A 70,337-nucleotide genomic window follows, 5' to 3' on the forward strand; every position below is an offset into this window, starting at 1 on the left:
CTGGACCTCCCCCTGTCCAGCTTGGGCCCCTTCTGTGACCTCAGGTGACCGTCCCAGGTGACCGCCCCCAGCCCTGCCTGCCCCATGCAGTCCAGCGTCTGATGCCACTCACGCCATCCCAGACATGACTGCCCCTCTCCCTGCCCAGCACCCACCATCCCAGACACCGGGGGCCCCAGAGGCACGGCCCCGCCCCGCCCGCACACCTCCCTTGTTGCATCCGTGGCAGGCGAGGCTGCGCCGCGAGGCCCCTCTATTGCCGTCTGCTGAAATCATTTGAGACGAAGTTACAGCACAGGCATTAGAGCCACTTTTCAGAGTGAAACATCTGTCATTTAGCTCGATGACGCTACGGGGACGGCACTTTAGAACAATCTTGTTGCATTTAATTTATTTTCTTCCAGATACTGCAGAGAAAAGGACAACTTCCTAGGTGCTCAGTGTGGACAAATTCCGCTCCTGTGCGGGGAGGAAACCTCCACCCAGAGGCAGGACGTGGCCTCCGTCCCCAGGGGCCCTCCCCACCCACCGCCAGCAGATTGATTTATTCCCCTGCAGGCTGCCGGGGGGCCACCGTGGGAACGCGGGCGGACCACCTTCTCAATGCCCCGGGAAAAAGGCGTCGGTCTGCTGGGGCAGAGATGGGGGCCAAGTGCGCTGAAATCTCAGCGTGGTGGGGCAGGGGTGGGCGGTGAATGCCCATGGGAAGCCTTCCTCTCCCCCCTCTGTCATCCCCTCCTCCCAGCACCCAGAGTCTGGTCCTCTGGGACCTGCACGTCCCTCTTGCAGCCCGAGGAAACTGCAGAGTAAGCCCCCTGCCTGGCGTCCCCCCCCACCCAGGAGCAACCGCGAGCCCCACCCTTGGAGATGCCCGAGAGTTCAAAAGTCCTTTCCTGGCCTCATGTCCCCTGGCCTGTTGCCATGTCTGAGAGGCTGATAGAGGGGGCCTGTTTTTACATCAGAGGAAGCAGAAACTCAGAGAGGTGTGGACACTTGCCCGAGGACACACAGCTGGGCAGGGGCTGACGAGGGATTCGAGGGCGGGCGTGTGTAGCCCTGCAGCCGGAGGCTTCTGCAGTGTGCATCCTCCTCAGGGCGGAGGGGCTGGCCCCAAGGTGCCTGGGAGGATGTGGGACGGCGGGTGGGGGCTGGAAGGGGCCGCAGCGGGAGGCGCCTGCCTAAGTTCCTGCTTCTCCACCCTGGTCCCTCCTCGTGGGGTCTCAGGGCAGTTCCAGAAGCTCAGGTTTTGGCTTCCTTGTCTCTAATATGGGGGTGCTGACACTGGCCTCAGGGGGGCCACCCCAGACTTCACCTCTGGGTCTGTAAATGCACAATCCTAGGATCTCCCTATCCTGGGGAAGCCCCTCCTCCCCTGGGGCGGGGCTGGCCTGGCCTGGGGCACATTCTGGTGACCACAGCTCCAGTCGCCCTCCGGCCTGGGGCCTGCTCTGACGGCAAGGCTGTGTGGCAGGTGCTGGGCGGAGTTCCCACAGCCTCTTCTCCTCCAGGCGACATCCCGGTGTCTCCCGGACACTCCTTAACCCCGTGTTGGAGAACAGTGGAAGTCGGTCCTCAGTTCAGGGGTGCAGAGCCATGGGGACAGGAGGGGAGAGGGAGGCACCAGGCGAGCTTCTCCTCACTGTCCTCAGCCAAAGCCCTGGGTTTCCTGGGAGGCCTCCTGCCCTCTCCCCTGTCCCGTGAGGCCCCCAAAGCCTGGCTAAGAGCCAGGAGGAAGAGGCTGAGTGACCGGGGCTGGGGTGCCCAGCCAGTCAGCCCTGCCCCATGGCCAGGCCCGGGTGTCTCTCTCCTGAGGTTGGGGTGCTGGGAGAGGAGCAGCCCAGCCCCTCCAGGGCACAACAGGCTCCCTTCATCTCATGCTGCTTCCTCAGAGGGGGTGAGGGTCCCAGTCCCGCCGGCGGGCAGGCGTCCGTGCAGGGCGCGGCAGCCCGTAGGAAGACCGTTTTCCTCCTGCCGCTCATGTTTGACTCGAAGGGTTGGTTCCAGCCCGGCTGAGCCGGCCCAGGGCCCAGGCACCTCCCAGGCGCTCGGTCTCCCATCAAACGGCATGAATAATTTAGTCTCTAATTAAAAGTGAGGTCAAGCGATGAAAAATGGCTGGACGCACGGTGGCACGTGATGCATTACATTGCTGGCAGATCAGAGGCAGGCGGGCCGGGGGCTCTGGTTTACACACCAAACCTCCAGGGCTTCGGCTCTGGGGGCCAGCAGCTGGGTCCACCCTGAGGGAGAGTCCCCAGGTGAGCGAGAAGCTGCTGGACGGACCCCAGAGAGCCCCCGGCCGGCCCTGCCCCCACTTCACCTCCACCGCGCCCGAGGGGCTCCTCCCCAGCCTCCCAGCCTCCTGCCTTCCCCACGCACACCAGCTCATCCTGCCTAAGTCTGCGTGGTTCCTTCTGGAACACGTGTCCCCCAGGTGTCCGTGTAACATGCTCCCGCGCTCCAGCGAGGTCTCTGCCAGAGGTCACCTTGCCTGCCCGCCCCAGCTAAAATGCCACCAGCCACCTTCTGCATCCCTGGCCAGTGAACTCCCAACTCATTTCCTCCCCGTACCTTGCCAGCACTTCTCCCTACTTGGGGTTCATTCTAGTTTATATTCGTTTACTTACTTGCTCATTCTCTGGCTCCCCAACTCCAATATAAGGGGAGGGTCTTGGCTTGGTCCCCCTGTGCATCTGGCACAAAGGATGGTGCCCGGTACACAGCTGGAGCATAATGGAGTCTCCCTGAGCACAGAGTCCCCATGCAGGCAGGGGCGCAGAGCAGAGGCTGAGCTATTGGGTCCTGCTGCCTGATCCCTCCGTCTCTCCTGGTCCGTGGGAAGGTGGGATCGGGCAGAGCTCATCCTGAAAGTTCCACCTGTGCCAGGGCACTGTTGCCCCATCCAGGGACTGTCACCGAGGACAGCTTGAGGGGTGCAGCAGTGAGAGGCTGGTGCAGCTCCTGCCCCAGAACAGCAGTCCATGCCCCCAACGGGTCGAGAATAACAGAAGGGCCAATGGGTTGGTGGCTGTGCCCCAGTGGGCCAGGGTGGACGGAGGGTGCTGCAGGGAAGAGGCCTGGATCCCCAAACCTTGCCCGCTCCCAGCCCATGTGGGGTGGCAGATCCCCAGGAGGTGCTGCTGTGTGTCCCCTCCCCCTGCCTGCACCAGGCTCCACCTGGGACCCTCCCCTGCCTCCCCACCGAGGGGCATGAGCCACTCACTGGGCCCTGTGCAGTGAGCCCTGTCTCATTCCTGTTTTCTAGAAGGGAAAGCTGGGGCTCAGAGAGGTTGGCCCGCTGGTCAGTAGCTGGGAGCTGATTAGGGTCAGGCCCAGCCCCTCCTGTGTGGCAGTGAGGATCTGGGCAGTGCAAGGCCCCCCAGCCTTCAGGGACCCCTTCTGTAAAGTGGAGAGGCTGCAGCCTGGGAACAGAGATCACCAAGCTCCCGTCTGCTCCAAGCCCATTGCTCCCCAGGCCAGAATCTCAGCCTGGCCTCAGAGGTACCTAAAACTCTCTTCTGTGGGCTTTGAGTCCAGGGTGCTGTGGTTACCCCCTGAGGCCGCCATGGGGCGGGAGACAAGGAGGAAAACTCTGTTTGGAAGGGCAGGCTGTCAGTGCCCAGGCCGGCAGCCCACCCTACTGCAGGATAGGGGCTGAGGGAGGTGCCCAGGAGCCGGCTCGGGATTCGCACCCAGAGCTCTCGTGCAGGGCACCGCCGCCTTCCCGGCCAGCGGCTCCCAAGTTGGAACCTCTTTTGCATTTTCCAAGCGAGGAAAAGGCGGTGGGAGGAGGGCCTGGTTGGCCCCTGGGTAGCAGATTAAAGATGGATATTTTGTTTGTTACAATCAAGACCTCTGATTTCAGTTTTATAAATTTTTAAAATATTAATTATATTTTGGAAAGTGTGCGGAGGTGATGGCGCACGCCGCGGTTCTGCTTAGACGGCCCCTGTTTCGCGTTTGGTCCAGATTAGCTGCCGAGGAGGAGGTTGAGGCATTTTAATCCACCTTGTTAACTTATTAAATTTTCTTTATTTACATATGGATCCCACTTTCATTAGCATTGTAACAGGTGTTCATTAACAATTTATCATTTGGGAGGCAGAGTGAGACAACATCGGAAAGAGAGACATTGCTACAAAGTTTACTCTTAATTACAAGGAACAGCGCAGAGGGCAAAACACGACGGCTGCCCCGCCCCCCCACCCCCCCCACCCCCCGCCCCACAACCCCGGGACTCCGTTCAGGCCCCAGGGACTCCCAGAAACCCACCCCGTCTGCCTGTTGTGCCTAATCTGGGGTTCTCAGGGAAGAACCCTGCAGAGGGAGCCCGGGCCTGGGAGTCGGGAGATGGGGTCTGTGCACTGGGGCAAGGCCTGGGCTTCTAGGATGTGGTTCTCTGATCCCAAGGCCGGGAAGGACCACCAGTCTCTGAACCTGCAGCCCTGACCTGCAATTCAACTGCAAATTACTTAACCGGTTGAAGTTTCCTTATTCATTTATTTATTAGAGACAGGATCTTGCTCTGTGGCCCAGGCTGGTGTGCAATGGCACGACCATAGCTTACCGCAGCCTTGGCCTCCTGGGCTCAGGTGATCCTCCCACCTCAGCCTCCCAAAGTGCTGAGATGACAGCCCAGCCCCTCTTGAAGCTTCCTAAACCTCTTCTCTAAAACCTGCATACAGTTGGGCAGGATGGCTCATACCTGTAATCCCAGCACTTTGGGAGGCCCACATGGGAGGATCCCTTGAGCCCAGTTTGAGACCAACCTGGGCAACGTAGCAAGACCCTGTTGCTACAAAAATTTAAAAAAACTAGACAGGTATGGTGGCTCATGCCTGTAATCCCAGCACTTTGGGAGGCCAAGGTGGGAGGATCCCTTGAGGCTGAGAGTTCAAGACCAGTCTGGACAACTTTGTGAGACCCCTATCTCTACAAAAAAAAAATTTTTTTTTTTGAGGTGGAGTCTCTGTCACCCAGGCTGGAGTGCAGTGGCACGATCTTGGCTCACTGCAACCTCTGCCTCCTGGGCTGAAGCGATTCTCCTGCCTCAGCCTCCAAAGTAGTTGGGACTATGGGCATGCACCACTACACCTGGCATTTGTTTTTTTTTTTTTTGAGACAGTCTTGGTCTGTCACCCACGCTGGAGTGCAATGGCGTGATCTTGGTTCACTGCAGCCTCTGCCTCCCAGGTTCAAGCTATTCTCCTACCTCAGCCTCCCGTGTAGCTGGGATTACAGGTGCCCGCCACCACACCTGGCTAATTTTTGTATTTTTAGTAGAGACGGGGTTTTGCCATGTTGGGCAGGCTGGTCCCAAACTCCTGACCTCAGATGATCTGCCCTCCTCAGCCTCCCGAAGTGCTGGGAATACAGGCGTGAGCCACCACGCCCAGCCTAAAAATGTGTTTTATTTTTTTAATTAAAAAAAAAAATTAACTGAGCATAGTGGCACACACTGTAGTCCCAGGTACTTGGGAGGCTGAAGTAGGAGGATCACTTGAGCCCAGGTGTGGGAGGCTGTAGCGAGCTGTGATTGCACCACTGCACTCCAGCCTGGGCAACAGAGCGAGACCCTGTCTCAAAAAATAATAATAAAATAAATTAATTAAAAACCCTGGATGTTAACAGTGGAGGGGCTGTTTGCAGGGTTGTCTGGACGGGTATACACGGTGCAGGGCTGAAGGGTGACATTCACCCAAAACTGGTTTGTGAAGTGCCCGCTTGACGGGGGCTGTTAGGGAGGGGCGGGAGAGGGGCTGACCCTGCTGCAATCCAGGAGCCCACGGGAGCCCACGGGGAGCCGGGCTATAGGAGGAGCTTGGAGGTTCCCTCAACAGGGCCACTGGGAGAAGGTGGTGACTTTTGAGGGGGCCTAGAGGGTCCTCCTGCCATCCGACTCCCCCGAGGGAGACCCCGAGTGTGAGCAGAGGGAGGGTGGCCAGGCCTCAGCACAGGACAGGCCTCCAGGGGCTTCTGGCTCGTGGCTGTCCCGGGCCTGGGTCAGGAGCTCCCTGCAGTGCGGGTCCTGTGTATGCAGCCAGCAGAGTCTGATGGTCACAGCCTCTTTGTCCCCTGAAAGCAGGGCCTGTGGCCTCCTCCCTCGTGGTGGTCCTGAGTGCAACGTGTGCACCGCCACCCCACCTGCTGCCCCTGGGCCCCAGGCGCCAACGTGCTTGGGGGTGTGGGGGGGTGGGGGTGAGTGGAGGGCTGGAGGGGGAGATGGCATGGGCAGTGAGTGTCAGCCCCGGGGGGTAAGGATGGGCGTGGGGTGCGGAGTAAGGTCTCGGTCAGCAGGGCTGGGCTGTGGGTGCCAGCACAGGAGGAGGGGGGCACCCACTGGGGGCTTCTCACCGTCCTCCCGATGGGCCTCTCTCTCCCCCTGCCCCCAGTCCCCAAAGGAGCCCACACCCCTGCAGTCCAGGACTTGAGGCACCTACTGCCCCGTCCCCTCCACTTGTCCCTGGAGAAAGAGCCCAGGTGCCCATCAGGCGCCCCAGGCTCACCCATCCGGCCCAGGAAACCAAAGCCAGAGAGAGGTGAGGTGGCCACGGTCACCAGGGAGTCAGCAGCCAAGCTAGGGCTGGCATAGGGGAGCTGGTGCATCCAGCCCTGCCCTGATCACCTGTTCTGACGCTGGATGGGGCAGGGGAAACAGGAGGTCTGCAGTGGGGCAGACAGCGAGGACACAGCTGTGCCCAGGAGCGTGAGGAGACCCATGCTCCCTGGTCAGGTGCACGGTCCCCTGCAGACCCAGACGGGCCTCGGCACCCACCTCCCCTCTCCCCGTGGCTGTGGACTCTCCCACTTCTCGCCTTCTGTCCTCGCTGGGAGCAGCGGCTTCTGCGGGTGCCCGGCCTGGCCTCTCCAGCTGCCTCAGATAATCGCCCTCGTAATCACCTTCCCTCACGCTGCTCCTTTAAAACATATTTCCAGGGTGTTTTTCACGGATAGGGCTTTTAATATTCATCTCAGTGCTGACAATTTTTCCTGCCTTGTTACGGAGAGCTGGTGTCGGTTTTTCATTGTATCTTTGGACAGTCGGTTTATTCGGAGCCACTTAAAGGCTCAAAAGTGATTCTCTTTTATAATTTGAGTAGTTTCATGGACCGAACATCAAAGTGATTGGCTGGGAATGTTTTCTGCTGCTCTCCGTCTCCTTCTCCTCCCTCCCTGGCGTTCTCCACCTCCTCTTTGCTAAATTATTAGCAAGACACTCTTCAGCCCCTCACCCCAGCCTTGCTGAAATTCCAGGCCTTGGGGAGGGTCAGGCCCTGCAGTGGTTTTGGCCTCGGCGGGAAGGGGTGATGCCTTTTAGTCTGGAGTTCCTGATGGACTGGGAGGATGGCAGGGGATGGACTGGGAGGATGGCAGGGGATGGACTGGGAGGATGGCAGGGGATGGACTGGGAGGATGGCAGGGGCAGGGGGGGCTTGCAGGGCATCAGAGGGGCTCTCGGCATGGAACCTTGGACCTGCTGTGGGTCCCGCCCTGTCTCCAGCCTGCAAGGGCCATTTTCTCATCTGTAAAGTGGGTGTCTTGGCTCAGAGCAGGGCCATAAACTCACACGGTCCCAGTCATCAGGCAAGTCTCCTCGATGGGCAGTGCCAGCTGGGTTTGTCAGCAGAAGAGAGCTCCATCCATCATCCATCCATCTATCCATCCATCCATCCATCCATCCATCCAGCAGCGCTGTGGGCCCGGCCGTGTTCTAGGGGCTAGGGACGTGGCAGGGAACAAACAGGCAAAGCTCCGGCCGGGTGCAGTGGCTCACACCTGTAATCCCAGCACTTTGGGAGGCCGAGTCGGGTGGATCACAAGGTCAGGAGATCGAGACTATCCTGGCTAACATGGTGAAACGCCATCTCTACTAAAAATACAAAAAAAAATTAGCCGGGCGTGGTGGTGGGTGCCTGTAGTCCCAGCTACTTGGGAGGCTGAGGCAGGAGAATGGTGTGAACCCGGGAGGTGGAGCTTGCAGTGAGCCGAGATCATGCCACTGCACTCCAGCCTGGGCAAGAGAGTGAGACTCTGTCTCAAAAAAAAAAAAAAAAAGAAACAGGCAAAGCTCTCCATCCGGGCAGGCCACTGCACACAGAAGACACTTCTCCTGGTGACAGGTTCTTAACGACGGGGCCTGGGGACCTGGAAAGCTGGAAAGTGGTTCTAACAGGCATGGCCACCCTCAGAGGCCCCTCGTCTCCTGTGGGGAGGCCCGTCCTGCCCACCATGAGCTGGGCCAAAGGCCCCGAGAGTTAGTGGAGGAACTGAGCTGGTCCCTCTGGACTCCCAGGGCTGGCACGAGTGTGGGCCAGCCCAACCCTGCTCACCAATTCTTGCGCTGGGCAGGACAGGGCGCAGGGGAGGCCAGCAGCAGGGGCCGCGTCAGGCAGGCAGAGGCCCCAGCCTGGAGTTGCTGGAGCTTTTGTTCTGTGTGGGATTTACAAGAGAAGCTGGAAGTCTACATCAACCTTTGGAATCTCCTGATTTGCAAATGCTGGCGACTATTTCAAAGGTGTTGAAAACGCCACGTGGCTGTTGGCACAACATTGCGAGGTCCGAATGCCAGGGAGCTATGCATGTACAAATGGTTAAGATGGTGAGATTTATGTTATATATATTTCACCACAATAAAAAAAAATACTACGTAGCAAATACCTGCTGGCCAGAGTCACCTGGAGGCTCAGTTTTCAAGCTTGGGTCTGGTCTGTGTTTTTTTTTTTCCCACTTCACCATTAGTATGCCATCTTCTGGACATTTTTAAAATTTTTTTTCTTTTTTTTTTGAGGCAGGGTCTCACTCTGTCACCCAGGCTGGAGTACAGTGGCACAATCATAGCTCACTGCAGTCCCGGCCTCCTGGGCTCAAGTGATCCTCCCTCCTCAGCCTCCCAAGTAGCTGAGACCACAGGCACACACCACCACACCCGGCTAATTTTTGTATTTGTCATACAGACAGGGTCTGTCACTATGCTGTCCAGGCTGGTTTCGAACTCCTGGGCTCAAGCGATCCTCCCACCTCGGCCTCCCAAAGCGTTGGGATTACAGGCGTGAGCCACAGTGCCCGTCCTGGACATCATTAACCACAGGTGTGTTTGATAAAAATGTACCCACTGCCGTTGGTCATCGAGCCCGGCCAGACTGCTAAACCCTCAGGTGCTGACTTCCACCGAGAGAAGTGCCCCGAGCTCCGGGCAAGTGTGGGGAGGGGCCGTGACCTGTGGGCCGCGATCCTGGTCTCAGTCCCAGCTCCTCCCTGCACTCCCTGGAGCTTGCCAGGACTGCAGCCGGCCCTCGTGCCCCCGGAGTTTATTTGCACCCCACTCCTCCATAGCTGCCACCAGCACTGGCGTGACTTTATAATGTTTGCACTTTCAACTATAGCAAGATAAATGGGTGCGATTACCCCGCTCCCCGCCTGGGAACATGTGGCCTGGCATATGTGGGGCCAACCTCAGCAGAAATCCACGTGCACCTCCGCAGGCAGCGCGTCCCCCGCACACCCGCTGCCCGCCCGGCTTTCACTCCAGAATGGCGCTGCCCGTGCCTGTACAGACAGCTGGCAAAGCGTCAGATGGCATTACAATATTTTTACTTATAATCGAGAAAGCAATAAAAATACGCATTTAAGTAGCATATTGCTGTTCTAAAGGGGCTGGGGAAACCTGGGGAGGAAACCAGGTTTTGCCATAAATTCAGAGTCCAGGTTGAGCGTGGGAGGGGCCATCCCAGGCACGTGGGCCGCGGCGGCTGTGCCTGAGCCACACCTGGCGGGCAGGGTGGGGTTCTGTTTGTAGGTGGCTTCGGGAAGATGGTTTCCTCATCTGCGAAGGGGCTCTGCCTGCTCCAGTTCTTCAGGGGTTACTCCTGGGAAGTGGCCCTTTAGAGGCCAGAGACCCCTTAGAGCAGCTGGGGAGGGCTGAGAAGGCTTGCCCCTCAAAATGCCAAACATGGCATTTGGTGACAACCAAACTCAGGGAGTTCTTAGGCCATCCAAAGGACCCCGATCGGACCCCGTCATGAACGTGGGCACTTTTGCAGGCGCCAAAGCTCTGCTCGTCCTCAAGCCCCTTACCTGGCCAGGTACCCCGTTCTGTGGATGAATGGATGGAGCTTCCTGAGACAGCAACACACCTAAAGTCCCGCAAACAGCTGGGGCCCGGCTGGGATTCCAGTCCCCAGCCCCCAGACTCCAGAACCCCAGACCTGCACTTCTCCCGACAGGAAGGTGTCCCCGCTGAGGCTTACCCGCCTGTAACCTCCCTGGCCACCCACCCTGTGTGCACCCTGGAGGACCCCGGAGGAGCCTGCCATCCTAGTGTCCTTCCGGGGGTGACTTTGAGGAGCGCCTGAGGATTTGGATTTGGACAAGCCTCCCAGCTGCCTGCAGGTCCTGCTCTTCCATGGGAGGTGTCAGGAGAGTGAAGCCGGGCCCCCAGGCCCCAGCCCACACAACCAGGTCACCCTGCCTGCCTGCAGCCTTGCACCCCTGCCCCCTGGGACTCTCCCAACAGCCCCAAGAGAGATGGGGCTGCCATTTGCAGACGGAGAAACTGAGGCTAGGAAGGGTTAGGAAGTAACTCAGTCCATTTGCACAGTCGAGGCTGGGCTGGGTATGAGGGTGACCCATGTAAGATCTGGAGAAGGAACTCCTCTGGGCAGGGACCATGGGATCCACCCCACCTGTCCCCAGACCTCAAAGCTGATCGTGCAGCAGCCCAGCCGGGCTGGGTCCAGGAGTGGGCAGAGTAGACACAGCCCCCGAGCTCCTGGGTACACAAATAAACATACTTGGTGCATACGAGCAGCTTCAGGCTCCTGGTGATGGGCGCTGTGTCAGTCACAGTGGAGAGGGTCAGTCACAGGGAGCTGCTTCGGCCAGGGTGTGTCAGATATGGCCCCTTGGAGGAGGCGGCACCCGCATACGGAGGAGGCACCACGAGGGGTCTGGTGAGAAGCCCTCCCCTCAGAGAACTGCAGGTGCAGAGGGCCTTGGACCCAGCCCAGCCTGGAAAAGCCCCAGTATGGAGGTGCCCAGGGCTGGGAGCAGAAGGAGGGGGGCAGGGATGTGGTCAGGGAGGGCGGCAGGGACAGACTGTGCAGGGTTGGGGGGAGATTGTGTAGAATTGGGGAACAGATTGTGTAGGATTGTGGGGACAGACTGTGATGGGTTAGGGGGAGATTGTGTAGGGTTGGGGGACAGACTGTGTTGGATTTGGGGGAGAGAATGTATAGGGATAGAGGGAGATTGTGTAGGGTTGAAGGAACAGATTGTTTATGGTTGGGGACAGATTGTGTAGTGTTGGGGGCAGATTGTGTAGGGTTGTTAGGAGGGATTGTGTAGGGTTGGAGAGACAGATTGTTTATGGTTGGGGGGACAGATTGTGTATGGTTGGGGGAGAGAATGTATAGGGTTGGAGGGAGATTGTGTAAGATTAGGGAGAGATTGTTTATGGTTGGGGACAGATTGTGTATTGTTGTTGGGAGGGATTGAGTAGGGTTGTGGGGACAGATTGTGTAGGGTTTGGGGGAGAGATTGTGTAGTGTTGGGAGAGATTGTGTAGTGTTGGGAGAGATTGTGTAGGGTTGGGGGAGATTGTGTAGGGTTGGGGGAGATTGTGTAGGGTTGGGGGAGATTGTGTAGGGTTGGGGGAGATTGTGTAGTGTTGGGGGAGATTGTGTAGGGTTGGGGGAGATTGTGTAGGGTTGGGGGAGATTGTGTAGTGTTGGGGGAGATTGTGTAGGGTTGGGGGAGATTGTGTAGGGTTGGGGGAGATTGTGTAGGGTTGGGGGAGATTGTGTACTGTTTGGAGAGATTGTGTAGTGTTGGGGGAGATTGTGTAGTGTTGGGGGAGATTGTGTAGGGTTGGGGGAGATTGTGTAGTGTTGGGGGAGATTGTGTAGAGTTGGGGGAGATTGTGTAGGGTTGGGGGAGATTGTGTAGTGTTGGGGGAGATTGTGTAGGGTTGGGGGAGATTGTGTAGGGTTGGGGGAGATTGTGTACTGTTTGGAGAGATTGTGTAGTGTTGAGGGAGATTGTGTAGGGTTGGGGGAGATTGTGTAGGGTTGGGGGAGATTGTGTAGGGTTGGGGGAGATTGTGTAGTGTTGGGAGAGATTGTGTAGGGTTGGGGGAGATTGTGTAGGGTTGGGGGAGATTGTGTAGGGTTGGGGGAGATTGTGTAGGGTTGGGGGAGATTGTGTAGGGTTGGGGGAGATTGTGTAGGGTTGAGGGGACAGATTGTGTATAGTTGGGAGAGAGATTGTTTATGGTTGGGGACAGATTGTGTAGTGTTGTTGGCAGGGATTGTGTAGGGTTGGGGCCATAGATGGTATAGAGTTGGGGAACAGATTGTGTAGCATTATAGGAAGAGATGTGTAGGGTTGGGAGAGAGTTGTGTAGGGTTGGTGGGATGGATTTTGTAGGGTTGTGGGGGACAGATTTTGTAGATTTGGAGGGATAGATGGTGCAGGGTTGTGGGGGACAGACTGTGTAGGGCTGGGGGACAGATTGTGTAGTATTGGGTGACAAATTGTGAAGTGTTGTGGGGGATAGATCGTGTAGCACTGGGGGATAGATTGGGTTGGGTATGGGGGAGAGGTTGTGTAGTGTTATGGGAGACAGACTGTATAGGGTTGGGGACAGACTGTGTAGGGTTGGGCATATACTGTGTAGGGTTGGGGACAGACTGTGTAGGGTTGGGGGGCAGATTGAGTAGGGGTGAGGACAGATTGTGTAGGATTGGCGGGAGAGATTGTGTAGGGTTGGGGAACAGATTGAATAGGGTTGGGGAACAGATTGAATAGGGTTGGGGACACACTGTGTAGGGTTAGGGGTGACAGATTGTGTAGAATTGCTGGGGGAGAGATTGTGTTGTGGGAGACAGACCATATAGGGTTGGGGACAGATTGTGTAGGGTTTGGGGGAGAGATTGTGTAGTGTTGTGGGAGACAGACTATATAGGATTGGAGACAGACTTTATAGAGTTGGGGACAGATTGTGTGGGGTTGGGACAGATTGTATAGGGTGGGGGACAGACTGTATAGGGAGGGGGACAGACTGTATAGGGTTGGCATAGATTGTATAGGGTGGGGGACAGATTGTATAGGGTGGGGGACAGACTGTATAGGGTGGGGGACAGATTGTATAGGGTGGGGGACAGATTGTATAGGGTTGGGACAGACTGTATAGGGTTGGGGACAGACTGTATAAGGTTGGGGACAGATTGTGTAGGGTTGGGGGAGAGATTGTGCAGTGTTGTGGGAGACAAACTATATTGCGTTGGGGACAGACTGCATAGGGTTGGGGATGGAGGGTGCCCCTGCCACAGCCATTCTGGACCTGGAAGCCTCACACCTCCTCTTGGCCCATTTTCCAGGTCCTGCCTCTTCCTGGAAGCCATTCTGTCCCCTCTCCTGCCCTCTCTCTTCCACTGGTTAACTCTTCCTGCAGAAGGGGGTCAGAGGCCACACGCCTCCTCCCTGGAGGTGACCTTCAAGCCCTTGTCCCGCTCCGTGACGTGGGGCCTTCATGTGGCTCCAGGTGGGCGGGGTCCAGGCCTTCATCCCTGGGTCCCAGCACCCCACACGGGGCCAGCACAGACCTGCGTGCGGAGGAGCGAATGGGGTAGGGCCCCATAAGGCACTGGGGTCCTGGCTGGAGGTGCAGGTGGTCAGTTGGGGCTGGCATGGACCTCACCACTGTGCTCTGAGGTCACTACATACCCTGAGGTCAGCAGGGCCCCTCCTGGCCCCACCCATCACTTACAAGGGCCCCTGCTCAAGAAGTCACCTGCAGATGCCGGGGACGAGTGGAGGGCGGGGGCGCCGGTGTCCATCCGAGGAGAAGTCTGCTCAGCATGGCTGTAGACAGTGGGTGTCCCCACGGGGCGTCCAGAAGCTGCTGCATGGACCATGCATCGATCCCGGTCAGCCCGGGGAGCACCAGTCAAGGGGCCCCCCAACCCTGGCAGTCCGGGGGTGGAAGAGGAACGACTGAGGTTGGAGGCAGAGGCATCCCTTCGCCCCCAGAGCAGCCCTGGGCTGGGGGAGCTTTGGTGGGGGTGCAGGGTCCCTGTGAGGTGGCCCAGGCTTTTCCAGACCTGCAGGAGACCGAGCTGGGGGATGACAGGGACCTTTTCTGTCTGAGGTGGCCCCTGACATCCTGGAGTGGGCCTGAGACGTCCCCCGGGAGCACCAGAGTGTGCTGCACGAAAGGGGGCTCTCGGAAAGGACGGGCGTCCCATCTGCCACAGACGCACCCTCTTCACGACAGCTCGGCAGCCCAGGCCTCTCTCCCCGGCTCGCCCTGCATCTCAGGACAGAGTCTTCCTCAGGCCACCTTTGCTGCTTTCCTTTAAAAAAAATTTTTTTTTTGAGATGGGGTCTTGCTATGTTGCCCAGGCTGGTCTCAAACTCCTGGCTCAAGTGATCCTCTCGCCTCGGCCTCCTGAATAGCTGGGACCACATGCACACACCATCACGCCCAGCTAATTTTTTTTTTAATTGTTGGTAGAGACAGAGTCTCACTATGTTGCCCAGGCTGGTCTCAAACTCCTGGCTTAAGCGATCCTCCAGCCTCAGCTTCCCGAGTAGCTGGGGTCCCAGGTATGAGCCAATGCGCCTGGCTTACTTGCTGCCCTCCTGGGCTCTGTTTTCTACACAGCGAAGAGAGGGTGGGTGTTGGGGGTCCCGGGGAGCCCTGTAGCAGCCGGGTCTGGGAGTGACAGTGAGGGGCTGCAGCTGAGGAGAGAGCTGTGCCAGGGTGGGCACTGGGCTCTCGTCCTCCTGGGTGAGGGGCTGGGCAGACAGGCCCCTCTCCTCCCTTCTCCTGGACAGAGCAGCACTGCCCTCTGGCCACCTATGTAAAGGCGCTGACGGGGCCAGGTGCCAGGTGCCAGGTGTCTGTGCTGACGCTGGAGTGCCTGGCTGTGTCCTGGGAGCCAAGCAGTGTCCTGGGAGCCTGGGTGAAGGCCCGCGACCCTGGCAGGAGGTCTCAGAGAAGACAGCTCGCCACAGGCCCTCAGAACACCCTCCTGGTCTACAGAGGGGATGCTGAGGCTGGGAGCGGGAATGTGGCTGGTCCCTGCTGCTCCCTCGCTCGCCCCTGTCTCTGAAGCCCCAGGACACCCAGTGGCCCTCTTTGGGCTGGGGCCACCCCGGCCCTCCCGGCTGCCGGCCGGGGACACGGGCATGGTGCGGCAGGCCTGCCTTGATTGTGTCGATGGGAGATGATTTTCAAGGTGAAATTTCTAGTTCACTAGAGTCACTTTCGTTCAAGGCGACGCACAAAATGTCATCCCGGCCTGTTCCGCGTGCAACGCGCTGTTCTCCTATCCCATTTAAATTTTCCCCACTTCCCTCCCTGACACCTGTTTAAATCAATATCTTCCTCTCCAGGTCGCGGGGAGAATGTGCCCAGCTCTCCACACAACGCTTCTCAAATCCACTAAAATCAACACAATAATTGAAATATTTTCAAGCTGATTACACCGCAGCCCGAGGCTAGCCTGGTTGCTAAGGGTGAGCTCCGTGGTTGCTAGGGGGAGTAAATCATCTTGCATTATTTGATTTTTGTTATAGATATGAAACCGCTACTCCCGCGATTAAATGTCTCTCAGCCTAACACCTATGGGACCTGGGGAGAGGGAAGAGAAAGGCTCCAACCTTGACCCTGTCAAATAAATATCTCTAACTTTTTCTGTCCTCAGGCTTCCCAGCCAAACCTGTCTGTGGTTTTTTTTTTCTTCCCTTAACCTGACTTTAAATAACAAAGCTATGGGGACGGGAGATGAAGAGAGGAAAGACTGTCTGTTCTATTAGAGGGTGCTCAGCGCATGCACGCCCGGACACCTAGCCCAAACCCCGTGCGATGGTGAAGCTTCGCGGAGCTAATAGCCTTCTCGGCGACGGCCACCCCGGAGCCGGTCCCCTCCTGCCGCAAGTTCAGCTCAGACCAGGACGACTCCTTCCGTCCGGGCTCCTGCCCAACCGAGGGAGGGCTGCTGGGGACCTGGCTCCCCAGTGACCCCTGCCCACTCCTGACCTCTTGCTGTCTTGGCGAATTTTCTCCAGATCATGGCGTCCTGGGGTCACCACGTTCCAGGATGGTGGGACCAGAAGGGACAGCAGGGTGGAGCCCCAGAGAAGGTCAGGCCTGCCCCAGTCCAGCCCCTGGACCGGCTCACAGCCCTTTCTGCTGAGGGCAGGGGTCTGCATGGCAGACACTGGAGGTGTCCTCACGCCCCCAGTCTCCAGCTCTCTCAGAGGCAGGGTCCACCCTGATCACCCCTCATGTGGCCAGGCGCCCCCTTCCCCGGCCTCTGCCGCCCCCACGCTCCCCAGGCCGGCCCCCTCGGAAGAGCATGGGTGCTCCTGGCCGGCCGAGGCTGCGCCCGCTGAGCTGTGAGCACTGTGGAGCAGAGCCGGCTGTTTGCGGCAGGTGGGCGGGTGAGGCTACCCTGCTGGGACCCAGCCAGCTGTTCTGATGAATGAATCTCAGTAAATTAGCAAACAGCACACAAACCTGCCACCTGAATCATTCCTGATGGCTCTAAGTGCCAGGCAGGCTGGGCGGCCCCCAGTCTGGGGCGACCTGGGCACGGTCCCGGGGGCTGCACGTGCTGGCCGCTTCCCCAGGGCTCCCCTGGTCCTGCCCCAGCGGCCCCTCATCCTTCAGCCTGTCCTCAGGGGGCCAGAGTTGACCTTCCTGTCACTGGGCCGCGTCCCTGGGTTAAGACCTTCTTCCCTCTCCCCCAACCCGCCAGGGCAGTGCCAAACTGCGGGACTCAGCCCCAAGCCCCACTACTGCCTCCATGGTGTCCCCACCCCAGGACAACCGGGGCCCTGCCTCACTGCCCCCTGAACAGCCTCATCCTGCGGGGCTAGTTCTGGTCCCTTCTTTTGCTGAAGTCCTCGCCGCCCACTCCAGTGTCATCCGGGCTGCCTGGCCTCCTCTGACGGGTACCGCCCGGGTCACAGTGCCTGCTCAGGCGCTCAGCACGCTACAGTTTGCCCTCAGCACCCCTGGGAAGGCCGTCAGTGCAGGCCCTGTCACCTTTTCCCAGGTGAGGTGTAGGCTGGGTGACAGGTGACTACCCCGGTCCAGAGCTTGAGACCAGAGAGGAGCCCGTCCACTCCTTGCTGGGGCGTCCAGGGCCACAGCAGAAAGTCCTGGGTGAGAGTGTGCTGGCTCCTGGCTTCCAGCCTCACTCGGTGGCCAGGTACCCCTTCCCCAGGTGCTGCCAGCCCCAGCCCTCCCACGGCATCCTGCAGCCCTGGCTCCTGGCTCCTGCCAGTATTCCCCAATGGATGCATTCTTAAAGCCGTCCTGTCCAGGAAACCAGGATCCCTTTTCCCCAGCTCAGCATGGGCATAGCAGGAGCTGGTGGGCTGTGCACTCAGGGCAGGAGATGGACACGGGGGCCCCTGGAAGCAGGTGGACCCCCTTCCTGCCAACCCTCTCGGGGCCCACAATTCATCTTCTCAGCTGTCCTTAGAGAACCAAGCACATGAGCTGCTCCCCAAGTTCACACGTGAGGAAACTGAGGTTCAGCCACTTGCCCAAGGCTGAGGGCAGGGCAAGTGCTTGCCCAGGAAGGGCCACGCTGAGGGCAGGCTGCCATGCTGGGGGTGCCCCCAGAGCTGTTCCAGAGCTGCGAGCTTCATCAGAGCACCAGCAAAACCCAAACTTGTCGGGTAGAAAAAAAACACTAGCCAGACGCGGCGCTCATGCCTGGAACCCCAGGAATTGGGGAGGCCGGGGTGGGAGGCCCGCTTGAGCCAAAGAGTTCGAGACCAGCCTGGGCAACATAGTGAGACGCCATTTCTACAAAAAATAAAGAAATTAGCCGGGTGTGGTGGCACACGCCTGTGGTCCCAGCTACTCGGGAGGTTGAGGTGGGAGGATCACTTGAGCTGGGGAGGCAGAGGTTGCAGTGAGCTGAGATCGCACCACTGCACTCCAGCCTGGGTGACAGAGTGAGACCCTGTCTCCAAAAACAGTACAAAATGAAAACATCTATATTCCTTTCTGACTATAAAATGCCCATTGAGAAGGATCTGGAAAAGACAGAAAAGGATAAAGAAGCAAACCTTGATCCACTCGGAACCACCTGGAGTTAGGAGCAAGCCTAGAATGTTCTGGAAGGATTGAAGCCAGCCTTGTCTGAGGCCCTGGGAAAGTGGCTTGGACATGGGGATGTGGCTGGAGGACCCCAGGAAGATGCTGAAGTCCTGTGTGAGGCCCGGTCTGGGAGCCACACCCTCTCCCCCACTCAGCGTCCGGCCTGCTAGGGTTTCCTGCTGGGCCTCCCTCAGAGCCCACGACTCCCCAGGTGGCTCTGGCCCGGGGGCCACAGGCACAACCTAGGCAGGGGAAGCCGCATGCACAATGTTGGCTCTTCCCTTTGCACGCTGGATGGTGGGCGTTTGCCTTGCGCCTTGGGCTCAGGAGGGGCTGGGGTTCAGGAGGGGCCACGAAGGGGACCTGGCCTTGGCTGTCTACCTCCCACAGACACTGCCTGCCAGACGGGCGGTGCGGGGATGAGGTGCAGTTGTGGGGATCAGGTGCAAGTGTGGGGATGGGGCGAGGGTGTGGAATGGGGTGGGGATGGGGTGCAGGTGTGGGGATCAGGTGCAGGTGTGGGGACAGGGTGAGGGTGTGGAATGGGGTGGGGACGGGGTGCAGGTGTGGGGACAGGGCGAGGGTATGGAATGGGGTGGGGATGGGGTGCAGGTGCAGGATGGGGTGCGAGTGTGGGATGGGGTGCGGGTATAGGGCTGGGCTTCAGGAGCTGCCCTGGACTCTGCCGCCCCAAAGTCCTCCAGCCTGGCACCCTGGAACCACGCCCCCCACCCACCTCAGTTTCCTCCTTCGTACAGGAGGAGAAGCCCCTGGGGTGCCCGCAGGCCTGAAGTGATGGGGTATGTGAGCCCCGCTGGAGGACAGCTAGGAGGTGCTTTGGGTGCTACACAGCAGATGCTCACTGAATGGTGCTGGCCGTTGCTTCTGGGCCATCCCTGCAGTCCTGAGGTGTGGGCCGGGCGTCCGTTGCCCCAGCAGGGCATCTGCTCGAGGCCATGGCCCAGGCCACTACCTTGTTGGGGGGCACCTCCATCCTTCAGGGTCCACTCCGTGCCCACCTCTGGAAACGTTGGGGGCAGGTTCTGTCCCCTGCACTGCGGGCAGCGTCCCCAGCATGGCCCCGCCCACAGCCAGGCACCCTGGGCCGGGTAAGTCCCCGTCAGATGCACCCGGAAGCGCGGCAGCCCAGCCCGGGCCTTAGACGCCGCTCTGTGGTGTGTGTGGGGGGGCCTGCTCCTGACTGGCCTGTGAGGAGGGGTCCTGGTTTCAGCCCACCCGGCCATGGAGGCAGCTGCAGCTGACGGGGCCACTCTGGACGGCCTGGCGGGGGGACTGAGTCCAGGCTCAGTGTCCTGAGGGAAGGGGCTGAAGCACCGCGTGCTTGGACCCCTGGACACAGGGAGGGCTTTTTCTGTCCGGGGCTGCATGTGTGTGTTGGAAGCAGCTGAAGGTGTTGGGACCCAGCTGGGAGAGGCCCCAGGGCTGACCTGCATGGGTCCTGGAGCCGGGGGAACGAGGAGCTCTGGCTGGGGGCAACCAGGGAGTTGTCACCCAGGTGTGCCGGGCAGGTCGGGGTGCTGGGGTGGGTGTCTCCCCATATTGTGCCAGGGCTTGGGGCATGGCCTCTGGGCTCTGACAGCTGGGGAGGGCTTCAGGGAAACCTGTCCCTCCAGCCGCGGCAGACGCCTGCCCGTTGGCCCCGAGGCCCTGCTCGCCTCCCCCACCGTGGGGCGGCTTGGGGTTTGGCTGCAGGATCCCTTCCTTAGTAGGGGCTCCTCCCGGCAGGAGGACCCGCACCCCAACCACAGACACTGTTTACCAGAACACCCCCTCCCCCGGACACCCCTGCTCCTGCCCCTGGACATTCTCCTCCTGGCACTGTGAGGGCTTCATCCGTCAGGGGAACCGTTCCCCACGAGCTGGGGATGGCCCCGGAGCCTGTCCTGTTTTCCCGGCGGCCACCTCCTACCCCGCCCGGCTGCGGGGACCCTCTGAGGCCATTCAGCCAAGCCATCTGCCGCCAGCGCCGCGAGTCCCCGGGCAGGAGCGCGGTGACAAGCTCGAGATATGTCAGTGCGGTTATCGGCAGAAGGCAACATCTGCCTACCCTGACATCAACAATGGTAGGCCATTTAGGCTGCGGCCCCCTCCCCGGAGCTGCAGACAACAGCTCCCTGTATTATATTTTCTCACTCAATTAGCACCACCGCCCTGCTGAAATAGAGGCCAATTTACCTATAATGACATCATTGTTAGGGAAGTGGCAGCGGGCTGGGCTGTCACCAGGTTGCGGAGACAGGTCCGTCTCTCTCCACTAACCCTGACGGGAAGGGCCGGGAGCCCGGGGTGGGAAGGGAAGAGGTGCCTCGCGGCCTATCGGCGGCCACCCCGTCACCTCCGACCACAGACATTGTTTCCGACAGTTCTCAGGAGCAGTGTGGCGGAAAATTGAGTCCAGATTCATTAGGTTTTTCAGTGTGCCGCTCAAGTCAGTTAAATTGATACATTTCCTAACGAAATTGAAGTGCTTTGTGCTGCCAGTGGAAAGCCGGGTGACCCGCCTCGGCCCGCTGAGCAGCCGAACGCGCTGACGGATCCATTAGGCCGCTCCCGGCCCCGGCCCCCTCTCCCTCCATTCCTGGCCGGCGCTGTAAATCTCCGCCAATTTCGGTCCTAATCATCATTATAAACCCTTCCTCTGCCCGCTCCCGTGCCTCACCTCGCTGGCAAAACAGTCCCTGGCATGATCATCGCACCGGCCTCTGGGGTCAGCAGCCCCACTGGCTCGCCGGGGCCTGGGCCTGGGCCTGGGGGGCCGGGACCCCAGGTGGAGGAGCACAGCGAGGGGCCCCTGGGCTGCAGGAGGGACCGGCTCATGTGGCATCAGCCGGGCTCCAGAGTGGAATGTGCGCCCATTCGACAGACGGGGAAACTGAGGGCAGGTCTTGGTTTCCAACTGGACGTTTTTGTCTTTTAAAGGAGGTACATACAGAAAGTCCATACATGTCAAGGGCTCACTGAGATTAGTGTGCACGCTCAAACATGCTGAGGGAGAAACCGGAGAAACCCCAGATGGAGAAACGGAACATTCCAGCCCCCTAGAAGGCCCCCTTTGCTCCCCAGTTCTGTGCCCCCAGCAGGGTGATGGCTCTTCTGATTTCATCACCAGGCGTGAGCGGGCCGCTTAGTGGAGTCACACGTCTTGTTCTCCTTGGCATCTGGAGCCTTTTGCTGCATGGATGCCTGTGAGATTCACCCGTGCTGTTGCCTGGATCTGTGGCGAGCACCTTTTCAGTGCTGCGTAGTACTTCACCCTGTGCTTTCATCGCCATGGACTCGTCTGTCCTCCTTTTGCTTCCAGGTGGGGCTCTCATGAGTGAGTCCACTGTGCATGCCTCTCGTGAGTCTGGTCCAGCCATGAGCACTCATTTCTTGATTCTTCTCTTGGCCACCCTCACCCTGTCCCCATCTGTTGTTTAAAGTGCCATCGAGTGAGTTTTACAAATGTCAGGGTGAGTCCTCCCTCCCTCCCTCCTTCCTTCCTTCTCCCTCCCTTCCTTCTCTCTCCCCTCTCCCTCCTTTTTTCCTCTTCCCTCCCTCCCTCTTCCCTTCCTTCTCCCTCCCTCCCTCTTCCCTTCCTTCTCCCTCCCTCCCTCTCTCCCTCCCTTCTCCCTCCTCCCTACCTCCCTTCTGCCTCCTCCCTCCCTCCTCCCTACCTCCCTTCTCCCTACCTCCCTTCTGCCTCCTCCCTACCTCCCTTCTACCTCCTCCCTACCTCCCTTCTCCCTCCTCCCTCCCTCCTTTCTTCCTCTTCCCTCCCTCCCTCCTTCCTTCCTTCTCCATCCTCCCTCTCCCTCCTTCCCTCTCTTCTCCCTCCTCCCCCCCTCCTTTCTTCTTCTTCCCTCCCCACTCCCTCCCTCCCCCCTAGTAGGAAGGTGGCCGGGCAGTAACCCCGGGCCCACATGAAGAGGGCATCCAACTGAGGCCAGGAGATCAACGGCATTATGGAGACTGAGTGGACTGCTGAGAATGGGCCCAGATTTCTCACTGTTGAAAAAGCTGATAGGATACAGATGGGGAAGCTGGAATGAGCTCTGCAGTGTTGTTGAATTGACACTGCTGCTGTCCTACACAGGGATGAGGAAATCGGCATAGATGCAGGCGTGTGTGCACCATGCACACGCTGTATCACCCTACCTGGAACCCTGGAAACGCAGCACCTCAGGGGCGGTGAGCACACCTGGTGCCCAGACCTTGGCTTCTAACTGCCATTCTCTGCCAAGAGGAGCAGCAGCTCAGCTGATTTCCAGTGGGGAAAGCTGAGCCTGGAATGTCTGGTCCAGAAAGTAGAAGAGCAAAGTGAACGGAGGGCACTGGTCCCAGGTCACAAGAGCCAGCCCCAGGGCCCCATGGCCACATTCGGGACAATTTGTACATCCAGATACATACGAGATCCTGGCCCATTGAATAAAACAGCGGCCACAAGTCCACAGTGACACGCACAAAGGATCCCTAAACATGGGGATAGGAGGGAAAGGTGGGCTTTGAACAGCATTTGTCAGCCATCAGAGGGATAGCTGATCGTGGCAGGAGTCAACAGTGGATATTAAAACCGATGGGTGGGCCAGGCGCGGTGGCTCACGCCTGTCATCCCAGCACTTTGGGAGGCCCAGATGGGAGGATTGCTTGAGCTCAGGAGTTCGAGAGCAGCCTGGGCAATATAGGGAGACCCTATCTCTCAAAAAAAAAAAAAAATTAGCCAGGTGTGATGGCATGTGCCTACAGTCCCAGCTACTTGGGAGGCCAGGGCAGGACAATCGCTCAAGTCGGGGAAGTCAAGGCTGCAGCGAGCTATGATTGCACCATTGCACTCCAGCCTGGGCAACAGAGTGAGACCCTGTCTCAAAAAACACAACAAAATAAAACAGAACAAACAAGTAAGACTGGGCACAGTAGCTCACGCCTGTAATCCCAGCACTTTGGGAGGCTGAGGTGGGCGGATCACCTGAGGTCAGGAGTTCGAGACCAGCCTGGCCAATATGGCAAAACCCCATCTCTACTAAAAATACAAAAATTAGCTGGGCGTGGTGGCGGGTGCCTGTAATCCCAGCTACTCCGGAGGCTGAAGCAGGAGGATCACTTGAGCCCGAAAGGCGGAGGCTGCAGTGAACTGAGATTGCGCCACGGCACTCCAGGCTGAGCAACACAGTGAGACTCCATCTCAACAACAACAACAACAACAGCAAATCAGTGGACTCTGAGTGAAGCAGACGGCTCTCTGTCATGTGGGTGGGCCTCATCCAGATAGTTGAAGGGCTGAATAGAACCGACTCATCTCCGCTGAGCAAGAGACCCTGTCTCTACAAATCAATAAATAAAAACAAAAAGTTATAGAAGATATTATGCTCCACGAAAGAAGCCAGACACCAAAGGCCACACAGGGTAAGTATTCTATGCACAGAAAACCTGCCCAACTGGCAAGTCCCCAGAGGACGATGGCGGAGACAGACCAATGGCAGAGACCGATGGCGGAGACAGATGGCGGAGACAGACCGATGGCGGAGACCGACGGCAGAGTGGTGGTTGGCAGGGCTGATGGGTAAGGGGTCTCCTCCTGGGGATGAGGATGTTTTGGAACCAGACAGTGGTGGTGGTTGCATGCTGTTTCTAAGGGACGAACCGCTACTGAATTGCTGAATTTAAAATGGTGAGTTGTATGTGATGTGGATGTCACCACAATCACAATCAAAAGCGACAGGACGGGGAGAATACAGACCTGACCCTGAGTTAAACCGTTCAGGGGAGGGGCAAGGTGACTCATGCCTGTGATCCTAGCGCTCTGGGAGGCCGAGACAGGCAGATCCATTGAGGTTAAGCATTTGAGACCAGCCTGGGCAACCCTATCTCTATGAAAAATACAAAGATTATCCGGTGTGGTGGTGCATGCACCTGTAGTCCCAGTTACTCGGGAGGCTGAGGCAGGAGAATCACTTGAGTCCGGGAAGCAGAGGTTGCAGTGAGCCTCCACCTCCCGGGTTCAAGCAATTCTCCTGCCTCAGTCTCCCCAGTAGCTGGCATTACACCACACTCAGCTAATTTTTGTATTTGTAGTAGAGACCATGTTGGCCAGGCTGGTCTTGAACTCCTGACCTCAAGTGATCTGCCCACCTTGGCCTCCCAAAGTGCTGCAGTTACAGGTGTGAGCCACCGCACCTGGCCATCATTTTAACCATTTTGAAGTGTACAATTCAAAGCAGTGAGCTATGATTGTGCTACTGCCCTCTAGCCTGGGAAACAGAACGAGGCCCTGTCTCAAAAAAAGGAAAAAACTCCATTAAAAAGTCAGGAAACAGCAGATGCTGGAGAGGCTGTGGAGAAATAGGAACGCTTTTACACGTTGGTGGGAGGGTAAATTAGTTCATCTATTGTGGAAGACAGTGTGGTGTTTCCTCAAGGATCTAGAACCAGAAATACCATTGGAGCCAGCAATCCCATTACTGGGTATATACCCAAAGGATTATAAATCATTCTGCTATAAAGACACATGCACACGAATGTTTACTGTGGCACTGTTCACAATAGCAAAGACTTGGAACCAACCCAAATGCCCATCAATGATAGACTGGATTAAGAAAATGTGGCACATAGACACCATGGAATACTATGCAGCCATAAAAAAGTATGAGTTCATGTCCTTTGCAGGGACATGGATGAAGCTGGAAACCGTCATTCTCAGCAAACTAACACAAGAACAGAAAACCAAACACCGCATTTTCTCACTCATAAGTGGGAGTTGAGAATTGAGAACACATGGACACAGGGAGGGGAAGATCACACACTGGGGCCTGTTGGGGGTGGGGGGCTGGGGAGGGAGAGCATTAGGAGAAATACTTAATGTAGATGACGGGTTGATGGGTGCAGCAAACCACCATGGCATGTATATACCTTTGTAACAAACCTGCACATTCTGTACATGTATTCCAGAACTTAGAGTATAATGAAGGAAGAAGAAGAAGGAAGAAGGAGGAAGGAAGAAGGAAGAAAGAAGAAGGAAGAAGGAGGAAGGAGGAAGAAGAAGGAAGGAGGAAGAAGGAAGAAGGAAGAAGGAGGAAGGAGGAAGAAGGAAGAAGGAGGAGGAAGGAGGAAGAAGGAAGAAGGAAGAAGAAGTGAGAAGGAAGAAGGAGGAAGGAGGAAGAAGGAAGAAGAAGGAAGAAGGAGGAAGGAGGAAGAAGGAAGAAGAAGGAAGAAGGAAGAAGGAGGGAGGAAGAAGGAAGAAGAAGGAAGAAGGAGGGAGGAAGAAGGAAGAAGAAGGAAGAAGGAGGAAGAAGGGAGAAGGAAGAAGGAAGAAGGAAGAAGAAGGAAGAAGGAAGAAGAGAAGCAGCAGCAGCAGCAGCCAGGAGGATTCGCTGTGATGTCAGGACTGACTGGAGGTCAGGGGACAGCCTGGAGTCGCCCAATCCTTCAGCCACCGGCCCCCGCCCGGGCCATAGAGCCCCTGGAAGGAGGCCCTGCACGCCGCGTGTGCGTTAGGTGTGAAATACTTGTGGATCGGCAGCTCAGAGGAAAAAGCGTGGGAACGGCTTTGCTGATATTTTTCATAATAATTACATGTTGAAATGATTGCATTTTTTAGTGTATTAAGTTAAACAAAGTGTATTATTTAAATTAATTTCACCTGTTTCTTTTTACTTTCTCTGGTGGCCACTAGAAAATTATGTCATGCATGTGGCTTGTGTGACATGTCTTTTGAGTGGGCTGCTCTGGAAAATGCAGAAAGAGACTCAGAAATTCAAGGTAGATGCTGCTTTCAGCCCAGCCTCAAAACAGTCTCCAGTTGGATTAAACTTGTTTGTTAACTGAGGTGAGGTTCACATAACATCCTTTTTTTTTTTTTGAGACAGAGTCTCGCTGTGTTGCCCAGGCTGGAGTGCAGTGGTGTGATCTCAGCTCGCTGCAACCTCTGCCTCCTGGGTTCAAGCGATTCTCCTGCCTCAGCCTCCCCAGTAGCTGGGACTACAGGCACGTGCCACCACGCCCAGCTAATTTTTGTATTTTTAATAGAGATGGGGTTTCACCATGTTAGCCAGGATGGTCTCGATCTCTTTACCTCGTGATCCGCCCCCCTTGGCCTCCCAAAGTGCTGGGATTACAGGTGTGAGCCACCGCGCCCGGCCATAACATCATCATTTTAACCATTTTGGTTTTTTGTTTGTTTGTTTGTTTTTGTTTTTGAGATGGAGTCTCACTCTGTTGCCCAGGCTGGAGTGCAGCAGTGTGATCTCGGCTCACTGCAACCTCTGCCTGCTGGGTTGGGTCAATTCTCCTGCCTCAGCTTCCAAGTAGCTGGGATTACAGGTGTGCACCACCATGCCCAGCTAATTTTTGTATTTTTTAGTAGAGATGGGGTTTCGCCAGGTTGGCCAGGCTAGTCTTGAACTCCTCACCTTAGGTGATCCACCCACCTCAGCCTCCCAGAATGCTGGGATTACAGGCGTGATCCACCGCACCCAGCCCATTTGTTTGTTTTGAGGCAGAGTCTTGCTCTGTCACCCAGGCTGGAGTGCAGTGGTGTAATCTCGGCTCACTGGCAAACTCTGCCTCCTGGATTCAAGTGATTCTCCTGCCTCAGCCTCCCGAATAGGTGGGATTACACCATGCGCAGCTAATTTTTGTATTTTTAGTAGAGACAGGGTTTCACCATGTTGGCCAGGCTGGTCTCCGACTCCTGACCTCAAGTGATCTGCCTGCCTCGGCCTCCCAAAGTGCTAGGGTTACAGGCGTGAGCCACCGTGCCCAGCCATCGTTTTTACCATTTTGAAGTGTACAATTCAATGGCATTAAAGACATTGACAAGGATGTGCAGTAACCATCTCTATCTAGTTCCAGAACATTCTCAACACCCCAAAGGAAGACCCCGGGCCCATTAACGGTCATTCCCCATCCCTGGGCAACCACAAGTCTGCTTTCTGTCTCCAGGGATTTCCGTTTTCTGGACCTGGATGGAACCATGCACTATGAGGCCTCTGTGACTGGCTTCCTGCCCTCAAGGCTCAGCCACGCTGTAGCCTGTGTCAGGCCTTCCTTTCTTTTTCCTGGCTGAATAATATTCCACTGTGTAGATGAGCCACATTTTGTTTCTGCCGCATCAGCTGAGGACACTTGGGCTGTTTCCACATTTTGGCCGTTGTGGGAGTTGCTGCCATGAACATTTGGGTCCAGGTTTGTGTTTGATCACCTGTTTTCAATCACTGGATTCAAGTTTTTTGTTTTTTTGTTTTTTTTGAGATGGAAGTCTCGCTTTGTAGCCCAGGCTGAGGTGCAGTGGCATGATCTCGGCTCACTGTAACCTCTGCCTCCCGGGTCCCAGTTCAATCAAGTCTCCTGCCTCAGCCTCCCGAGTAGCTGGGATTCCAGGCATGCGCCACCACGCCCGGCTAATTTTTGTATTTAGTAGAGATAGGGTTTCACCATGTTGGCCAGGCTGGCCTTGAGCTCCTGACCTCAGGTGATCTACCTGCTTCGGCCTCCGAAAGTGCTAGGATTACAGGCGTGAGCCAACACGCCTGGCCTGGATTAAAGTTTTAAATGTAACATTATAATGATGGAAACAAGACCAGGATTCTCCCTTCGTCTCTCTGTGGTGTCTTTTATACACTTGAGACCTTGTTTCCGCATCTTCCCTGATAGCCTTCCCTGTCCTCACTGGATGAAAACCTCTGTATGCTGGCCCTGCCTGGGGGCTGCCCGGGGCCCAGCAGGGAGAGTGGAGGGGGCAGGAGATGTGGGCTGGGGCCTTCTATGTGCAGTGAAGGTCCAGGCACCGTTTAGAGCTGGGAGTGAAGAGGGGTGTGGGTGCTTCTGGGGGCCCCATCTGCTGTGGCGGGGAGCCCCTGGCTCTGTGAAGGATCTGGGTCCAGATCCAGAGCCGGGCACAGTGGCTCACGACTGTGACCCCAGGACTTTGGGAGGCTGAGGCAGGCAGATCATCTGAGGTCAGGAGTTCAAGACCAGCCTGGACAACATGGCAAAACTCCATCTGTACTAAAAATACAAAAATTAGCCTGGTGTGGTGGCTCATGCCTGTAATCCCAGCTACTTGGGAGGTTGAAGCAGGAGAATCTCTTGAGTCCAGGAGATGGAGGTTGCAGTGAGCCGAGATCGCACCACTACACTCCAGCCTGGGTGACAGAGTGAAACTCCATCTCACAGAATAAAAAAAGAAGGACCTGGGCCCTCTCTGGGGAGGCTATGGGGCCCCAGGGCTTGGGAATTCTGGAAAGTCCCCAGGGCTAATGGCCTCTTGGGGAGTCACCCTGACACCTGCTTTCAGGGCCCTAGGCGGGGTCTGGCTGCAGCTGGTGTCACCCTTGGCCGGCCAGATGGGCAGGGTCTGCAGAAGTCCCGGGGACTGGCTGTGGAGCTCAGAGCCGTTGCTGGTATCTGCGGGTGGCCTAGAGGCGGTGGGGCTGAGGAGCGGGTGCTGGGCTGGCTGCCCTTCTGACTCAGTCTCTGCACCTGAAGGTTGTGGGGACCTTTGTGGGGAGAGGGCACCTCTTCAACCTGAACCAGCCTGCAGGGCGGGAGTGAGCGGTGTAATGGCACTGAGCCTGGAGTTCTGCGGGGACCCGTGCCGTCTGTGAGGCTTGGTGCAGACCCCGAGTAGCCCTGCGCCCCTCCTGAGCCCCTGCCCTGCTCAGGGCTGCCCCTGGCAGCTGCAGCCTGCAGCCACTGGGCACCCACCTGGCCAGTGTCCTGAGCCAGAGTGGTCTTGACCTGGCCAGGGAGCCTCCTCTGGGAAGTGGGGTCCAGGGCTGAGGTCCCTTCCTCCTCCAGACCTCAGATTCTCTGGTTGTCAAATGAGCACATCCGGCAGTGCATGGGCTTCTCACAGACACACAGGACAGTGGCTGGAATGGTCCTGGGGCCGCCAGGGCTCCCTGCAGGCAGAAGCCACAGGGTTCACTTCGGATGAGCCAGAAAGCTGGGGAGGGGGGGTCCAGGGTCTCCACACTCCATCGCTGCTCCTCAGGGGGCCCTTCCCACTCTAAGGCATGAAACCTGGAAACAGACCAAGGCCGGGAAACACGGAGGGGCTCAGGACATGGGGGCAGAGCCTAGGGATGGCCTGCTCGGCCTGGGGTCAGGGAGGCCCACCAGGGCCGGGCCTTAGACATGGCAGGTCCAGGGGACAAGCAGGGAGAAGGGTGACCCAGGGTGAGGGCGGGGGCTCCAAGGCTGGGCCCGCCTCACCCCAGATCACCCTTCTGGGGTGGCCTGAGGTTGCCTGAGCTGGGGCCCAGGGTGTTCCAGGATGGCTAAGAGGCAGGGCAGGCAGGACTGCTCCCCGGAGCTTCTGGCCTGGTTCAGTCCTGGCTGCAGCTGTGGGGTCGGGCGTGGCCTGGTCTGCTCTGCTGTGTGTGGACTGTGCGGGAAGGTCCCGCTGGGGTCTTTGGAGCCTTGGGAAAGAAGCCGAGGGAGAGGCTGGCTTGGGGGCAGGAGGCCGGGTGGGCCAGGCCATTGCGGTTCAGAGCCGCGCACTGGGGTGTCTGGGGGAGCAATTTTCCTGGCGGCGGCAGCTCTGGGAAGCCGAACCCAGAGGGGCTGTTAGACCATCAAGCGCCTCCTCCCTGCGCGGGTGGACACCAGTTTACACAGTGCCGGGATGCCCAGATGGAAATTTATGGTGTGCAGGGAAGAACTTCTCACCCAGGTTCCAGCCAGCCGGGTGAGAGAACAATATTTCCCATCGAGGGGACGTGCAAAAGCTCTTAACAAATCGATGGGCTGCATTTAGTCAATAAACCACAGTGCTTTCCAGGGAGGCAGGAGCCCTCCTCCCCCAGCCGTCCCTGGGGCCCCTCAGGCTTCGCCGAGGGTGGGGGTGCGGCCGGGCGGATGGACGCCAAGGAAGCTGGGGAGCCTGGGTCTTATGTCCCCACCCATAGCTCCTGGCCTCAGGGCATCCTCCTGCCCTGGGGTGTGGGAAGGACAGCGGCTTCCCCCGCGGCGGACGCAGGGGCAGCATTGTCGGTGGTGCCAGATGGAGGTTTGGGGCTCACATCTTGCCTTCCAGCTGGGGAGCCCAGGTGCAGCCACCTCTGCCCCTCCAGCCCTGCCTTCCTGGCCACTGTAGCAGGTGCAGCCACCTCTGCCCCTCCAGCCCTGCCTTCCTGGCCACGGTAGCAACCTCTCTGGGGTCCCCAGCACAGCCGCTCCCTGCTTGCCTGCACCTCCCTCCCCAGATCCCCGCTGAGCCTGGCCCTGCCCCTCCAGCGCTGGGCACCTCTCACTCCTTTCCAGGGACCCCCAGGCCATGGCACAGTGTCACCTGGGGACACACGTGGTGCGTGTGGCGTTTCAGCTGCTAAACACTGACTTCTGAGGCCGCCCCGGCGTGGCACGGCCTGGGCGTTGGACGCAGCAGTGAACAGGACCCACGCGGGGACTCAGGGTATGACGGGCAGAGGGGTAGGTGGGGTGGGGGCAGGTGAGGCGGGGGTGCCCAGAGGTCAGGGAGGGGCTCTCGGGAGGTGACATTCGGCCGAGACTGAGTGACGGTGTGGAACCCGGGCGCACTGGGAGGCACGATCCAGGCGGAGGGAGCAGCCGTGCCAGGGCCCTGAGGTGGGAGGGGCCGGGCGGCCTCAGGCTCAGCGAGGGGCTAAGGGGCCAACGTGGCCGGAGTGGAGTGGGCGAGGGGAGGGAGCGCTGGCCAGGAGAGACAACCGCCAGCCACCCTTGGGGCTGTTAATTTTCTAGGAACCACATTCAAAAGGTAAAGAAGAAACAGGTGACATTCATTTTTAGCTGGGAGACAGGGTCTTGCTATGGGGCCCAGGCTGGTCTCCACCTCCTGGGCTCAAGCGATCTCCCACCTCAGCCTCCAAGGGGGTGGAACTATAGGAAATGAATTTTAATAATGTATGTTATTTAACCAGATATTAATACATCAGAAACATGGTCACTTAAACATATCGTCAATATAAAAAATATCCACGAGACATTTTACAGTTTTTTTTAGAGACAGGGTCTTACTCAGGTGCTGAGGCTGGAGTGCAGTGGTGCCATCATGACTCTGCAGTGAGCTCCCGGGCTCAAGCGATCCTCCCACCTCAAACTCCTCAATAGCTAGGACTTCAGGCTCGTGTCACCATGCCTAGCTAATTTTTTATTTTTTATAGAGACAGGGTCTCACTATGTTGCCCAGGTTGGTCTTGAACTCCTGGCCTCAAGTGATCCTCCTGCCTCAGCCTCCCCAAAGTGCTGAGATTACAGGCGTGAGCCATGATGCCCAGCCTGCTTCAGTTTTAAAATTTGTATATAAAATAATAAAGTTAAATACCATGGAAAGTTCATTTCCTTAGTTGCGTGGGCTGTGTTTTAGGTGCCCAGGGGGTCACAGATGGCCGGGGGACAGGAGGAGCTCAGGTTGGGGGCAGGCGTCACGTTTGCGGGGATGGATCCTTAACCCGGAGAGGAAGGTGGTTGCTCTGACCTCAGACACTCTTGGAGAAAAAGTGGGCAGAAGCCTCGCAGGTGGGGTCCTGGGAGAGGCTGGGGCCAGCCAGTAGGCCTTGAGAAGTGGCCGTGGTTACAGTGTGGCGGTCATCGGTGGGGAGCAGGCTGTGGGCTGGGGTGTGGGGCAGTGGAGACACAGGTCTTGAGGCATTAGCAGCAAAGAAGGGCTGAGAAGTGGGGCGGGGGCCTCGGGGGCCTGAGGCTGGCGTTTCTAGGCCCTGCTCTGATGCTCTGGGGTCCTCCCTGGGAGGCGGCGTCCGAGTCCTGCCGACCTTGCCTCCTTCCGGCTTCTCCAGGCCAGGGAGGTGTGGGGAGTGTGGAGGCCTGAGAGCAAGAGGCCTGGGTGTCAGGCATCGGGCACTGGCCAGGCTGTGACCCTGGGGCCCCCCGACCTCCCTGGGCCTCAGTTTCCGCCTCAGTCTCGTGGGCATCCAGGCATATTAAAGGTTGGAATGAAGGATGTCTGCCTGTTTGCAAACTGTAGAGAGCAGTGCACACGAGTGTGAGGGAGCAGTGGGCTTGAGCAGACTGAGGAGGCCCAGGCCTGCCCACGCCTGCGTCTTGGGCAGCGAGTGCCATGGCTGTCTGCCCAGCTGGCCTCAGGGGATGCCACGTGGCTGGGACGTGTGGCCCTGGCCCTGCTTTCCATCTGGTGTGACTTTGTCTCTCTGTTGACGCCCCCCACCTTCCTGTGGCTCCCACCCTCGACGCCAGGACTGGCGCCCACCACGCCTGGGCAACTGGTGTCCTCGGCAGATCTTCCCAGCAGACAGGACTCGGTGAAGCCTGCGGGGCCACAGGACCAGCCTACTCACTGCCCAGCCCTCAGGCCGGGGGATGGAATCAGGGCCCTCTTTGGACATCTGGGGCCATGCCTGCCACCCTCAGGGGCCCAGGGGAGACAGGTGGGGTCTGTGTGGGCAGCACCCCTACCCCAGCGGGCAGAGTCCCCAGGACGTCCAGGGAAGCTTCCTTCTCACCGTGCCAGGCCCGGTGTCTGACTGGTGAGTTTGAGGCACTGAACAGGCTGAACTCAGAGTGTTGGGGAATCGGGGTCAGAAAAGTCCAGGCAGATCCCTTCAGGGGCTCCCATGGGGGTCTCACAGGCCAAGGGCCTCCACCCCTGGGCACTAGCCGGGCCATGAGCCACTGTGATGGTGGCCATGCTGGGCTCTCGGGCTGTGCCCCCTGTTTTGTGGGGCCTGGCTCTCTGTCCTGGCTGGGTGCCACTGGCTTTCTTTGTGTGGGTGAAGCTGTCTAGATTCCCAGCCGGGACTGGAGAGCCGCCTCCCATGGGCAGAAAGGTGAAGTCAAGCTCGTCTCCTCCATGGCCCTCCGGTGCCCAGAGAGGGGAGGGAAGGGCTCGGGGCCACACAGCACACGGGGGTGAGAGGGGGCCCTACTGCCTGCCGCGTGCTACCGGGAGTGCGTTGGAGCCTCACGGGCACTGGAGGTAGACACTTCTCTTCTCCCCATTTCACAGATGAGAAAACCAAGGCACAGCCCTGATGCCCCAGCCCAGGCCCTTTTTCAGGCCCCTTTCCAGGCCTCTGCCGTGGGAGGTGCACCTCGTCTCCCCCACATCCTGGCTCAGCCCCCCCGGGGGCCACAGCCCCCCTGCCCACCAGGCTGGTGCCAGGGAGCGCTGGCTCCTGGAAACCCGGAGAAAGCAGACAACTCATCCGCGTTGTCCTGGAGATGCAGCAGACCTCGGCCTGCTTGTCCCGCTGCCAGGGCCGCTGGGGGCCCCATCGATGTCCACCCGGCCAGACACAGCTCCCGTCATTCAATATGGCAAAGTGTGGTGCTCGTTCCACAGACCCCACTGTGGAGGAGAAAGGGTAAGAAGTCAGGGTTCGAAGTTGGGGTTCCATGAACACAGCCCCGAGACCGGGCGTCTACCCCACCGAGAGGAGGGGTCTCGTCGGGGGGGCCTCGCTGAGCCTCCGTATCCCACCCGGAGCCAGGGTGGGCACCCTCCCGTCCCCGCAGCCCCGGAAGATCTGGCAGGTGGCATGACACCCACCCGGGGGCCCTGGTCACCGGCGCATGGGCAGCAGAGCCTCGGGCCAGACCCTGAGTCGGGAGAGCAGGCGGGAGGCAGCTCTGTCTTCCTAGCAGAAGCTGTGTGTCCAAGGATGTCCTCCTGGCCGGATTAGCCGTGCCTACGCTCCTGAAGACGCTAAATGGGCAAATTGTCTGAGAGCAGGGCCCGGGCAGGGACACCAGCTCTATTAGCCCCGTCTCCGGCCTAATTAGCCCTAAGACTGCCCTGATTCTCGCCAGCACCGGGAAGTCCTCTAGCTGGGCCTTCTCAGGCCTTCCTGGGCCCAGGGCCCAGCCCACCTCTCCCTCCCCGGGGCTCCTTCCACCCTCCAAACCCACAGATGACTTTTCCTATCAAAACGGGCAATAAAGCCGGCTGGGCCCATTTCTTTTTTCTATTTTGAATTCTGTTAACTGACAATTTAACCTAAAATTCTCTGTATTTCCAGCTTGTACAGCTGTAAATAGAGACTGACAGTTTATTTTCACGTCCCGGCTCGAGGGGGGTGGCGGGGACGGGGGGGAACCCATTTGAAATAAATACTTGTGAGTCTCTGACAGACTCCAGACGGGCCGTCGACGCCGCCTGGCAATGTCTGGGACCTGTCACACTCTATGATCGGTCTTTTTACAAACACAAACGCCGCTGATTTCTTATCAAATGTAAAACCGGCCCGGCTCTTTCTTAAATGGTTACCACGAGCATGAAATTGACATTGTGAATCACATGTGACACCGGCTTGTCTGCGCCGTAATTGATCGGTGCTTAGGAGCAGGCGCGGCTGGCCCAGAGCTCCCAGCCCCACCGCGCCCCCCGCCGCCCGCAGCCCGAGCTTTGAGTCCGGGCCGCAGCAAATCGTTGTCAATGGGAGAAAACTCCAAGAAAACGCTTGATTCATGTACGTTGCGTTTCTTCCCCCTCCGCGGTCCTCCGAGGTGCCAATTCCAATTTCCACGGTTCCATCATTACGCACATCAAACGGCTGTAATTGGCTGCTACAGAAATTTATCCTCCGAAAGGAGAGAGAGTGGGGGAGAGAGGGCAGGAGAGGAGGGAGCGGCGGAGGACGGGAAATGGTGGCGGTAATGAGATTTTGGAAGCCACAGCGCCACCCCCGAGGTTGGCAGGGAGAAGGGAGAGGCTGGCACGCTCGCAGGAACGCAGCCGCGTTCGGTCTGGCTAGCAAAACGCCGTTTGAAAACACGTCTGGTGGGGTGTGGGTGTCACACAACAGCCGCAAACACACTGCGCCGGTCCAGGAACAGGAACAGCCGGCGCCTTTCACAGCCGCCGTCGTCACGGTTACGGAGGGCGACGCCCGCAGACCCCCCTCCCCCTACTTCACAGTGTGCACAGCTGGTGGTGCCCAGTTCCTACCACACCAAGCCAGAGTTGCTCGGGGGTGATCGCTGTGTTGCAGAAGGGGAAACTGAGGCCCGGAGAAGGAGGTTGCTTGGGAAGCCAGTCTGGGGCACAGTGTGAGCCTCCTTTCTCAGGGTTTCGCTTCCGGACGTCCCCGGGGGCCCCTTTGAGGCAGCTTGGCCCCACAGTGCCAGCGTGTGACCCACCTCTCTGCCTGCTCCTGCACCCCCATTTCCAGGGCTGCCTGCCCCCTCTGTCGGGCAGGCTCGGCCGGCACCCTGGCAGGTCGTGAAACTTGAATTGGTTTTTCAGGCCATGGATTTTTCCCGAGCTTTCTGGGGCGTGCGAGAGTCTGTAACTGAACAAATCAAAGATCCCAAGGGGCCGCCCTACAGTGTCCCCCCCCACCCCCACCCCGAGCCTTTCTCCCTCCAGGGCTGGTTCCTCAGAGCTCACCCATCCCCTTCTGCTTCCCCCCGGGCCCAGGACCTGCAGGCCAGGCTCACCCTCTGCCCCGAGTCAGCCCGCGCTGCCCCCCGGGACGTGCAATCCTCTCCACGGCGCGGCGCCCATGCTTGCCTCCTCTGGGCCCCACATGCGGTCCAGCAGCTCCCTGGGCGGGCGTATTTATGTCTCTGTTTTTCCATTTGGATTTTGTGACTGATGAAACAGTGGCGCTTAATTGCGCGCACGGCAATGGTGCCTTGTGGCAGGCAGGAGGCAACCTTCCCGGTTCGCTGTTATGCAGCCATCTTCCTGCAACTGGCAACGCTGGGCGCCTTGCCAGGGCCTCCCCAGCACCCCACAGACAGGCAGGAAGCCACCCTGCCGTCCAGATGGGGAAACTGAGACCTACCAAGCAAAGCAGCTCCCTGGCCTGGCCCACATCCCAGGTGCCTGGGCCAGCGCCCCCTTCACCGCACCACGTAGCCTCTGAGGCCACCTGAAGCCTCTTGGGAAATCCATCTGTGAGTGGCGGCTGGAAGCTTCTCAGGCCTCCAGAGTGGGAAAGCCGAGCTCCTTCTGAGTGCCTGGCTTGTTTTTCTCTCACGGGTGCTGCTACGGATATGCTGCAATAGAATGTGTTTCCTTTTTCGCCTTGGCCCCCAGGAAGCTCAGAGTCAAGTCAGTCTCTCTTAATGACTCTATGGGCACCCAGGGAATGCACCTCTGAATGCTGATCTGTCCAGAGTCACTCAATTGAGTGTTGTGCCTTTTTCTAAGTGTTTCAGATCCTTTGGGGGTGTGAAGTGAAGCTCAGTGAAGCTTGGAACATCCCGAGGGTCTGGCGTTGGGGCCTCTCTGGGGTGCACATCAGCCCCTCCATCCTCTTCCCACTTCCCTCTTGCCAGTTGTCCTCCCCAGCAGTTGTGTGCGAGGTCCATCCAGGGGGGCTGGTGCCACAGCGGGCACTATGACAGGGGGGACATTGGCATGAGTTGTGGGGGGGCAGGATCTGGGGAGGGGCGACACACACTGGTGGTGAGTTCAGGGCAACTCCCAGGGAAGCCTTCGCAGAAACTACAGGGTGGTTATTTAGATGAGGGCCAGCGAACAGGTGTCACCTCTCTTGCCCTTTGCGCTTGAGAACAGCTTTCTGGAGCGCTATGTTAAGGAATCTGTGGTTCTGTCTCAAAGGCATCTGGTGATTGATTAGTGATGTCTGCAGTAGACAAGGGCGGTGTCTGGGGCTGCCGTGGTTTCCCAGTTGGGGCTGAAGTCAGGCTTTGTTGAAGCTGTGCTCACTGGCTGTGCCCACCCCAGCCACACAGACAGGCCTGTCCCGACACCATGGATGGGCAGGGAGGCCATCCTTACCAAAGCAAGCAGGGGCCTGGGGTGGCTGGATTTGGGGCAGGGATGCCCAGGTGGGCTTCTCCCTGCAGGCTCGGAATGGGGACTGCAGAGGCAGGGACAGCCTGTCTCATGAGTCCACCCGGGGCAGGCGTGAGGGACACAGCTGGGCTCTGGAGGCCTGGGAGGCCTGGGGAGGAGTCCTCGAGAAGGAACCATGTTGGGGGCCACCACAGGGCAGATGAGTCCCGGGAGGGCTGGACTGGTGGGGATGGGTGGTCCTGGACAAGCGAGGGGGTGTCTCTGAGCCTCACGTGAGCATCCGGAGACACGTGGGGTCCCAACCTGTCTCCTCCACTCCTGGTGGCAGCTCCCAGCTGCAGGATCCAGGGAGGGAGGAGGTGTCTCAGGGGCTCCTGGCTTTGTCCTGGGGGTAGGGATGGGGCTCTGCCAGGATGTCTCACGTCAGGGGCTGCTTGGGGCCTGCGGGACACCTCCTTCTTTACTTCCCCTGGGGTTTTACAGACCACCGAAGCCCTGCAGGATTTTTACATCCAGGCAGTGAATGGAGATGACACACTTTGCACTGAACGTGTACTGCGTAAGCCTTTCCCAGCGCTGCGTGGCTTGGAAGGCACTGGGGGGCGGGGGTGGAGGCTGGGGGTCCCTGGACTGAGAGCCCCTCTCGGCCGTGCTGTGCTGGGCAACCTGGGACTGGCCCCTTAGCCCCTCTGGGTCTTGATTCCTTGTGAAGAGTTTCTGCCCATCCCTTGAGCCTCAGAACGTCCTGCGGTGAAGCACAGCCCCTACTCTTGCTGCCCTGGTAGAAGACGAGGCCCAGAGAGGGGCAGGGCCCGCCCAAGGCTGCACAGTGAGTATGATCTAGAAGCCCCCAGGGCCGGCGAAGGGGTGTAGGGTGCTGGGGCCGTGGTAGTCCGGGGAGCTGGCCGCGCTGGGATGTGCTGGGCCTGAGACAGTCACAGCTCCCCCTGGGCTCCTCCTCTTCTCATTTCTTTCGTCTTCCCGCCCCGCCCCTCAGCAGAATCTCTGCCCCCAACACCTACAGCCCCTGCCCTCCTTCTGAGGCTGTGGAAACGGAGTCACAGGGAGGCGGAGTCAGGCAGGAGATGTATCCAGGCTTCCTGACTGCCCGCTCCCTCTTCACGTTGCTTCTCCTGCCATCTGGTGCCCAGCGAGACTCTGAGAAGCCGGGACACTGTGCCCAGGGGCTGCCTCCCTGGCCCGGACCCTGGGGGCTGCGGGGTCCTCCGGCGGGTCCCGGGCTGGGCTTCCCCGTCCCACCATCCAGCTGCCCCAGGATGAGCAAGGCTGGCCCAGCATCTCTGAGCGAGTGGGGAAGGGAGGGGAAAGCCAAAACTTTAAGGTATATGAACTGTGAAATTAAATCAAAATACTCAAATAAGGAATCACATAACAACATAAGCAAAGATGTTTACCAGGGCTTGAAGTTAAATACAGATTTTTTCATAAACCCGAACACAAAACGCAATAAAGTTCTGTGGGATGTTAAATATAATTTACAGTGGGAAGGATGCTCCTCGCCGTCATAAACCCGCGTGCACCGCGTCACTCCCCGGGCGCCGAGTTCCGCCGGCCTGGCACGGGCTCACGGGCACCCTTGGCCCCCGAGGGGCGGTGGGACCCCGGGATCGGGTGCTCGCTGCGGGACGGCCCTTGTCTGCGGTCATCCCTCCCCTCCTGAGTGGAAGGTGATGCCGTGGGCCCAGGGCTGGCTGTGTCTGCCAGGCATGCCCTGCATTCAGGCAGAACTCGAGGGAGGACTCATCTCCAAACAGAAGAGCGGGCAGCAAGTGCCACTCAGGTGCTGTGGGTCCTTGGTCCCTCCTGGCCCCTCCGGAGTCCCTCCCACCTGCACAGCCAGGTGCCATGCAGGCCTGGACAGCTCCCCACTGGGGAACCCCAATCCCGGACCAGGAGAAGGGGCCCCGGCACCCACTGTCCCCTTGTAGCCCCTCCTCCTAGTCACACCCCTGCCCAGGAGGGGAGCCTCACAGTCATTGACACTGCAGTGAGAGTGAGTGCCCTTCCCGTGCCCCTCCCGAGGACACCCCTCTTGGCTCTGGCTGTGGAATGTGGAGCTCCCTGGAAACCCACCGGATGGGAAGGGTTGGGGACGGGGAGGGGCTGCCCAGAGCCACATGGTGACTCTGATTAGAGTTGAGTCTCTGCCTTCCAGGGCTCTGGGGAGAACCGGTGATATCAGAGTTCTTGGTGGGGAAAATCTGCCCAGGGTAGTAGCTCCAGAGAGCAGAGTCACAGCTGCATTTCAGGGGTGGGTGTGGGTGCGTGGGTGGGTCTACGGGGCCTGTGTGAGTGTGTGTGTGTGTGTGTGTGTGTGTGTGGTGTGGGTGCCGGGGTGGGTCTATGGGTGTATGTGTGAGTGTGTGTGTGTGGATGTGGGTGCATGGGTGGGTCTATGGAGGGTGTGTGTGGGTGTGTGGGTGGGTCTACGGGGCCTGTGTGAGTGTGTGTGTGTGTGTGTGTGTGGTGTGGGTGCCGGGGTGGGTCTATGGAGGGGGTGTGTGTGTGAGTGCATGGGTGGGTCTATGGGGCCCGTGTGTGTAGGGGTGTGTAGGAGGTGGGGTATGTCTGACACATAGACCAGGAACCTGTGTTTCTTTGTGTGTGTGTGTGAATGTGAGTATACCTGTGTGTCCCTCGGGGGTGCCAGGGGTTGGGGTGTCCCGGGCAGCTGAAGACTCTGCATACCTGTGAGATGGTCCCTGCCCAGGCAGCACCCAGGGGTGCAGTGCACAGTCTAGAAAGGGGGGCCCCTTCCTCTGCCACCCTGGACCTGGGCTGTGGCACCAACTAGGGCTACAGAAGATGGAATTTGACCTCTCCCCCTGGGCCGCCCACCCAGCCCCAGCCTCTGGGGCCCCAGGCCTGGGCAGGGGCCTGTGCACATTCTTCAGGGCCACAGAGCGGGAGCAGCTGCTGGCAGCATTTCCATCTTCTCTGTGGTCAGTTCAGGGTGAGGGAGCCTCCCGCCCCCGTGGTTCCGAGGCATGACTGAGCTGGTCTCAGGCCCCAGGTCCTTCCTTGGCTCTCTGCTGCCCCGGGCTGAGGCTGAGTGGGCAGGGGCATGGGGCCTGAGAAGGGACCCAGTCACAGCACGAGCCCCAGGCTGGGCAGTCCTCCCCGGTGCCGGCCCGCCGGGGTGCGTTAGGTAGGCTCACGGGGACCAGCCTGGGTCACCAGGTGCCACCTGTGCACAAGGGTGCCGACAGCAGTGTCTCCTTTACCCTCCTGAAGCAGTGTGAGGTGGCACTCTCGTCCCCACCCAGCAGGAGGGGATCCCTGGGATGACACCGTGGAAGAGGAGATGCCACAGACAGAGCTGGAAGCCCGGTCTGCCAGGCCCGGATCCGGGCCCCCTGCACTGCAAGGCTACCTCAAAGCTCGAGCAGGTAGGCACCCGTCCGTCCCTTGCCAAACCTGTGCTGTGGGCCAGGCCTGAGCTGGGAGCCGGGGACCCAGAGGACCAGATGTGCCCCACGCCCCTACCCGGGGGCTCCCATCCTGGGGCTGGGACAGAAGAGGCAGTCACAGCCGTGTGGCCAATCGATTTCTGTCCTCATCTGTGGGGCCTGGGAAGGAGCTGGCCCCCGAGATGGGCCACCTGGGTCCCAGGCCTCGGGGGTCCCTGGGACAGCCCCCGTCAGGGTTGACTGTGTCCGGCCCAGCAGGCGGTGTTTTGGCCCAACGCCCTGCCTCCCGCCGTCTCTCCCATGGCCTCTCTGCTTGGCCAAAAGTCACCTGGTCACTCCCTGGCTCTTAAATTTGCAGGAGGCCGGTGGCATTTCTCCAGACTCCCGGCCTTCCTAATTTATGTGCTGCTGTGGCAGGGAGTATTTTCTCTAAAAACAGGATGGATGTGAGAAAAACAATAACGCCCCCAAACCACACTTAATGGGTGGGTCGCACTGGCTCGTTAGCGCTGAATAATCGGGCTTCAACCACACCGCTGGGGAACAAAAATAAACAAGGGCAGTGGGAGAATCAGGATGGGGGGGGCTTCCACGCTGGGGGGTGCACTCGGCACCCAGGTGCGCGGGGTGCAGGGGACGCCGCTTGAGGGCTCCCAGCAGCGTGGGACGTGAGCACCCCTGCAGCCGCCATGCTGGGCACCCACCTTGGGAAAAGGTCGCTGGGAGGTGGTGCTGGTGTGTGTGTGGGAGGGGGTGGTGGCAGGGGCAGGCCAATCTGCCCTCCCCAGGAGGAAACCCTTTGTGGTGAACCTAAAACCTGCTCGGTAACTTAAGCTTGCTTCCTCCTGGCCTGTCCTCAGGAAAGATGGGGAACAGCTGGTCGCCACCCTTTCTCTAATAAATCCCATCAGACTGCATGCTGGGGGAGGGGCCGAGGGGCGATGGGAAAGGGTGGGGGTCCCGCCAGCTCCCCTGTCTGGCTGGACAGAGCGGGACAGGCCCAGCCCCTGCCTCCGAGGCCCGGGAAGATACGCAGATCCCTATCGCACCCCAACTCCCGGTTATCAGAAAGGAAGATCCAAGAGGGGCTTAAGCCCCCGTCACCCCACTTCCGCTGCCTTTGTGCGGGGGGTGGGGGCGTGCGGCACTGAGGGAAGCAGGGGTCCACGGGGAACCGCGTCACTCCTTTTGTGCAGCCAAGTTCCAGGCGCATTGTGTACTGGTCCGAACTTGAGCTCACAATTTGGGATTAGAGCAAATCCGAGTATTTTTCTGCTTGCCTGCCCGCTCCCGGGCGCCCAGAGCCTGCTGGGTAACTGCCTATTATCCGCCGGTTCCACTCCAGTGCCCTCCCCAATAAAACTTTTCATATCCTTATAAACGAACTCGATTGCTGTGTTATAAACATTTACACTGTGCTAACAGATCATCTCCGCACATCAGAATTGGCTAAATTCCCTTTTCCAGATGAATATATTGAAGGAGATTAGAGATATGATAGCTTTTCAGATTGCTGAACCCAGAGAAATTAGTTTAGTGAGCATTTACAGAGGCTAAATTGGAACCATTAAATAGTGGATTAAATTGATGGCACTTTCATTGTCTGTCCTTCGGTACCGCTGTAAAATCAATTAGCCGTCACCAGCCCATTCTCCATATAGTGAGATTGTCCTGCTCGCTGGAAGCTGATGCAAAACCTCCCAGCAGCGGCCAGAGATGGGATCACACCTATTAGGTGGGGTGGCATGAAATAGCATCCGGGACCCAGGTTGCTGCGGGAAGGTTCCCCCCCACCTCCTCGGCCCGGCTGGCACTGCCTGCCTCCGTGGGGACAGCTCTAAACCAGGGGCTGTGGGGACAGGCAAGAGGGAGCCTGGACTGGCATGGTTGGGACCTTGTTCTCTGCCCCTTGGGCAGCCCAGTAAGTCAGACTGAAGGTGGCCTTGGCTTGGAGGGCAGGGGCAGTCACAGGGGACTCTGCTGAGGATGCTGTGGGGGGCCTGCCTGCACATCTCCAGACTCGTGGGGACACAGGATTTTTGGCATTGCAGCCTCAGGCTGGGGGCGGTCCCTGAGTCTTGGGCACAGGCTCCTGCAGTGCTGGAAGGCAGATACTATTCCTGTCCCCGGTTTACAAAGGGGGAAACTGAGGCTCAGGAGGTTACAAAGCTGCCCCAAGATCTGCAGTGCATCGGAAGCACAAGTCCAGCCTCCTGGTTCTCCCAGCCCGGGTTAGGGGCTGCTGTCCTGAACTGAGACCCTGGGCCATGTGGATTTCTCAAAGGTGAGCACCGTACGGAAGGGCTCGGAGAATGAATGACTTGGGAAATGACAGGCGACGGGCTTGGCACGCTAGTGCCCTGGCCGCCGTGGGAGTAAATGACACCGTCACAGGGGTGCAGCGCCCTGGGGAACCAAGCCTGCGGGTCCCCAAGGAGACCCGGCCCTTCCTTGCCCCAACCCTGGGAAGGGGAATGAGAGCTGCACCCCAGGGGGAGAGGGGGGCTGTGGGGGCCGGGACAGCAGGGGCGCCGCCCTCCCAGCAGCTGTTGAGCACATGGGGCCCCAGGGGGCCAGGGGGCTGTGAAGGAGGCTTCTCCATGAAGAACCCTTTCCACAAACGTTCCGACAGCGCCCTCCAGCTTGCCAAACCCTCTCCATGGCGTGACCTCTCCTGTCCCTCCCACCAACCTGGAAAGATCGTTAGCTCCTTCCACAGGCGAGGCAGCAGGAAAGGCTGGGAGCTGCCAAGGTCGGGCAGCGGCTGGGACGTCTCAGCTGCCCCCTCCTGGCCAGGCCTGCGTCCCCCTCCGTGGCCTGGCCTCCGGCTGAGCTAGGGGTGCCCTGGTCGTCGGAACCCTGCCCCAGCTGCACAGGGCTCCATCGAGCTGGGGAGTCAGTTCTTCCCCAGCAGATCCAGGGTCAGGGCCCAGGGAGTCTACAGAGGTCCGGAGAGGAGGGCTGGGACCGGTAGCCAAGAATCCTGGCCACGTCTGGGTATCTAGGCCCGAGGGTGTGCATGCCAGGGACTTCCCAGAGTCCGTGCATGTTGGCATGGGCCTGCCTGTGTGCTGTGATGTGGGGGTGCACAGTGTCCAAGGCCTGGAACCCCAAGGGTGGGCCCCCTGCCCTTCCCACCCTCAGGTGGGCTGCGTGGGCCTGACATCCAGGTGCTTGGGGAGGGGTGTGCATGCTGAGGCTGCATCACATGTGCCAGTGCCTCCTCTGCAGCCCCCAGAAGCTGTTTCCGCTCAGACACCTTTGGTGCCCAGGCCAGGGTGGGGCATCTGGGGCCTCAGCAGGTCATGCCCGCTGGGGATGCATAGAGGTTGGGTGATCTTTAAAATTTTCAAAGACCAGTGTGTGGGAAGGATGTTGACTTGAACCCGGTGAAATCAGGCTGGGCCAGGCCTCCCAAGAGCCCTTAAGCCTCCTCCTCTGGTGGCTCAGAAACCTAGAGAGAGGGCCAGGCGTGGTGGCTCAAGCCTGTAATCCCAGCACTTTGGGAGGCCGAGGCGGACGGATCACTTGAGGTCAGGAGTTTGAGACCAGCCTGGTCAACATGATGAAACCCCGTCTCTACTAAAAATACAAAAATTAGCCGGGCATGGTGGTGTGTGCCTGTAATCCCAGCTACTCGGGAGGCTGAGGCGGGAGAATCACTTGAACCCAGGAGGCGGAGGTTGCAGTGAGCCACGATTGCACCATTGCACTCCAGCCTGGGTGACAGAGCGAGACTCCGTCTCAACAACAACAAAAAAGAGACCGAGAGAGTGGGCCCCTCCCAGATCGCCCCTCTCTGTGGGGCCCTGTCAGGGTCCTGGGGGAGGCCTACCCATGGACCTACTTTTCTGAGCTCAGGGCAGAGCTTCCTGGCAGGCGGCAGCCCCAATCCTTCCGCCCTCCAGCTGCAGTGTTACGGCACCTGCCTCTGTGCCATCTCAGAACCTGCCCCTGGATGAGGGGCTGAGCTGCCTGTCCCAGGAAGAGTGCAAGCCTTGCCGATGGGGAGGAGGTAGACAGAGCTCGGCCCTGAGTGTGGAGACACCGAGGCTCCCTCCTGGCTGCCCTGCGCACAGCGCAGGGCACACCAGGCCAATTTGCAGGAGTCAGAGGCCCCTACACGCCTGCTCCCAGCCTCTGCAGGGGCCCAGTGTCCTCCCAGCATCCTCCCTGTCCTCACCTTCCTGACCCCTGACCTCTGGCTGCTCTGAGAACTGTCAGCCCCCCAGGCTGGTTGAGAGGCCCCTGTTCCAGCAGATTAATGCCCCCTCCTGAAAAAAAAACACAGGGCCTGTTTCATCTGAGCCCGGCAGCTGGGCGGGGGCCTCAGAGGCACAAAGGCAGTGATGGTGGGGGTGGGGGCGCCATCCAGGTCAGCTGGGGCGGTGCACAGAGAGGGAGCCCGGTCGGAAATCCGGGTCAGAGGCCACCATGCTGGGCAGGAGCTCAGCGCCCAGGGGAGCGCTGGAGGGCAGAGACCAGCTAGTATGGGCCAGGGCGTCTGCCATGGACCCCACGTGGCATTTGCCGAGCTCTTCCACTGCCTCCTCTGCCCTGCGGCTCCCTAGAGGCCCAGGAAAGGCCTCATTGACTCAATTTACAGATGAGCAAACTGAGGCCCAGGGAGGTGAAGACTTGCCCGGGGCCTTGGGTAACAGAGGGTGCCCCTCTGGTGTTCGAAGCCCAGGTGTCCCACTCATGCCTGGTCAGAGCTGCAGACCATCTGGCCATTTTCTCCTATTTCGCATGGGTGAGCTTTGGCCCAGAGAGGGGCAGAGACCTGCCCGAGGTCACACAGGAAGCTGGTGGCAGCAGGGCCAAGGCATAGCCCGGCCCCCTGCCCCAAACCTGGGCCTCTCCGCTGGGGGCCCCTGAGCCTGTCTCCCCCAAGCCCATCCTGCGTGGTCAGGCACAGATCACTGGGCCAGGAGGATAAGGTTTCTGGACAGCTGGGGGATGGGTACGGTGGGCTCGGGTGCAGGGTTGCGGAGGTGGGGGAGCACATGGGGGCAGGTGAGAAGGCAGGCTGCGGGAAGTTCTCACGCACGGGGTGACCTGGCCTGCCCTGGCTGCGCACCCACGGCCACTGACAACCGCTATTTAGGGTGAGCTGGGCAGTCCGTGCACGTGTGTCCCAGAGGCAAAGGCTCAGTCCCCACCCGGGGAGGGCACAGGGGCCCTGGTCCTCAGGACAGCCCTGCCTCCAGCTCCCATCTGCTGGTGGGAGGAGGCTCTGTCTCTGGGAAGCCCCAGAGTCTCTAGTTGGGGATTGATTCTCTCCCCTGGGGACTGAGTGCTCAGCATGACCGTGCAGTGTCTGGAGCAGCCTTGTGAGGAGGGAAGACCCCAGGTAGGGACCTGCAAGCTGAGGCTGTGGGCTCTGCCACCCGCTCACTGGGTAAGCACCTTTGACCCCGTGGGCCTCGGTTTCTCCTTCTGGATGATGGGCTGATGATCCCACCCATCCACCCCCACACATGGAGGGCTGCTGGGAGGAGATGGAGGACAGGCCAGGTCCCAGGCGGGCAGAAGATGAGAATACAGGGTCTGTTGTCATTGTTACGCTTGTTACAGATGGAGTCTGTCCTGGCCCCAGGGAATGCCGGTGGCCCGAGGGGAGGGGCCTGGGGACCCGGGAGCCTTTCATCGCCTGGGCCGGCTCCAAGCAGTGCTCGTCTGGGGATGATGAATGACTGTCAGCCTGGGTCTGAAGCCTGGGAGAAACCACGTGGAGGCCCAGAGACGTGGGATCGAGAGCAGAGAGCCGCACCCTGGAAGGGCCCCGGCCCGTCTGCCCATCCCTCTATCCAGGCCGTTATCCTCTGTCCCTAAAAAGAGAATGAGGCAGGAGGGGCTGGGGAATCGCCACAGGGGCGCTAAGGATATTTTCTTCTTTTCTTCTTTTTCTTTTTTTTTTTTATTTTGAGACAGGGTCTTACTCTGTTGCCCAGGCTGGAGTGCAGTGACACCGTCATAACGCACTGCAGCCTCAAACACTGGGCTCAAGTGATCCTCCCTCCTCAGCCTCCCAAGTAGCTAGGAAAACAAGCACACACCACCATGCCCGGCCAATTTTTAAATTTTTTGTAGAGATGAGGTCTCACTATGTTACCTAGGCTCGTCTCCAACCCCTGGGCTCAAGCAATCCTCCTGCCTTGGCCTCCCAAAGTGCTGGGATTACAGGCGTGAGCTGCTGTGGCCGGCTCTAAAAACGTTTTCTAAAAGGCTTGGGCTGGTGGGAGGGAATCCCTGCTGGGCCAGGCTTACTCCATGGTCATGTCCAGCAGATAGCCACCAAAGTCTTAGCCCATTGTGGGATGCTGGGCCCAGGGGTGCCCTGAGGCTTCCGACAGCCCCCGAAGATAGGCTGTGTCCTGGGAGGAGCAGAGCCCACTGAGGTGAAGAAGGAGGTCTCCTCTTCTGCCCTCCCCATCCTCCATAAAGATGGTGTTTATGGTTTGTTTGGAAAAACTGGACTGTGGCTGGGCCCCAGACCAAGGCCAGAGTGGCCTAGCTACCCAAGGGGACAGGGGCCTGGCCTCTTAGGAACTTGCTCTGGCATGTCCTGGCAGGAGCTGTGTGATGCTGGGTGGATCGGCACTCTCAGAGCCTGGCTTCCCATCCGTTGGGGGTCACTCAAATCGGGGGTGTAGAGCGCCCAGCACGGCGCCTCCCATAGTGCAGGGCTGCCGGCTCCCGAGTTGGCTGCTCTTGGTCCTGGAGCCCCATCATCACCGACTGCATTTCCATGGGTAGCGCAGCATGGCTTCCTGCATGCCAGAAGGGAGAGGCTGGCACCAAGATGTTGTTGAAAACATGGCTGGGTGCAATGGCTCACATCTGTAATCCCAGCACTTTGGGAGGCCAAGGTGAGCAGATCTCTTGAGTCCAGGAGTTCAAGACCAGTCTGGGCAACATAGCAACACTCCATCTGTACCAAAAAATACAAAAATTAGCCAGGCACGGTGGCATGTGCCTGTAGTTCCAGGTACTTGGGAGGCTGAGGTGAGAGGATGATTTGAACCGTGGAGGTTGAGGCTGCAGGGAGCTATGATTGCACCACTGCATTCTCGTCTGGGCCACAGAGAGAGACCCTGTCTCACACAAGAAAGAAAGAAAGAAGAAAGAAAGAAAGAAAGAGAGAAAGAAAGACAGAAAGAAAGAGAGAGAAAGAGAGGAAGGAAGGAAGGAAGGAAGGGAAGGAAAGGAAAGGGGAGGAGAGGAGAGGGAACGAAAGGAAAGAGAAAGAGAGGGAGGGAGGGAAGGAAGGAAGGAAGGAAAGAGGAGAGGAGAGGGAACGAAAGGAAAGAGAGAGGGAGGGAGGGAGGGAGAGCTGGTGTAAATCACAGATCAGCGTGAAAAATTGTGCAGGTCAAAATATGAAGAGAATTGCGGAAGTGATTCAAAGTTCCTCCCCTAGGTGCTTATTAATTTTTTTTTTTTTAGATGGAGTCTCGCTCTGTTGCCCAACCTGGAGTGCAATGGTGTGATCTTGGCTCACTGCAACCTCTGCCTCCTGGGTTCGAGCAATTCTCCTGCCTCAGCCTCCTGAGTAGCTGGTATTACAGGTGCACACCCAGCTAATTTTTGTATTTTTAGTAGAGATGGGGTTTCGCCATGTTGGCCAGGTTGGTCTCGAACTCCTGACCTCAGGTGATCCGCCCACCTCGGCCTCCCAGAGTGCTGGGATTGCAGGCGTGAGCCACTGCACCCAGCCTCTTCACTGTTGCAGGCGCACAGTTCAGTGGCATTAAGTACGTTCACATTTGTGTGCGTCCATCACCACCATCGTCTCCAGAACGTTCTCCTCTTCCCAAACTGAAGATCTGTCCCCATTAAACACTCGCTCCCCACCATCCCCCTGCCCCAGCCCCGAGCACCCCCCATCCTACTTCCTGTCTCTGTGGATTTGAGGATCTAGGGACCTCATATGAGTGGATGGCACAGTCTGTGTCCTGTTGGGTCTGGCTTATTTCACTGACCAAATGTCCTTAAGGTTCACCCACACTGTAGCCTGTGTCAGAATTTCTTTCCTTTTTTTTAGAGACAGGGTCTCGCTCTGTCACCCAGGCTGGAGTGCAGTGGCGTGATCCCAGCTCACTGCAGCCTCCATCTTCCAGGCTCGAGCGATCCTCCCACCACAGCCTCCCAAGTAACTGGGACTATAGGCACACATCACCACACCCAGCTAATTCTTGTATTTTTTGTAGAGATGGGGTCTTGCTCTGTTTTCCAGGCTGGTCGCAAACTCCTGGGCTCAAGCGATCCACCTGCCTCTACCTCTCAAAGTGCTGGAATTATAGGCATGAGCCACCGAGGCTTGTCTGAATTTATTTCCTTTTAAAGGCTGAAGATAATTATTAATTACAAAGAGAAAAAAAGAGAAAAAAACTTGGAGAAATGCAACAGGCATCAGGGTAACAAAGCTGTCAATTAACCTCACCTGCAACTGACAGGACAGACAGCCCAGCACCCCTGCTCCAAAGCCCCGAGGAGACACAGCATCCTTCTGTTATGTTCCCCGGCAGAAATGCACTGATCATGGGGAAACACCACACGTCCAAACCAAGGGGTGTTTTCCAAAGTAACTGGCCAGCGTCCCTTAGCAAATGTCAACATGTGAACCATCCTTCATTGGTACCCAGAATGAAGGAGGCCAAGGAGGCAGCTGCCTGCGGCGTGGGGTCCTGGGACTCAGATGTTGGCAAGACATCTGATGAGATTAAAACAAGACCTGAGACCCACGTGCATGGTTTGTACCATGGTTTGCTAGAGCAGCTCATAATGTCTTCTGAGAGTTGATTGTTAAATGTTCAGGAATTTTGCAAGCCAGTTGTTAAACTGTTGGTAGCTTAAAATTGGCCTTGGCGGGAGTATTTACACCATGGAAATCGGCAAATGCTATCGAGCAGACCTGGCTTGCATACAATCGGCTACGTAGATGTAAAATCTAGGAGAGGTTGGGGGCAGGTGCACCACTGGCTATGTACATGTTGACTCTAGGAGAAGTTGTGTGCCGGTGTACTGGAGTACTCGGTATTAGTTTGCAAATTGGAAATTATTTCAAAATAAAAAGTAAAACTTATTTTTAAATTATAAAATAAAAGACTGAGCTCACCAGCCTCCTGGGTAGGATCCCTGCCAAACCAGCTCCCTGTCTTCATCCCCTTTGAAGGCATCAGGCACCAGCCAAGGCTGACGAAGACAGGCCTGGTGTCTCTGCCTCCTTCTTGAAAGACACTCTTTCCCCAGCCCCTGGGATACCACCCTCTCCTGATTTTTCTTCTCTTCCTCAGTACCTTTCAGTCTTTTTGTACAGGTTTCAATTTCATTCCATCCATCCACCATCTACCCAGTCTTATCCATCCATCCAGCCACCCATCCATCTGTATCCACCCATCTACCCACCCATCCACTCATCCATCCATTCATCCATCCATCCATCCATCCATCCATCCATCCAGTCTCATCCATCCAGCCAGCCACTCGTCCATCTATATCCACCCATCCATCCACCCATCCATCTGTATCCACCCATCTACCCACCCATCCACTCATCCATCCATTCATCCATCCATCCATTCATCCATCCATCCATCCATCCATCCACCCACCCACACACACATTCATCTATCCAGTCACCCATCCACCTGCCCACCCATTCATCCACCCATCCACCCACCCATCCACTCATCCATCCATCCATCCATCCATCCATCCAGTCTCATCCATCCAGCCAGCCACTCGTCCATCTATATCCACCCATCCATCCACCCATCCGCTCATCCATCCATCCATTCATCCATCCATCCACCCAGCCACCCATCCATCTGTATACACCCATCTACCCACCCATCTACCCATCTACCCACCCATCTGCTCATCCATCGATTCATCCATCCATCCATCCATCCATCCACCCACCCACACACACATTCATCTATCCACTCACCCATCCACCTGCCCACCCATTCATCCACCCATCCACCCACCCATCCACTCATCCATTCATCCATCCATCCATCCATCCAACCACCCACCCACACACACATTCATCCATCCACTCACTCATCCATCCGCCCACTCACCTATTTATCCATCCACCCACCCACCCACCCTCCCACCCATCTATTTACTCACCACACATTCACTGAGCAATTTAAATGCAGGGCGTCATGCCGGTTCACTGTTCAGGAATGAACCAAACAGGCAAAACCCCCTGACCTCATGAAGCTCATGTGCCAGTGGGGAAGAAAAACGAGCAAACAAGAGAAGAGATCTATGAGTTATATATGAAGGAAGGGAATACATATGGGAGGAGGGCATTTACTCAGGTGGCCAGGGAAGGCTCCTCGGAGAGGTGTCATTTAAGCTGAGACCCGAAGGATGAGGTGGAGATAGTTATGTGGGGTTTGGGGAAGGGCATCACAGGCAGAGGCCATGGCACAGAGGAAGGCCAGTATGGCAGAGGGGCGGGGGGTGAATGAGGTGGGGGTGAGCAGAGCCAGATCTCTAGGGCCTGGGAGGCCTGTTGAGATGTGTGACTCGTCTTCTACATTTAACAGGAAGATGCTGGTGGGATTCAGTCATGGGAGGACATGGATTCAATATGCCCACCATGACTGCTTTGAAGAGAAGGGGCCCAAGGGACAGAGCAGAGACAGGGAGACCAGTGAGGAGGGTGTGGGGGATGTCCAGGTGCCCCGGGGAGGTGGGCAGCACAGGCTGGGTGATGGAGGAAGACAGGTAGAGCCACCAGGCCTTGCCAATGAATGGATGTACCGAGAGAGGGAGAGAGAGGGGAGTACAAAACCCACTCCCGGCTCCCCAGCCTGAGCAGCCAGGTTGATGACCAGTTCGTGGAGAGGCTGGGACACCAAACCTACATCCTGCTGCAAGGGGGATGAGCTTATGTGCAGGACAGAAACCTGGGAATTGCACTCTGCAGCTCACCTGCTGTGGCCCCACCCCGGCCCTTGATGTCCCCTCTCCTGGCACACCCCCCAGGAGCCATGAACATCTCCTGCCCCCGCCCTGGCTCCACCATGAACTCCGAGCCTGCAACAGTGTGTCCACCTTCTTATCCAGGCACGTAGTAAGGGTCAAAACCAGTCGATGGTGTTCGATGGGGGCCCGATGTGTGGGTTGGACCCTGATATTGGAGGTGCCATGCCTACTGCTTAGCAAACCAGCCCTTAAAACCAGGACTCTCCAATGTGGGGCGGTGCAGTGAGACAAGAGGCAACCACGTTGCTGGGGGTGCCGAAGCCAGGCCAGCCCTTATGGAGAGTGACTTGGCAACATGCACTCTGCACCATGGAAATGCTCAGCACCTCTGACCCAGTGACACCGCCTCTGGGATGCTCTTCCAGGGAAATTGTCCACAATATGGGGAGAGATTTAAGCCAGAGATATTCATGGCAACATTATCTTTAATGACCAAAAAAAATTGGAAGCAGCTGAAATGTCCAACAGTTGGGGAGTTGTTTAGTAAATTACGACATACACACTCGGTGGAATACTAGGCGGTCATTAAAAGTGCTAATTGCGAAGACTGGGTGGTTATGTACAAACAAGCCTACAGCATGATGCCGAGGGAAGCCGCGTATGGAATTATGAGCACATTAAGGGTGTAATGACGTAAAAAACATATGCAGCCCGAGAACGCGTGGATGAAGAGGACGGCGTGAGAGAGTGTGGCATTGAGGCAGCGACGTGGAGCTCATTATCCTTTTCTGTTTTCTGTGAAGTATTACATCACTTTGATAATCTGAAATATGAATTGCCCAGTAGGATCATGGGTGGTAGGATCATGGGTGAGTCTTGTTTTTCCTTTGTACTTTCTTGGATTTTCTAAATGTTTTCCTACAAAGAGGGTCACCTTGGACCTGCTATCTCAGAGGAGATAAGATGCGGTTTAGAGTAGGGGGGGCTCCTGGGGGTCACCACCTCGGGAGGAGGATGTTGCCAGGGGGACATCTTTCTCACCGTAGGGAGGAACAGATGTACCCACAGGGCAGGAGGGTGGGGCCAGTCCGTCAGCAGAAATCCTGAGCTCCCCAGGGAAGGGGAGGTACCTTAGGAAGGGGGGGCTCCCCGCCCTTGGGAAGAGTCTCGGGCTGTCACAGAGGGGTCTTTTCCAAAGGATAATGGGTGGTTAGACAGCTGTCAGGTGCACTCTTGGAGAACAACGTGATCAGTTGCAGGCTATTTGTTCTATCCCTGCCCAGTGCCCAGGTTTTACCTGCGTCGCCTCACTTAAGCCTCAGAGTGGTCCTGTGAAAATCAACCTTGTTTTTTTAGGAGGAAATGGAGACCTCAAGCAACTTGCTCAGAGTCATGCAGCTGGTCAGTGAGTGGGCACCATGGGAGTAGGTCTCCTAGGATTGTGCAGTCCACAACTTAGATCACTGTCCAGGGCCTGCGTCGGGATTCAAATCCAGGTCTACTTGAGTTCAGAGTCTGGGGTTTCCATTGCAGCCTCAGGCCCTGCACCAGAACCTTGGGGCCCACAGAATGAGATGCTTTCCTAGTCACTAGGGAGTTGAGAAACCAGGGAAAGGGAGGAGGGGACAGGAATGACAAGCATGAAGATGATGAAGATGATGATGCTGGAGACAATGAAGGTGATGATAGAAGTGATGATAGAGTGGATAAGGAGAGCTGCAGCTGAAGATGATGGTGGTAATGGTGGTGATGATGAAGGTGAGGGTGATGATAATGGTGATAGTGGTAATGATGATAATTATGATGGTGATGGAGGTGATGGTGTTGGTGGTGATAGTGATAATGATGATAATAATGATGTGGTGGAGGTGATGATGATGGTGATGATGGTGATGGTGGTGATGAAAGTGATGTTGATGATAATGGTGATGGTGATGAAGATGATATGATGATGTGTTGGTGATGCTGGTGATGATATTAATGGTGATGATGGTGACGGTGATGATAACGGTGATGGTGGTGATGGTGATGATAAAGGTGATAACAGTGATGGTGGTGATGGAGATGGTGATAATGATGGTGATGGTAAAGATAATGATAATGGTGATGGTGATGAAGGTGATGGTGAAGATGATAATGGTGATGGTGATGAAGGTAATGGTGATGGTGATGATGATGAAGGTTATATGGTGATGGTGTTGGTGCTGCTGGTGATGATGGTGTTGATGGTAGTGGTGTTGATGAAGGTGATAATAGTGATGGCGATGGAGGTGATGATGGTGATGGTGAAGATAATGATGTGATGACAGTGATGGTGGTGACAATCATGGTGACAGTGACTATAATTTATTCAGCGTCCTCTATGCACCAGGCACTGTGCTCTCTTTTCAGAGAAGCTATTTGTGTGGTGGGTGCGAATCTGCCTATTTTACAGATGAGACTGACTTGCCCAATGTCACTCAGCCAGTAAAGGGTAGGGCTAATATGTCAGCCTGAGTCTGTGAGATTCCAGAGCCTGGATCCGACCAAGGCTTGAGGGAGGCTGGGGGAGGGGCTAGGGCTGGGGTCTTGGCAGATGGACCCCACTCGCCAGCCAGGGAGTTGTGGGGGAGGAGCGGAAAGCTGGCTGGGCACCGAGCTGTCCACGTGGGGGCTGCCCTAGCTGTGGCCGGCTGGGGAAGCCAGCTATGACCCCTCCCTGGAGGGAATAAGGTCAGGCCAGCAGCAGAGGTGACGCAGGGAGTTAGGGGCTGAGAGGTCTGGGGTGCAGATGACCGGACCTGGGTGGGGGTTCACCTGCTCCAGGTTCCCATTTTGCAGAAGGGAAGATGAGGCCTGGAGATGGATGGTATCTTAAGCATGTTTCTTCTCATCTATCTGTATATAAATAATATATAATAAATATTTATATATTATAAATTATAATAAATATATATATATATTTTGAGACAGGATCTTGCTCTGTCACCAGGCTGGAGTGTGGTGGCATGATCTTGGCTCACTGCAACCTCCGCTTTCCGGGTTCAAGTGATTCCCCTGCCTCAGCCTCCCAAGTATCTGGGACTACAGGCATGCGCCACCACGCCTGGCTAATTTTTTGCATTTTAGTAGAGACAGGGTTTCATCGTGTTGGCCTGGAGGGTCTGCATCTTCTGACCTCGTGATCCGCCCTCCTCAGCCTCCCAAAGTGCTGGGATTACAGGTGTGAGCCACCACGCCCGGCCTCTCATCTATATTGATGATGTGTTGACATCATGGGGGCCTTGCTGGCCAGGGAGGGACTGCCTCTCCTGGAGCTAGCTGATTGCTGGGGGACAGCCAAGGCCCCTGCGACTTCGCCTCTCGTGTGCAAATGCGCCAAGGCCCAGGCTGCACCCACCTCCTCTTTGGGCTGTCACGCTCCCGGGCGGATATTTCCCTGCCCTAAATCACCCAGGCCAGGAAGGTGGTGACATGATGATTATGATGGAAGTGACGGTGGCTATGACCGACCGGAGGCCACCCCCGCAGCCCAGTGCCCTCCACAGTGACCCACACCTCCAGCCCCAGGCCTGCCCGCTGCTCACCGACCCCGATCCGCGTCTTCCCCTCGCCCCTGCGGCCTCCTGACCAAGCCTCTTCCCCTCGCGGCCCTTCATGGCGCGCCATGTGCCCCTCCTCGGGGAACTGTGAGTGTAACCTCTCCTTTCAGGGTGGTTGTTTCTGTGTCTGTCACTCTATCATCCGAGATTCAAACAAACCCAGGTACAGGTTCCCAGGTGGCAGGGGTGGCCCAGGGTATGTGTCCATGTGAGACAGGGCTCAGACACAGATCAGCTTCCTGGCTTCCCACGGGTGGGGCTGAAGTGGGCTAAGCAGAGGCAGGCAGGGACAAGAGGAGGACACACGTGGGCTTCTGGGGCGAGGGCAGGACCCACGCGGGCTTCTGGGGAGAGGGCGGGGGCTCAGGTGGAGACACATGCATGCTTCATCTGTACTGGGCTCTGAATTCTGTGCCTCTCCTGCCTGCTGGCGACTGGGGGCCCTGCCTGACTTTGGGCCTGGGGCCTCCTCTGTGAGCCAAAGAGGGAGTGATGTTTTGAGACCTGGGCTTTGGATGCTGGAGGCCGGCAGGGCTGGTGAGGATGGCAGAGCGCTGGGGCCAGGTAGGGCCTTGGGCGCCCGCCTGCATGCTCCCCTTCTTGGTTGAGCCATCGCCCTGCCCAGGACCTGCTTGGCAGTGCCTGAAGGTAACAGAGGGCTGGCAGTCCAAATATGGGGCATTGGAGGCATGGGCTGGGGTGGCAGCCGTAGCTGGGCGGTGTGGGCAGGGGGCTGGCAGGCGCCGGCCGCGGCTGTCTCCTCCAGGGCCTGCTGGTGTGGCGTCTGGCCGCGGCCCAGCACCGCCGTCATCTGGGCTCAGCTCTCTCTGTCCGCGGGGCTGTCTCCCTGGTGGTGCCGGCCCCAGAGCACGTGGCCACAGCCAGCCTGGTCCACCCAACATTGAAGCCTCCCTGTCATAATTGGCAATTTTGTCATATTTATTCACAACAGATCGGGCTGTCAGGAGCTTGTGGGGGCTCTCCGGAGGCCCGCCGTGAAATCGGTTTGAAATGGTGTGTCAGGTTTTTCTCTCCCTGCTGAAGCGACCATCTGGCTGATAGACTCGGCGCTGGGATGATACACTGACCCGCGGAATCACGGCTAAGCCGCTCCCAGGGGGCCACATGCCGGCTGGGCAGCCCCTCGTGCCACACCTGACCTCCCTGTGGGTTCTGGGAGCCAGGCCACAGGGCGAGGCCTGGGCTGGGCAGGGACAGGGGTGGGCACCAGGTTGGGAGCTCCCCGGGTACCCCCCGGCCCTCTGTGCTCCACCGGGTTGGCACCTTGCCACCATCCCCAGCCCACCTGGCAGACAGAGTGGGGTGCAGGGTGGGGTGGGACGGCTCCTCCCCCTGCAGATCCACAGCCGGGCTCGGGCTTCCACTGGGAGCTGGTGTGCACATGGGTGTGTGTGATCCTGAGCACATGTTTGCACACGTGTGTGGTTGCACACAGGCCACACGACCCAGCGCCCCATTGCACCAACAGATGAGGGTAAGAGACATTCGCGGCCATAACAAGCATCCCCAAGTCTCAGTGGCTGCCCAGATTCAAGACGGAATTTCTTGATCACATGGCAGTTGGGGTTGACCCAAGTGGCTTTGCTCCATGCAGTCATTCAGGCCTCCAGGCACATTCCCGTGAGCAGCCTGGACCTGCCAGCCTGTGGTTTGTGAGTACCAGTGTCACTCAAATGGGGAGGTGGAGCAGGGGAAAGATGGAGAAGGAGTTGAGTGCGGGAAGGTCCGAGCCGACTCCAGTGCCTTTTGCTTGGTTCTATGGATTTCAGCACTGATGCTGTGGTCCCATGTAGGTGCCAGGAAGGCTGAGAAATGTAGTTTCCTGGAAGCCCTCCCCTTCTGTCGTCCAGGCTGGAGTGCAGTGGCACAACTGTAGCTCACAGCAGCCTCGACCTCCTGTTCTCAAGTGATCCTCCCGCAGCAGACCCCTCATGTAACTGGGACTACAGGCTTGCACCACTACACCTGACTAATTTTTAAGTTTTTTGTAGAGATGAGGTCTCACTATGTTGCCCAGGCTGGTCTCAAAGTTCTGAGACCAATTCTCAAGAACTTCTCAAGCAATTCTCCTGCCTCGAACTCCCAAAGTGCTGAGATGATAGGCATAAGCCACGATGCCTGGCTAATTATTTTATTTATTTATTTATTTATTTATTTATTTATTTATTTATTTACTGAGACAGAGTCTAGCTCTGTTGTCCAGGCTGGAGTGCAGTGGCGCGATCTCAGCTCACTGCAACCTCCGCCTCCCGGGTTCAAGCGATTCTTCTGCCTCAGCCTCCAGAGTAGCTGGGATTACACGCATGCGCTGCCACACCTGGCTAATTCTTGTATTTTTAGTAGAGACGGGGTTTCATCATGTTGGCCAGGATAGTCTTGATCTCCTGACCTCATGATCCACCCGCCTTGGCCTCCCAAAGTGCTGGGATTACAGGTGTGAGCCACTGCGCCTAGCCTCTGTTGCTAATTATTTTACTTTTATTTTTTGTAGAGACAGGGTCTCTCTTTGTAGCCTACGCTGGTCTGAAATTCCTGGCCTCAAGTGATTCTTCGGCCTCAGCCTCCAAAAGCGCTGGGATTACAGGTGTGAGCCACCGTGCCTTGGCCAGGAGCCTGTCAAGCAGGCCAGGCGTGTGCTTTAGGCATCAGCAAAGCCGTGTCACCGAAAACATCTCTGGGCAGGTGTGGGTGGGAGGGGCCTGACCCTGGGCTGGAGTCTCACCCTGGGCCAGCACTTCAGGACTGGGATGGGTCAGAGGAGGGGTGGCTGGCTGACGTCGCCTGGTCGTTTTTAACGCTGACAGCCACATCAGGAAAGTCTGTTAGGCAGCGGTGGCGAGAAATTGATTGGTTTTGGAGCAAAGACCAAAAGCCAGGGCCTTGGGAAGGTTGTGGGAACGACGGGGTGGCGGGTTGCCTGGCTGCTGGTTCTCATGTGTGTCTGTCCGTCTGTCCCCCAAGGGATCCAGGGTCAGGGGAGGGTCCAGGTGGCCCCATCCTGCTGCTGAAATCCCCAGCGTGGATGTTAGGGGATACTGGGTGCACAGGGGCCTGCCAGGGATCCAGGTTAGGGTCTGTCTTGGAGCCTCATTGGGGGTTGTGGCTGGCACTTCCCTTGGGAGGTCACTCAGGTTTCCTGCAGCCCCAACCCTCCCACACCTGCTGTCTCCCAGCTGGGCCAGTGTGGGGCCTAGCGGGGCCGGTGCCTGGGGGCTACCTGAGCCGTGTCCATCACACCCACAGTCTCCCCTCCACCGTGGCCTCTGACGTGCTCTTGGGCCTGGGGGATGTTGCGTCCACACCTGGCTTCTAATCCCACTGTCTCTGCTCACCAGCTGGGTGACGCTGGACAGGTCAGCTCCCCTTTCTGATCCTCAGTTTCTTCCTCTGTGAAGTGGGGAGGAGACCCCAGCCTGCGGGGGCAGGAATCCTGGAGCGCGGAGAGCGTGGTGGATCCCCTCTTCCCCACTGCTCTCCCTGTCTGCACTGGGTGAGCCCTGGCCTTGCGCTGCCTGGAGAGATGTCAGGTGGGCCCTGCTGGCCCTTCCCATGGCCTGGTGTCTCATCTGCCCGGTGCCAGCCCCGGCCACCTGGATGCTGTGGGGGAGACCCCAGCGAGTGTCGGGGGATGGCAGAGAAGCCCCTGCCTCCAGCTGTGGTGGAGTCTCGGGGGAGGCCTGGCTCCTGGCTCGGCCGGCTAAGTGGGGTTTGCGTGTTTGAACTCCGAGCCTGGTTGCTATTTTTCTAAGGATTAGGAGAAGCTGCGGCTCTTCACACAGCGCTACCCGGGCCGAGACAGGCGTCCTCACTGAGCATCCAACACCCAGGCCCACCTGGGGATGGCAAGGTGGGCACAGAGGGATGGCCCCAGGCCTGATGGGAGGGGCAGGGCTGTGGGCGGAATTGGGGGCAGAGGCAGAGGGGAGGCCGGGTCCCAGGCCTCATGACCCCGCGGGCCCAGCGCCTCACTGAGCCTCAGGTTTCCAGCTGCTGAAATACACCGCGGTGCTGACGCCATCCCAGCGCCACTCCTGGCTCAGCCCTGTGTTCTGGAGGCACGCCCAGCCAGCCTCCCTCCCAGCCTCGGTCTCCTCATCTCTGAAATGGGCCGTAGCCCATGCAGGGCTGTAAGGGGGTTAATGTAACTCTGGACATGCAGTGGTCACCCCCAGAGACGCGCACCACCCAGATGGGAGTCTGAGCCCCAGGCCTGGGCACGCCACGCTGACCTGGGCCGTGCTGTCCACGTAAAATGCACGCTGAGTCACAGACGCATAGTACGAGAAAAAGAACACACAATAGTTCAGTAACAATTGTGTTTATATTTAGAATATGTTGAAATGATGACTCTTTGGACTATTTAGGACTAAATAAAATATATTCTTAAAAGTAACTTCAGGCCAGGTGTGGTGGCTCACGCCTGTAATCCCAGCACTTTGGGAGCCTGAGGTGGGCAGATTGCTTGAGTCCAGGAGTTCAAGACCAGCCTGAGCAACATAACACGACCCTCATGTCTACAAAAAATAAAAAATTCGCTGGATGTGGTGGTGTGCGCCTGTGGTCCAGCTACTTGGGAAGCTGAGGCGGGAGGATCACTTGAGCCTAGGAGGTCGAGGCTGCAGTGACCCGAGATGGTGCCATTGCACTCCAGCCTGGGTGACAGACAGAGACCCTGTCTCAAAACAAACCCACAAGCAAAAATCACAGAAAAAGTAGCTTCATCTGTTTCTCCTGGCTGTTTTTGGCTATGGCTTCTAGGAAATCTAAAATCGCATGCCTGCGTGGCTCACACCTGTTTCCTTGGGCAGGACTGCTGCAGCGATGTTTTCACGCCCCCTTTCTTTGCCTCTATTTATTTGTAAAACTGCAAGGCTGCAGCAGGCTAAATACAGGACCCTCGTGCTCTAAGCTTGTCAGGTTCCAGCCTGGAGTTGGTCAGAGATCTTGAACCGACTCAACTTGCCGGAGGCTCAGTGTTCAGCGTCTCAGACTCTTGGAGGGTAAGGGGCAGGTTGGGGGTCTGGAGGTACCTGAAGCTGGCTGTGAAGGACGTCTAGGAATTGAAGAATGAGGATGGAGGGTGGAAAGCCGGGCGCACTGTGGGCAGGCAGAGTGGGTGGCCAAAGTGAGCAGGGGCAGGCGGTGGGGCTGGCAGCGGCCGGAGAAGCCCAGGCTGGAGCTTAGTACTCTCCCTGTGGGTGCTGGGGCCGTGGAAGAGGTTGTTTAGTTTTTACTCTGAAACCATCTCAAACACAAACAATATTGTAAGAATAGGCCAGGTGCCTTATGCCTGTAATTCCAGCACTTTGGGAGGCTGAGGGTGGGAGAATTGCTTGAGCCCAGGAGTTTGAGACCAGCCTGGGCAACATAGCAAGACCCCATCTCTAAAAAAAAAAAAAAATTTGCTGGGTATGGTGATGGGTGCTTGTAGTCCCGGCTACTCAAGAGGCTGAGATGGGAGGATTGCTTGAGCCTGGAAGTCGAGGCTACAGTGAGCTGAGATTGTGCCACTGTACTCCACCCTGGGGAACAGAATGAGAGCTTGTCTCAAAAGAAAAAAAAAAGTGTATATTCTTACTATGTATAGTAAGAACAGTACAAAGAACTTTGTCTTTCCTGAACCATTTTAGAATGTCTTGTTGACAGAAGCTGCATTTTCCCCAAATACATGATACTCATTCTACAAAATCAGGAAACACAGGCTGGGTGCTGGATTGAAGGGACTTTCTTTCCTTTTTCCAGTCCTATTGCAATCATTTTTTTTTCTTTTTTTTCTTTTTTTTTTTTTGACAGGGTCTTCCTCTGTTGCCCGGGCTGGAGTGTAGTTGTGTGATCATAGCTCACCGCAGCCTCGACCTCCCGGGCTCAAGTGATCCTCTGGCCTCAGCCTCCCAAAGTGCTGGGACTAGAGGCGGGAGCCACCACACCCGGCCTTCTGGTGACTTTCTCGTGGATGTAGAGGGATCTCCCGGGACTTGCTAGGTTAGGTCTTGAAGAGGCTTGACCGGGCGCGGTGGCTCATGCCTGTAATCCCAGCACTTTGGGAGGCTGAGGCAGGTGGATCACTTGAGGTCAGGAGTTCGAGACCTGCCTGGCCAACATGGCAAAAACCCGTCTCTACTAAAAATACAAAAACTAAGCTGGGCGTGGTGGTGTGCACCTGTAATCCCAGCTACTCAGGAGGCTGAGGCAGGCGAATCGCTTGAATCCGGGAGGTGGAGGTTGCATTGAGCCAAGATCATGCCACTGCACTCCAGCCTGGGCAATAGAAAGAGACCCTGTCCCAAAAAAAAAAAAAAAAGAGTCCGGGCATGGTGGCTCATGCCTGTAATCCCAGCACTTTGGGAGGCTGAGGCAGGCAGATCACCTGAGGTTGGGAGTTCGAGACCAGCCTCACCAGCATGAAGAGCCACCATCTGTACTAAAAATACAAAATTAGCCGGGCGTGGTGGCGGGGCGCCTGTAAACCCAGCTACTCGGGAGGCTGACACAGGAGAATCGCTTGAACCTGGGAGGCGGAAGTTTCAGTGAGCCAAGATCATGCCATTACACTCCAGCCTGGGCAACAAGAGCAAAACTCCATCTCAAAAAAAAGAAGAGGCCCGCAGCTTCTCTCTTTAGTCTCTTAGGACCCCCTTGCTGGGCCTCCCTAGCTGCCCTGGAAGAAACCTGATTATCTGGGACCGCCGTGCTGTTGAGGCCACCAGTGGGCGCGCAGCTCATCGTCCTGTGTAAATCACACAGGCCCCTCCTCAGCTCAGCCCCAGCCCTATCCTGGGCAGTGAGGGGCTGTGGAGACCGTGGAAGAGTCGCTGGCTGAACCCTGCCCGGATCACCGACCCACAAAATAGATAGAGACCCTGCAGCTGGTGTTGTTCTGAGTCACTCCGTTTTGGGGGGTTTGTTAGGAAGCAGTAGGTGATCAGAACACAGGCTCACGACTCCTTTCTACTCCTCAGACCCCATTGCCCCAGAAACGCACTTCAGAGCAGAGGGACCCGCACAGAGACACACGAGACACACGGATGTCACGCCTATCCAGTGCCCCCTGCCCTGCCGGGCCTCCCCCGACCCCCAGGACCCCTGCGCTCTGGGAGGTAACAGGCCGTTGCAGAGCGCGCCTGTCCTGTGATGTGTCTGCCTTCTCCTCTGTGTTGGTTTTGTAATTTGGAGGGAGCAGCCCAGAAGGACCCTGATTCCTCTCTGGGGCATCCACCCAGGGACGCCTGGTTTTGGCTGCCCCTTGACGGACGCTGTTCATTTTGATTGTTTGATTCAGGGGTGTCTGCCAGGTGTCCCTACTGTAAAGTGACTCTTTCCCCGTTGAGACTGGATATCCTGTTTGTCACCAAATTGTCCATCTCCCCACTTATTTATTCTCCTCCGTTTCGGTACGGACGCCTGTTTCACTCATCGATTTAAAATCTGTGTGAATCCTTTTCAACTTGGATGCACAAATGGTCCTAGTTTTGGCTGAAGGGAGCGCTCCAGGAGGTTCGTGTGTCCTTCACGGCGTCCCCGTCCTGTTCTGACACCTGCGTCCTGAGGCGTCCCCCTCACACCTCACACGTGGGGTTCTGGGAGGGCCCACGGCTCCTGAGGTGTCAAAGTCACAGGACGACTTCTGGTGGGGAGGGCAGGTAGGAGGTGCGGCTCCGTTTCACCCCGACACAGTCACGCCCACCGATGCTGGCTGGAGGCACATGGTCCTTACAACGGGCCTGGGCCACGCACACTGTCCCAGAATGTGACTTGTGGGACTCAGAAGGCAGCCCCCAGACAGGCCGTGGTGCTGCCCACTCGGTCCCAGGAGGCCTACCTGGCACCTGTCCCAGACACGCAGGTCCATGGACTGGGAGCAAGGATGTGTGTGCAAATGGGTGTGTGTGCTTAGCATGTGAAAATGGACTTGTGTGTTCACATGTGCACCCGGGCGAGGAAGCAAGTGAACGTGCAGAGGGATCCATGTGCCTGTCTGTGTGGGTGCATCTGATGTGTGCGTGTCTGTGTGTGTGCATCTGATGTGCGTGTCTGTGTGTGTGCATCTGATGTGTGCGTGTCTGTGTGGGTGCATCTGATGTGTGCGTGTCTGTGTGTGTGCATCTGATGTGTGTGTGTCTGTGTGTGCATCTGATGTGTGCGGGTCTGTGTGGGTGCATCTGATGTATGTGTCTGTGTGTGTGCATCTGATGTGTGTGTCTGTGTGTGCATCTGAAGTGTGTGTGTCTGTGTGTGCATCTGAAGTGTGTGTGTCTGTGTGTGTGCATCTGATGTGTGTGTCTGTGCACATTCCTGTGACCACGTTCACGTCGTGGTGGGAGCCTGAGGCTCTGGGGGGTGGGGGAGGTGCCTGAGAGGGTGAATGTCCTTGCACACGTGCTTGGGTGTGCTCACACCTGAGCCAGTGTGTTCACTGAAGTCCTGGGTGTGGCGTGCCCGCCTGCGTGTGTGCACACATGTGCAAGTGTGGGTAAGCATGTCAAGTGCGTGCAAGCGTGTCTGTGTGAGAGGCATGCATGTGTGTACAATCATGTGTGTATGTCCGTGTGTGAGTGCATGCGTGTGTGTACAAGAATGTGTGTGTGTGCGAGCGTGTGCATGTGTGTGAGTGCATGCATGCATATACAAGCATGTGCTTGTGTGCAAGCGTGTCCGTGTGTGAGTGCATGCATGTGTGTACAAGCATATGCATGTGTGCAAGCGTGTGCATGTGCAGCCTCAGGTAACTGTCAGGTGGGAGGTGCTCATTGTGTCTGAGCGTGCTTGCCTGCATGTGGACATGTGTGTGCACGGGCAGTGGTGCCCAGAGGGCATGGGAGGGGGTGCTGCAGACCCTGAGGAGCTCCCCAACCCCTGAAGATGCTGACCATTGCCCCCTGACTGTGGCAGTCAGACTCTGCCCCGCAACAGCCTGGGCTGGGGTTGGGCCTGGCCCCAGCTGGACTTTGCTGCCATTGGGGGAGGGGATGCAGCAGACCCAACAGCTGGGGCCGAGTGGGGGGACCTGGTTCCCCCTGGGGCTGAGGCCCCCTCCAGGCTGTTCTAAGGCTGCTCCCAGCTGAGGCAGCAACATCTCCCACCCAGGATTGAGAAGGAGGGACTAGAGCTGGGCCTGGGGGTCAGGCAGAGCTGGGACTGCAGGGCCTGGGGGCTTGCGCTGAAGGGTCTGTGGGACCAGGGGCCTGGGGAGGGGGCCTCCCTGGGCTCCAGAAGCTTCCATGTTCCTGACTTCCATGGGGACAAACAGCTTTGCCTAGGGCTGGTGGGGAGGGCCTGAGGGTGCCACCCACTCCGCCCTGGGGGGAGCCGGCCTGGGGCACGGAGAGGCTGTTTCCGCTCCGAGGAGGCCTGCTGGGCCCGAGCCGTTGGCGCCGCACTCTCCGTGGCCCGCAGGATGGGAAGGACCATCGATCCTCCAGGCAGGGGGCAGTGGTGCTGGGAGCCACGTCCCCATCGACTGCGCGGTCTGTGCTCCGTTCCTAATTGGCAGGGCCGGCTGCCTGAGTCTGTCTGGGAGCCCAGAACGCTGGCCACTCCCCCCACCGCTTGGGGGGCAGTGTTGGGAGCCAGGACCAGACACTGGTGTCCTGCCCCTTGGGCAGCTGGTCAAGGCCTCCTGGATTTGGGAGGAAACTCCCAAAGGAGGGTGGTCAGCGGCTCAGGGGACCCAGTGATGGGGACACCACAAGGAAGGGGTCAGTCCCCCACCCAAACTGAGCCCAGGGCAGCAGGAGCCTCCCACGGGGGTGGGGGACAGACAGGGAGATCAGGAGACCAGGCCTGTGGTGAGGGGCTCAGGAGAAACAGAGGAGTGGATTGCGTGTCGGGAGGAAGGGAGGTGGGGCGGCCCCAGAGCAGCGCCAGGGTTGGGGCCATCGCTGTAGGCCCAGGACGGCAGTCACTTCCCTGTGGGGGTGAGGCCCCACTTGTGTCCCAAGGGGAGCCCTGAGGGCTTGGGCAAGAGATAGAGGGTGGCCTGGAGCTGCCTGGAAGATGCTGAGCTGTCCGTCTCTGGGGGGCCTGCAAGGGGAGGCCCTGAGAGGGGACCCTGCCCTGCGTGCGCAGGAGTTCGAGTGGATGAGGCAGACCTCAGAAGCGTCCCCAAGGGCCACTCTGCTGAGCAATTATGACGGCGGGGCCAGGAAGCCAGGCCCTTCTCCCCGGAGAGCCCTCCTGAAGAGATGCTTGCAAGCTGAGGCCCGACGGGGCTCCCTACTCCCTGCCAGGCTCACTGCCTGCCTGGCTGCTGGCCCCTCAACCCAGTCCCCTCAGAATCCAGCTGCCCCTAGTCAGGCCAGCCACTGCCTAGTGTGGCCACCAGTGACAACAGACACCCCACAACCTGAGCCTCAGACGGAGCATGAACCCCGGAGGGCGGCAGGACCCTCCTTGGCCCCCGGACGTGGCGGCCTGGTGTCCAGGTGTCCCTCCCTCCAGCTCCCCCCTGCTCCTGCCCCCAGATCCCCCGCCCTCCCTCACCCCCGATGCCCGCAGCCCGCCTGGGTCCTGGGAGCCCGGCCCACTCAGGTCCCCCTCAGCCCTCCTACCATGCGGCCCAGACCCCAGGACTCTCGCTGCAGAAGGAAGGGAAGCATCCGCTGAGGTCTGACTATGGCTGGAGAAGCCCCTTGCTGGCTGCTGGCCATGGGCAGGGGCGCTGGGGCCAGCTCCTGCCAGCTGGGACCCATCCATGGGAGCTGACTATCCGCAGCTCTGCCCTGCTCCGTGCTCGGCCACCCCAAGTCGGCAGCTGGACATCGGCTGGGAGGGAGTGTTTGCACCACGGAGCCTGGCAAACGCAGCACCCCAGGGCTTTATTTCCTGAGAGCGTTTACCAGCAGCAAGCAACTCGCCAAAGCCTTATTTTGCTTCCGGCAAACTTGGCTAGTGGCTCATCTACTCCCATGTTCTGGATGGGGAAACTGAGGCCCAGAGAGGAGCACGGGTGCCCGGAGCCTGCAGCCATCGCGGAGGAGCAAGGTGGCTGAGTTGAAGCTGTTCCTGCCCCTGCCAGACACCAGGGAGACCCCTGGGCCCCTCCACGCGCCTCCCACCCGGGGCTGGCCAGGGGCACCCGTCTTGCCCACCGCCCCAGACAGGTGCGCGGCCGCCCTGCCCACTCGCGGGCCCGCGGGCCCTGCCGGCCCATAAATCAGCCGCTAATCCTTCCCCTCCGCCGGCCTCTCGTGGGGCGTGATGGATGGTTCCCGGCCCCGCCGACTGCTGTGAAATCACTCAGCAGCCAGGCAAGCCCCTAAATCTGACGCACAGAGTGTTGAAAGGAAGGGTGTCTGTTTTCATAACCTACCTCAGTTACAATAAATATTTAAAATGCACATTAACATCCTCGGGCCGCACAATCGGCCTCTGTGGCCCCGGCCCGTGCAGATTTAATTAGGCCCCGGCTTCCCCTGCCGGCCGCGCTCGCCCGTGGACGGAAGGCCCCTGTTTTCTTAAACTCCCGGCCCGCCATAAATATCGGCCTCGCGCAGCTGAGCTGAAACAGAGGCTTTTTGTCTGCGTGGCCGCCCTCCCCTGGCCTCTCGGCTGGGCCTGGCAGGGCGGGCCCCCAGCGCCAGGCGGTGGGGGCGGCAGGGGCCGGGCAGGGTCTCTGGGCTCGTGAGTGCTGGGGGTGAGCCCTGGCCGGGGTCCCCCAAATGCTCCCCGGTACCAGAGGCGTTGGGAAGAGCTGGGGAACTCCAGAAAGAAAGGGAGAGCCAGCCTCCAGCGTGGAGCGGCCGACGTGCCAGTGCTGCCCAGTGGTTCTTGTGTCCTGGACCCCAACGGCGGCATCCGGGGGTGGCAGGTACCCCGTCCTGTAGCGCGAAGCCGAGTCGTCAGGGCCCGTCAAGTGCCCTGGGGCCAGGTCCTGGGCTAAGCACCTTCCTGTGACCCGCTCAGAGGAACCCCTGGCAGTGGGGATGGCGTCACCCCCGTTTGAGAGATGAGGAGACTGAGGCTCAGAGGGGGGCGCGGCTTGCCCGAGTCACACTGACTGAGAGGGGCAGACCTGGATTCGTCTGCAGCCCAAGCTCTTAGAGACCCCGGTGTGGCCTGCCGGGCAGCCGGGCAGCTTGTCCACAGCCTCACTCGTTTGTTCCTTCCTTCCTTCATTCATTTGCTCATTTACCAGGAGTTTCTTCTCTCTCCCTCGCTCCCACCTGTCTTTGTTTTTTCAGGCATCTGACTCTGCCGCCCCAGGGAAGCGCCTCCCTGGGGCCCCAGCCCGCTCTCTGGCTGGTGCAGAGGCTCCTCCTGAACGGGGTACCCAGCCGAGCACAGGCCTAGAGGCGGGAAAGCTTCTGGGGCTACAGGGCGCAGGCAGGGGCTGGGAGGGGCAGGGGGTGGAGGGGACACTGGCCATGGTTCTGGAGGCCCTGAATGCCAGGACGAGGCTGCCTGACTGTCTCTGGTAGGGTTAGGAGCAAGAAACGGGCAGAATGGAGATGGGAAGGGGCTGGGGTGGGGCCAGGCTGGCATGGAGGATGCCAGGAGTTCTCCCTGGAGGAGGTGGCTGCAGGGAGTCCCGCTTGCCCTGTCCTCTACTGTCTCGGCTCCCCAGGAAGGCGTCTCCGCAGCCCCGGCCTCACAGCCTCCAGGAGGTGCAGAACTGGCTGAGCTTTTCCGAGCTGTGGACAGGGTCCCCTTGGGCCAGCGAGGACCCCAGGCTGTAAACACACTGCTGGAATCAGCGCTCTGGGCACGGGGCTGAGGCTAAAGGAAGCAACCCAGGCCTGCCTTCTTTGGCCTCACGTGGTGGGGAAACTGAGGCCCAGGCCAGGGCTGCCTAACACACGGGTGGCCGAGTATGCAGCCCATGGTACCTGTGAGTATGGCCCTACTAGGAAATGAGGTCTCTGCAAATGACCAGGTGACTGTGGCTATGGGGGGTTCCGTCTAAGGTGACGGCTGTCCTCAGGAGAGGATGGGGAAGTCGGACTCGGAGACACAGGGAAGAATGCTTCGTAAAGACAGGCAGAGACCCCAGAGCACCACGTCTGCATGGTGAGGCCCGCCCAGGAGTGCCGGCAGCCCCGGAGGTTGCAGGGGGCCTGGAGCTGGGCCCCCCAGAGGGAGGAGGGAACCAGCCCTGCCAACGCCTGGTCTCGGACTTGGCCTCCAGAATGGTGACGGCCAATTCCTGTGGCCTGAGGCTCCCGAGTTTGCGGCATTTTGTTCCAGCTTCCCACAAACCAGTGCCATGGCTCAGCCTGGGCGCCGCCGGGTGCAGGTCCTTCCGTGACATCCTATAGCTCCGAGGCCGGTGGGAGAACCCAGAAGGTCTCCAGCAGGCCGGGCCTGGGGCTCCGCCCAGAGTCTGAGAGGCTTTTGGCCTCTGGATTGCAAAGCGCATGGAGGAGGCTGAGGGGATGGGAGAGTGCGGCCCCCAGGGAGGGGATGGGGGAGTGCGGCCCCCAGGGAGGAAAGCCTTTGCACCCCAGGCCTAGCCCCCCGGCCTGACTTTCCCAGATGTCACCAGGTAGGGGCAGTGTTCAGAGTCCTTTCTTGGGGCTGCAAGGTCTGTGGTGTGGCCCAGGGAGTGGGTACCAGGGCCCCCCGTGCAGGTCAGTGTGAGGCCAGCTGCGATGCGCGATGCACTGCCCTCTGCCCCATCCAGGTGCCCCAAGGGTATGGCCGGCATTTAAGGGCCCTCGCTTCCTGGGGGTATGTACGTGGCTGCTGCTCTCCGCTCCCCTGGGCTGGGGTCTCACTGCCCTGCTCCTCTGCCGCCCCTGAGGGCTGGCTGTGTGCTTCCTGGGTTCAAGTCCAGACGCAGCTTGCTGGCAGTGTGGTCAGGGTGGGTCTCCAACTCTTCAACTCCAGGTCCCTGTTCTTTGGACGGGGCTTCTGGGGAGGGCCTGGAGTGTGACATGGAGATGTGCTGCCCCCGAAGCACTCCACGTCTCCGTGGCTTCAAATATCGATTTTGCTCACAAACCGGGATCTTGGCAGGGCCAGCTTGTCTCCGCGGCAGCTGGGAGTTGGGGCGGAGGCTGGATCCAGGCAAAGGCTCTTCGCTTCCACGTCGGGTCACGAGGTCCAGGGCTGTGTGGCCTGGGCCTCCTCACAGCATAGAGGCCGGGTCCCAGGGCAGATGGGAGCGGCAGGGCCTTCTCCCACCCCGCTCGGGCACCTCAGAGCTTTCCCTCCCCCACACACCGGTCATTAGAAGGGAGGCACCGAGCCTGCCTGTCTTCCAGGCAGGGAAAGCAGAGGTCTCTCTCTCGATGGCAGAGGCCAGTTCCAGACGGGTGTGTGGGAGGGAGATGCAGCCATGGCCGACTTTGGAGAATACTCTCGGACTCATGAGGCGCTGTGGCCACGTACAGTGCTCGGGGTCCAGGCCCGACCCCAACCGCTGCCCCTGATGATGCCCCAGCGGCCCCCCACTGCCCCCCAGCCCGCCCTCCTCCAGGCCCCGCCCCTCCTTCCAAACACAGGGCCCTGGAGCATGCTGCCGCCTCTGCCCTCCCTCCTATGCTCCCCTAGTTCACTCCCACTCTCCCCAGTCACCTCCTCAGGGAAGCCCTCCCTGACCTCCCCAGATCCTCCTTTCACGGCCCCACTCCAGGCTCCTGAGCTTCTTCAGAGCACAGGGCAGGCTGCAGGCCTGCATTATATTGAAGTATTATTATTATTCCATGTCTGTCCCCACACTCCTAGCCAGCCTCCACCCAGACTGTAGGCTCTAGCCCTTAGCACGGGGCCAGCATTCAGTACGTGTGGACATGTCATTACCTGTGCATATTCTACACATCATTATATTTTATTATATATGTGTCTGTAATATATCTACATATATTATTCTGTTATACATAAAATGTAAATATAAGCTGGGCACAGAGGCGCACGCCTGTAATCCCAGCACTTTGGGAAGTTAAGACAGGAGGATTGCTTGAGCCCAAGGGTTCAAGACCAGCCTGGGCAACATAGTAAGACCCCCATCTCTACAAAAAATCTTTAAAAAAATTGGCGAGGTGTGCTGTTGTGCACCTGTCATTCCAGCTACTCGGGAGGCTGAGGAAGGAGGATCGTTTGAGCTCAGGATTTCAAAGCTGCAATGAGCTATGATCACGCCACTACACTCCAGCTTGAGCAACAGAGCAAGATCCCATCTCAAAAAACAAAAACAATATATGTATATGTGTATATATATGTATACATATATGTGTATATACGGATATGCCTATATGTATGTCTATATAGAGGTCTATTAAGAAAGAAGACCACCACCTTTCCTGCTGCCTTCCTTTCCCCACCTTTTGCCTAGTTTATAAGACAGGAGAAAAGGAAAAAAGCAAAAAATTGGAAAGAAACAGAAGTAAGATAAATAGCCAGACAACCCTGGCACCACCACCTGGCCCTAGGAGTTAAAATAATAATAATATCAACCCCTGCCCTAAACTACTTGTGTTATCTGTAAATTCCAGACACTGCATGAAGAAACGCTGTAAAACTTTCTGTTCTGTCAGCTGATGCACGTTCCCCACGCTTGCTTGTTTATCACG

The sequence above is a fragment of the Gorilla gorilla genome, chromosome 6, assembly GCF_029281585.2.
Source record: "Gorilla gorilla gorilla isolate KB3781 chromosome 6, NHGRI_mGorGor1-v2.1_pri, whole genome shotgun sequence".
Lineage (NCBI taxonomy): Eukaryota > Metazoa > Chordata > Mammalia > Primates > Hominidae > Gorilla > Gorilla gorilla.